Source organism: Trachurus trachurus (genome assembly GCF_905171665.1).
Source record: "Trachurus trachurus genome assembly, chromosome: 11".
NCBI classification, from domain to species: domain Eukaryota; kingdom Metazoa; phylum Chordata; class Actinopteri; order Carangiformes; family Carangidae; genus Trachurus; species Trachurus trachurus.
In genome coordinates, this window is record NC_139904.1 from 3,230,926 (window position 1) to 3,302,258 (window position 71,333).

Below are 71,333 nucleotides of genomic sequence, written 5' to 3' on the forward strand. Positions count from 1 at the left end.
ACCACAACCACAACCAGGATAAAACACCAGAGAATCCGGTTGTTAAGAGGAGATAATAAACTGAATGAACCCCCCCCCCCTCAAAAGAAAAAAAAAACACAGAGAGGAGGCCAGGGAGCCTCCGGAGATCTAGGTCTCACCCATTCATCATCGGAAACACACACACAGAGAGACACACACACACACACTGCACCGCACACCGTTTTCCCTTTTAACGGGAAATTCCCGCAGCTCTGGTTGTGCTGTATTGTTTGAGCAGCTTCACACACACACACACACACACACACACCCTCACACACACCCAGCCGAGCCGGACCGGACCGCGCGTCACAAGAAAATATAGTGGAGAAAAGAAAAAACTGCAAGATTTAACCCTCTGCGTCCCAAACACACACACACACACCGACACACATAGAGACACACACACACTGTGTTATGTTATTAGAAGTGGAGGATGATGGTGAATTTACCTTCCTTCACGCCTCGGATCCGAAATCTCTCTCTCTCCGGTCTGGGAGGGAGGGGCTCAGGGCTCAGGGCTCAGGGAGGAGGGAGACGCTTTCTGGAAATGACCCCCCCTTCTCTCCTTCTCTCTCTCTCCTTCTCTCTCTCTCTTCACCAGACTTCAGCTCAGGAGTTTTCGGCTCCTCTCGGCTCTGATCGGCGGCGCTCGGGACAGCTTCGGTAAAAATCGAGACTTCTTTCTCCTCCTCTTCTCCTTCTTCTGCTTCTGCTTCTCCTCGAGCAGCAGCAGCAGTGTTGGTGTTGGTGATGGTGATGATGATGATGGTGGTGGAGACTCTTCTGCAGCTTAACCCCTCAGGCCAGCGCGGTGCACGTGCACGGCGATGACGATGGCGTGCACTCATCTGGTCAAAGTGATCGATTCTCCCCCTTCCTAGAAGGACATTGATGTGAACTGTACCCACTGTGTCTCTGTCAATGAAACCTTGGTTCATTTATTTTGGTCTTGCCCACACACCAGACAACTCTGGAGCAGACTGGCAGGCTTTATCAGTGATCATATTTATCCCCAGTTTAATTTATCCTGGAAAAATGTTTGTTTGGCTACACTGAATATGATAAAAAAAACTAAATTCTCAGTTTTAGGCTATATGATTAATTTGTTAATTATTTTATCCAAATTTTATATACATAAGTCTAAATTTTCTGGTAAGAAGCCAAACTTCTTGGAACTGTCTGCATATGTTGGTCAATATATCTCCTTCCTCTGTGATTGTGAGAATAAAAAAGCTGTTAAAACTTATGATCTTTGTAAGCTTTACAAAATATTTATTTAAGTTTATGTTTTTTCTGTCTTGCTGTCATCCCCTGGCGTATTTATGATTGTTTGGTTGTGTATTAATGTTGTATACACTTATTTCATCTAACTGTATTCAGTCCTGTGTATACTCTTGTTGTCAATAAAGTTGTTAAAAAATATATATATATATATATATATTCTCCCCTTCCTGCATGTGGCTTTGTCCTGTCTTGGATGTCTGTCGGTCGCTTTGTTTTTTTTGTTCCTTTTTCACTTGTTCATACTATTTGACGTTGTATTAGGCTATCTAATGATGAATAAAGTTTTTTGTTTTTTTTAATGTGTGTGCCTCAGTTGTTTACATCAAACTTTGCAATAAATGTCAGCAAAAAAAAGAAAAAAAGGATCGATTCTCCCTCCTCCCTTCTCCTCCTCCTCTCTGAGCTCACACACTCAGGGGTCAGAGGTCAGTTAGCTGTTCACATCCATACATCATACATTCTTTTTACAGTCTATGTTCACATCTCACTATAATGTGATGTATTTTTTAAAGGCTACTACTTAAAGGCTACCTACTGTTTATGTTGCTATATGAAGGTAATATTGATGTTTTGTAATTTGCAAAATGTTTCAATAAAGATTTGATTTTCAGGGAGTTGAATTTTTTAACAGAAATGTGAGATTAATTCAATTATTTTTGATCCAAGATAAAATAGCTAAAAACCCACAGTGCAAATGTGTCAACAAAACATGTGTCTCCATGACAACACAGCTGTTTTGCAGAAAAATATAAATATAAGAATGAATATGTTCATTATCAATCTGTAAATCATGTTTTAATTGTCCTAAAACTAAATGATGGTGGACAGATTTGCAGAAATGTCGTTATAAGAAATGTATAAAAACCTTTTAAAAAATGATCAGTAATCACTGTGATCATCAATAATCAATCACTGACAGTACAAGTTCTTAAAGTTGTTTCTTAAATGCCTTTTTATTTCTCAGTCTGTTGGACCCAATTGGAAACATTGCACAGGAATTCCTAATAATAATAATAAAAAAGGAAATTAACAATCAATGCACTGACACACAAACACACAGTGAAGACAACATGGCCGACGTTCACAAACTGTGTGTGTGTGATTTAAACACTGTAGTGGTTCAGAGTGGAAACAACATGTTTTTTGAGACAAAATACAAAAAAATAATGCAAATTTACAAAGTTTTTACTTTATTTTTTATTCATTTTTGAAGCCTTCACAATAAAAGCCTTAAAAAAAATTACTAAGTGGTGATGGGATTTCACAAATTTTTCCAACTTTTCTTTGTACGTTTTTTTTTTTTTTACATCTCTCTGTTCATTTGTGTCAGTTTCATCAAAACATTTGGTCACAAAAAGGCAAAATAATGTAAATATAAAACTAACAGGTCTGATCCAGGAGAAGAAGAAAGTGTGTGTGTGTGTGTGTGTTTCCTCATGACGTTGGCCGACGTCTGAGAGAAAACCTCCAACTTCCGCCGCTGCATCAGACCTGTGTTGCTTTATTTATCATTGATTGATTGATTGATTGGTTACCGATATGTAAAATATGATCAATTAAATCTTTCAACTCTGATTTTCTGTCTCGTGTCGCGTGAGTTCAGACCTGAGAGAAAAATAAAAACAAAAAAAACAAAACACTGATGCACAGATTCACATTTATCTCTGAAGAGTGGATCTCCAACACTGATTAACACGTTTAACACTGATGTGATGTCATTTCCTGTTTCCTTCACAATAAGAGTTTCTCTCTCCGACTCCGGTTTAAGTGCTTTTAGCTGAGTGACACCTGATCAAAAAGCTGAGAGTCGATGCTGCTACGTAACGTGATGACGCTGAAGAGTGCCAAGTGCTTCGAGTGCTTTTTGCTACGACGCCCGAGGTCGGTCGCACAAAACCCCTTAACTTAAGTTTTCTACTTAAGTTCAACACTTTTAGTTTCTCCTGAGCTGACGGAGTTGTTTAAGGGTTCTGCACAGAATCTCTTTAATGTTTTAAGTCATTTATGGCAGTGAAAGACATTTTACAGCAGCTCAATTCTGCTGTTGCTATGGAGACGGTTAGCTTAGCGCTGTTAGCCTGTGGTCCCTGGAGTGAGTCCTGCAGTTTTTTTTTTACCTTAGTCTGGTTGCTAAGATATTTTGTAGAAAGGACTAAGGTAAGTAAGGAAAACACCTTAAAAAATCTAAGAGATTATTTGATGGAGAAGAGTTAAGGGTGTTTTAGTTTAAGGGATTTTAAACTCAGACTTTGAGCAAAATCTCTTACGGTTGCACACAAGATCTTAAGTATTAGACTTAAAGAAACCCTTAACGGAGAAGAGTTAAAGGTGTTTTAGTTGAAGGGGTCTTAAACTTAGACTTTGAGCATAATCTTATCTTAACAAATCTCAAGACTGCACAAAGGACCTTAAGTATAAGACGAAGATAAGGAATACACCTTGAATATTTAATATTTTAAGGCAGAAAACCTTATCTTGGACTTTAAGGGTAAATCTTAAGATCTTAAGGAAAGAAAACACCTTAAATATCTAAGTGAATTTTTGAAGCAGAAGACTTAAGGGCTTTTTGTTCAACTGTTTTCAGTTTAAGGGAATGTCAACTCCGGAAAATCTTAACTTAAGGTGTTTTGTGTCACCTGCCTCAGGTGTTGGTGTAAAGGGCTTTTAATTATTATTTGGGGGGGGCGGGGCTTAGTATAAACCCCGCCCACATGGCGTCACAATAACCTGTAAACCATGGCACGTTAATTTGGTCACATGATGATTTATTTTCATCCTGCTGCTCGTTCACTTCCGTCGTCACTTCCTCCTTCACCTGTTCACACCTCCTCGCTCCTCTGGCCCCGCCCCCTTTTCCTGTCACGCCACTTTTTTTTTTCTCTTTTTTTTCCAGATTTTTTTCATTTTGGTTCTGAGCTTCTTCTTTTTCTTTTCTTCTTCTTGTTCTTCTTCAGCTCATGTTTCTGTTGCTCCTCCTCCTCAGGCGTCCTCCTCCACCTCCTCCTCGAACTCGCCCTCCTCCTCGGCGGTGGCGTCCTGGTACTGCTGGTACTCCGACACCAGGTCGTTCATGTTGCTCTCGGCCTCCGTGAACTCCATCTCGTCCATGCCCTCGCCCGTGTACCAGTGGAGGAAGGCCTTGCGGCGGAACATGGCGGTGAACTGCTCCGAGATGCGCTTGAACAGCTCCTATAATAAATAATAATAATAATAGACAGGTAACTCTTGGAAAAGAGGTTTTAAATCTCAATGAGTTTCAATGAGTTTTAAATCTCAATTAGTTTTTTACCTGGTTAAATAAAGGATATTGATATTGATTGACAGCTTAGTCAAATGGTGTGACGATAACCACCAACCATTTTAAACTTAAAGGGAAAGTTCACCCAGAATTGAAATTTCATTATCTCATTATCTCCTCCCCCTCATGTGGACTAAGGGCTGGGAGAAGTTTCAGAGTCCTCCGTGGCTTCTCTGAGTTACAGGGGGTCTCGGCGTAGCAGTGCATGTCCATATAACGGTTGCAAATGGATACCAACTGTCTTCGTCACAAAAAGACACACCAAAAAACATCCAAATACTGTACCTTCATGCTGCTCGTATGTAATGTCAGTCTTGTATTGAAGCCCCGACATGAGAAATTGTTCCGAAAAAAATTAAATAAGTCTATATTTGAAGCTTGTTTTGTAGCGGAAGCTCCTCTTCCTGGTCCGTGCGCCAGCGTCACTGCGATTACTGATGCTGGCGCAAATCTCGCGACATTTGGACGGACCAATATAAATAAGTCTATATTTCAAGCTTGTTTTGTAGCGGAAGCTTCTCTTCCCGGTTCGTCCAAATTTGACGAGCCGGGAAGAGGAGTTTCGAGAAGCTTCCGCTACAAAACAAGCTTGAAATATGGACTTATTTCGCATTTCGGGGCTTCAATACAAGACGGACATTACATATGAGCAGCATGGAGGTATTTGGATGTTTTTTGGTGTGTCTTTTTGTTACAAAGACAGTTGGTATCCATTTGCAACCGTTATATGGACATGCACTGCTACGCCGAGACCCCCTGTAACTCAGAGAAGCCACGGAGGACTCTGAAACTTCTCCCAGCCCTTAGTCCACATGAGGGGGAGGAGATAATGAGTGAAATTTCTATTTTGGGTGAACTTAACTATCCCTTTAAATCAGACTTCTGGGGCTGGGATGTACAAAATAAGTTACAAATGTTGAAAAGAACACTTCTCCAAAGCATGAACGGGACAGAGGATGTATAATGACATGTCCTGGAAAAGTCCTGGAAAATGATTTCAAGAAAGGAGTGGGAACCCTGCGCTGCAAAAACTAAGAATATTTGTCGTATTTCTTGTCAAAATGTCTCATTTCTAGTCAAAACTAACCTCTTTTCTCTTAAAATAAGACTCATCATCTAAAAATGAACTTGTTTTGAGATGATTTCCATTCGTTTCAATCAAATTTTCACTTGAAATAAGTAGAAAAATCTGCCAGTGAAAGCAAGTTTTTTGTGCTTGTAATAAGGAAGAAAATCCTGCTCCACTATCAGATTTTTCTACTTATTTCAATTTTGGGTGAACTATCCCTTTAAAGTAAACCAACCAACCAACCAACCTGGATCGCCGTGCTGTTGCCGATGAAGGTGACGGCCATCTTGAGGCCGCGCGGCGGGATGTCACAGACCGCCGTCTTCACGTTGTTGGGGATCCACTCCACGAAGTAGCTGCTGTTCTTGTTCTGCACGTGCAGCATCTGCTCGTCCACCTCCTTCATCGACATGCGGCCGCGGAACACGGCCGCCACCGTCAGGTAGCGGCCGTGGCGCGGGTCGCACGCCGCCATCATGTTCTTGGCGTCGAACACCTGCTGCGTGAGCTCGGGCACCGTCAGGGCGCGGTACTGCTGGCTCCCCCTGCTGGTCAGCGGCGCGAAGCCCGGCATGAAGAAGTGCAGCCGCGGGAAGGGCACCATGTTGACGGCGAGCTTCCGCAGGTCGGCGTTGAGCTGGCCGGGGAAGCGCAGGCAGGTGGTGACGCCGCTCATGGTGGCCGACACCAGGTGGTTGAGGTCGCCGTAGGTGGGCGTGGTCAGCTTCAGCGTGCGGAAGCAGATGTCGTAGAGCGCCTCGTTGTCGATGCAGTACGTCTCGTCCGTGTTCTCCACCAGCTGGTGCACCGACAGCGTGGCGTTGTACGGCTCCACCACCGTGTCCGACACCTGAAGACGGAGACGGAGATGTCAACTCAGCCTTAAAGGGATAGTTCAACATTTTGGCAAATTGTGCCCATTGCCATATAATAATCCCTATAGTCATAGCAGTAGGTTTGTTACCTTTAATTGTTGGTGCAAGCTGTTTTTAGAACAGCGGAGCAGAGCCGTGAGCTGCTCAGAGCTACGCTACGGAGGCTTATATTATGGGATTTCTTGGTTTCCCCTCATGAAACTCATCAAATACACAATCCAACAACTCCACAACGCTCTGGTGGACAAGTTGTGACCTGCACATTCACCACGCTATGAGATGATAACAGAACGTTACCAGACAGAGTTGTTTTAGAGGGAAATACAGAGACTGCTTGATGAAAAACTGTCCCTGAAGGCAACGTGCATCAGCGGTTTTGCATGAATTTCCCTCTAAAACAACTCTGTCTGGTAACGTTGTGTTATTATCTCATAGCGTGGTGAATGTGCAGGTCACAACTTGTCCACCAGAGCGTTGTGGAGTTGTTGGATTGTGTATTTGATGAGTTTGATGAGGGAAACCAAGAAATCCCATAATGAGCCTCCGTAGCGTAGCTCTGCATGAGCAGCTCACGGCTCTGCTCCGCCCGTTCTAAAAATAGCTTGCACCGACAATTAAAGGTAACGAACCTCCTGCTATGACTATAGGGATTATGGCAATGGGCCAATTTGCCAAAAATGTTGAACTATCCCTTTAAATTTATATTGAAATGAGTGATTTAACTCACTGCAGCTCAGATTAAACAAATAAAGAGACAAGAAAATGATTTAATGTCACAATAAAAGCAGAAATTAAATGCCGATGTTCATTTTTATCAATAACTTGGGATGTGTTTACTGATTGGTTACCTTGGGCGACGGCACCACGCTGAAGGTGTTCATGATCCGGTCGGGATACTCCTCCCGGATCTTGCTGATGAGCAGCGTTCCCATCCCCGAGCCGGTGCCTCCTCCCAGGGAGTGTGTGAGCTGGAAGCCCTGCAGACACTCGCAGCTCTCCGCCTCCTTCCTCACCACGTCCAGCACCGAGTCCACCAGCTCCGCCCCCTCCGTGTAGTGACCTTTGGCCCAGTTGTTGCCGGCGCCGCTCTGACCTGAACGCACACATGGTGGTTTTGATTATTGATTATTGATTATCAGATCGTTGAGCTTCTTTCTTTTTTTTCTTTCTTTTTATTTATTCCAACCAAGGCAATTTCACAATTTGACAATATCATCACAACATTTCTTCCATTGGTTGGAAGGGAGCAGGGAGAAGATACATCTTATATTGCTTGCCCCTCACTCAATATCCAATTTTCCAAGTAATCTGTCACTGAGCAACATTCTTACTATAAAACATACAAAACAAAGGAAACAAAATACACACTGTAGTCTTACGATAATGTAAACAAGACAATAATGAAAACAAAAAACAGCATTATAAGAATCATTGGCTACATTTATCATAATTTCTGATTGCTATTTCCTTAAGCATTTTCTTGGCTTGGAAAACATTAGTACAAGTCTTCAATTCATTACTTTGAGAGTTCCATAGTTTGACTCCAGCTACAGATGTGTATCTCCATCTGTTTCAAAGTTGTCTGAGCAAACGGATGTTTAAAATGAAACTTCCTCCTTTCTTCTTCATCCTCTGATCTAAGAACAAACAATTCTGGCAATATTCTATTTTTTGCTTTATACATCACAGCCAGTGTTTGTGTTTCTACTAAGTCTTTGAATTTCAGCATTCCTGATTTAAAGCAGAAGTAAGCGATCCGGTCGTTTTGGCTAATGCTGCGTTCCAGGCAGGCTTTTGAAACTGTAAATTACAGCTTCAAGTCACGACTTACGACTTTGTAGCGTTCCAGGCAACCCACAACTTGTGTTTTTCCGACCTGTTTTACCGGTGAAAGTCACTATAACGGCCACTCGTAACTTCCGACCCGTGAACTCGTACCAGATTGAACTGGTACCACTTCACAGGTCGGAAAAACACGAGTTACGAGTTGCCCTGAACGCACCATAACGTCTTGTCAGCCGATGGAGTTAGCAGCCCCCGCCCTCGTCATGGATCTATTGGTCCTCGTCCCTACGTCACCACATTCAGGCGCATCCCTTGGCTGCACACACAGCCCTTCATGCTGTTCTCTCTCCTCATTGGATAAAAATTGTAGGATACGAGAAAAGTTTTCTCCTCGGCTCAGAGCAGAGCAGAGTGACTGACAGACCCGTGTTTCGGTCCAAACACTCTATGTAAGTGATTGCTGTCGGAAGATATAACTATTTAAGACTTATATTAACACAAAAATATCGCTTACTTCTGCTTTAATAAACAATATGTTAGTATGATCTCTGTATCCTACATTATGAATAATTCTTACTGCCTTTTTTTGTAACATAATCAGTGGTCTTATGCTTATAAAGTATGTATGGCCCCAAACTTCCACACAGTAGCTTGAACAATTCTCTGTCTCTCTCTCTCTGTGACTTTCTCACCAAACACAAAGTTGTCGGGTCTGAAGATTTGTCCAAAGGGTCCCGATCGGACCGAGTCCATGGTTCCAGGCTCGAGGTCGACCAGGATGGCTCTGGGAACGTACTTCCCACCTGAGCACAGGGAAAACACAACGGGTCAGATTCATTTCAATTCAATTCAATTCAATTTATTTATTCAAGAAAGAAGGGACGATGCACTTTGGAACAGCCAGGGTTAGGAGACTCCATTACAACTTTTAAAGGACAATTCTGGGCGAATTCAACTCGGGGCTGTATGTTCCTAACATTTTAGGTCTAAAAGAAGGAATCTGAAGATTTTCAGTTTAATGTCTCCTGTTTTGCGGTAGTTGTGTCTGTCCCCGCATCGCCACGGCAGCGATGAATGGGAGCGGATTGAGATTTGCCGTGTTAAATTCATTCATATCCTCTCTCTGTGTGTTTCTCTTCCATGGTTGAGAATCAGTCTTTGTGTTACTGATGTTTCACAGCCTGTGAAGTGCCATTTCTTTTAATTCAATAAAAATATCTGAAAGAGAATCCATCTCATGTCTCGTTCTTTGACTTTCTCCTGAAGTTAAACCCATAAATCAGCTCACACTCTGTCGTTTTCTCCTCTGATGTTTCTACAGCAAACGGAGCTAAAATGGAAAAAAGAGCAGAGTCCAGTTTTTGTCTGGATGAAGCTTCACAGCTCCGTCGACAGGAAGTTCAACTTTTCAGATTCAAACCCCTTCTCTTTGTTCTCTTATGATACTTTATATGTTTTATCATCTCCACCTGGTTCAGGGAGTTACTCACTAAAACTGAGACCGTGCTGCGTTCAGGTTACACCAGGACATTTTTAATGCTTTGGAAACACAGATCAACAGTTTTCTACAGTTGAACCAACAGGAAGTAGATTTAGATTCATATCATATTTTTGTTTCTGTTTCCAGCTGTAAATAAATAAATATAATAAATCCTTGTGATGCAGTTAATTGACTCATGTGATCTGAAACATTTATTTCACGTGAGCTTCAGTTTCACAGAGAGAAGATCCATTATGATCAGTTATCAGCTGGTGTATTGGTGTAGTTCCTCTCAGATGCCACTAGATGGAGTCAAATACTGTAAATCGACATCTTAACAGCAACACAATCCAATTTAATGTTGCCACATTAAGACACTAACAAACTACTAACTAAGATTATTCATCACACATCTTTATATCATATATTTATATGTATGTACTGTATTTAAACTCTCTGAGCTCTGTTCTACTTTTATTCTATTAGTTTACATATATGTGTACACATCTCTGCTCCTGTTGCAAGTGAATTTCCCACATGTGGGATCAATAAAAAGTCTCGTATCTTATGTGGAGGAGCAAAATTAAACATGAACATCTTCCACAACTGTTTTTAACATGAATTCATCATTTATCTACACGTTGTTCTTTCTATACTGCAGTGACACAGTTTGTCCACAGGATGGAGCTCCACTCTACAAACACCCACAGTGAACAGAGTAGTGAACATTTCTATAGAGAACATTATAGTTCAAATTAAATAGTGATCAATTATAAACTCAAACTGAGTCTATTCAGAAAAACCTTTTAGATAAACGTCCTGTTTAAGGGTTGCAGTCTGTGGAACAGCCGGTCTCCTTCTGTAAGGTTAAAGCCGCGGTCTAACCCTTTAAGTCCCGTCTGACGGTGTGGCTCAGATCAACCCAGTCTTGTCACCGTGTTTAACAGCTTTAATGGACGGTAACTCAATGTGAAATGTGCAACAGGGTTAAGTGCAATAAGTTCAAGTGCAGGTTTTTCTCCTCTTCCTCTTTTCCTGTCACGGTCACTGATTTGATCTGTACAACACCCGAGGAACTACTTTCCTTTGTTTTTGTTTGTAGCAAAGATTTGTAACACTTTTCTTTTATTTTTAATGTTGTGAATTTCTGTATTATCTTTTTTTTTTTTACTTTGAAGATCACTGCTGTTGTTTTTACATAGGGGAGGTATTTTAATAAGCCTTTTTTGGCTTCCACCTCTCCTGCACAATGTTTATAATAATAATAATAATACATTTAATTTCTAATGCACTTTTCATCAAACAAGATCTCAAAGTGCTACAAAGTTAAAAAGTTAAAGGCAAGGTGGAGGAAACAAAAACATACTCAATAAAAACAAAAAGACAAGGTTAAAAATCATATTAGTAATTAACAGTAATGCATGGGCCTTTCTGAATAAAAAGGTTTTTATTTAGGCCTATGTTTAATGTTTAATCCAATGTTTAATTTCATTGTTTTTATGTAGGCTATATTATGTGCAAATAAACTAAACTAAATGTATGTATGTTCTTTGTTAAGTCATTATTTTGTCCCTCTTAGCGTATTTCCTTGTAGTGGTTTTCTATGGTTCCTGTATAGACTTTTCGTGTGTTTTTTGTTTGTTTTTCTTCTCTTTTTTATTATTAGGCTACAACAACCTGCCTGGGGATAACAGACGGAAATTAGCGGTGGCTATAATATATACAATGTTCATTAATATGCGCTGTCCCCTAAATTTAAATAAATAAATAATTATTATTGTGATGGTGCGTTCAGTGTCAGGTGAAAGAAAAGAGGAGACCGCACACTTAAGCTCCCTTTATGTGCTGCTTTTATTTAGCACATTCTGCACAATCAGTAAGGTTTCGAGCGTACTGCTCTTCTTCAGACTAACTCATTCATACAGGACGCCCCATCTTTAAACCTGCCCCAGTGACCGGTGATGTATTAGCAGCACATAAAGGGAGCTTAAGTGTGCGGTCTCCTCTTTTCTTTTTTCTGTTTACGTTTATGTTTGAGGCCAGGACCTTTTTAATTGGATGTACGTGACCTTTCTACTTTTTTGTGTCTGAGTCAGGGGTCATGAACTCACCTGTGGCTTCATTGTAATAAACACTGATCCTGTCCAGCTGCAGGTCGCTGTCTCCGTGGTAAGTTCCTGTCGGGTCGATGCCGTGTTCATCACTGATCACCTCCCAGAACTACAACACACACACACACACAAAATTTAGTTCATATAACACACATTTCCGCCACTTTATACATGTAGAGACACATTTTTGCAGAGTAATTTGTATCAGTTCCACTAAAATCATCTGTTTGCAGTTTGAACTCTAAATTTCTTTCGTTTGATTTCACTTTATTTTGGAAAACAAGCTGCTGAACTTCCTGTTGTTTACCCAGAGTCACGGACCACCTGTGTGAGATTTAGTTTTTTGTTTTAGCTTTTCTTCCTCTTGATTTTGACCTTTGACAACCAAAAATAATAACTTTATAATTGTTCTGCCATGAGCTTCAGTTGTGTAGAATGCAGCAACAGCAGAAAGAGTGATAACAGATAAAGACATAAAGAGATATCCAGCGCACACATAGTTAATAAAACTGATTGTTAGGATTGATATTAAAGTCTTAGTTGAAACCAGTCGTTTCCTGTTGCAGTTTTAAAGGGATAGTTCAACATTTTGGCAAATTGGCCCATCACCATAATCCCTATAGTCATAGCAGTAGGTTCGTTACCTTTAATTGTCAGTGCAAGCTGTTTTTAGAACGGCAGAGCAGAGCCGTGAGCTTTGAGAGGTAAATTCATGCAAAACCGCTGATGTGCGTTCCCGTCGGGGGCAGTTTTTCATCAAGCAGTCTCTGTATTTCCCTCTAAAACAACTCTGTCTGGTAACGTTGTGTTATTATCTCATAGCGTGGTGAATGTGCAGGTCACAACTTGTCCACCAGAGCGTTGTGGAGTTGTTGGATTGTGTAATTGATGAGTTTGATGAGGGAAACCAAGAAATCCCATGAGCCTCCGTAGCGTAGCTCTGAGCAGCTCACGGCTCTGCTCCGCCGTTCTAAAAACAGCTTGCACCAACAATTAAAGGTAACGAACCTACTGCTATGACTATAGGGATTATGGCAATGGGCCAATATGCCAAAATGTTGAACTATCCCTTTGAATCGGATGTAATGTTGTCAGACTGCAGAGACAGAGAGGCGTCTTCTCCTCCTTCATTGGACTAAAAGTAAAACCAGAGGTCTGTTCGCTGTGGGGGGGTGGAGGTGGAGGTGTGTGTGTGTGTGTGTGTGGGGGGGGGGGTTTACAATCAGCGCTCTGTGCTGCAGAGACACTGAGATGTGATTAAACCTCCAGTCGTCACAAGATCCTCTGAAAAAAAAGCAGCTGGTTGTGCAACACGACACGACACCTCTGACTCTGAACACGGTGAAAGGTTTCACTGTGATAAACTCTCACCTCACACACACACACACACACACACACACACACACACACACACACACACACACACACACACACAGACAATTATCACACTGATTGCAAGCTGCGTTACACGGCCACACACATGTTGCATCACGTGTGTTGAGAGACACACACACGAGCGTGAAGAGACTCTCAGTGAACGATCTGGTCTCAGCCGCAGGAAGTTCAAGACCACAACTCCTCATCATCTGATATCAACACACACACACACACATCAACACACACACACACACACACACACACACACACACACACACACACACACACATCTGTGAGTCTCGAGGGGAACGGATGAAAGGATGAAGAAAAGACGAGAGGGTTTCAGAGGCTGGAGAAGAAGAGGAAGAAGAAGATAAAGGAGGAGGAGGAGGAGAAGAAGGAGAAGAGCTCACTGGATTTTAAAATGTTAAAATCTGAAAATCAACAAGTGTCAGAAAAAGTCTAACATTAGAAAATCCCCTCGACCAATCAGCTGTGACCTGATCACACATATTTTAACTCCCTTTATAACGATCAATATCCCAAAATCCCAGATCGATCACATCGTTGTATAAAGACACTGAAGTTTCCCAGAGACACAACAACAAAGAGACACAACGAGCATAAAAAGACTCACAACAACAACAACAACCATCAAGTCGCTAAGAGAGAAACAAAATGACTGTGAAGAGACGAAAGAGAAAAGAAGACGATGTGACGATGTCGTCGTCTAATGAAATTAAACTGAGCCAATTAAAACTTAATAATTCATCTTTTAATTTAGGATTTTGCTAAAACTGACACATGAAACTGCCTCACTCCCGAGCAGTGATGGGAATAACGGCGTTAAAATAAACGGCGTTACTAACGGCGTTATCTTTTTCAGTAACGAGTAATCTAACTAATTACTATTTCCACCGTTACAACGCCGTTACCGGTACCGACAATTAAATGAGGCGCGTTACAAACTACTTTGAAGCCGTTGTCCTCCGACTTGGCTCATCTCATCTCAGACACAGAAGCTGCTAAACTGTTGTTGTTTTTTCCTCCTCTCCTTTGGTGAGGGGAGGGGGGAGGAGGGAGGGACGAGACAACCGCATAAGTGATGATGATTGGTTGAGGCAGAGTAAGGTTTCATGCTAAGCCAATCAGAGGCAGTGTTCAGTTTGTACACAAACCACACACGCAGGCAGTTTAGCCTCACACACACAGACTAGCAGAGGGAAGCTGCCGAGATCGGAGGGAAAGTGGAAACAGACACTACTTAAATCTCCCTGAGGTAAAAGACAAGAACATGTGAGGTGTAGCTACATTATGTCCCGGAGCGAAGTGTTTGTCCTGAGCTTCTGCTCACCTGACTCTGTGCAGCTTCTTCATTAAATCCAAACAGTCCGACACAGCGACGCTCTGCTCCTCTTTGACTCTAAAGTCTCTGTAGCTCATCAGCTGGAACTCTTCCAGAGCAGCTACAGCAGCGTTGTGACCTCAACCATGGTTGGTGAGAGCAGAAATGTTGTTGTTGTAGTGAAAATGGGCGGGCTCGTGAAGACGCGAATTTACACAAAGTCAAAACGAGCGATAAATCGCATTTCTCGCATATCTCGCGTTTGGTCGCGCGTATAAACTCGAGCGAAAAAAAAGCGTTCCGAAAAGGACGAAGACGCGAAGGTCCCGTCGCCATAAAAGAATCGGGTGTATTGCGTCGCAAAAAAAAAAAGTCGCGTCTACCGCGTCTCGCGCCTAATCGCGTCTTTGCGTCACGGCCTTTTACACCGCGGACGTAACGAATAAACGGTGACGGTGTGAACGAACAACATAGAACAGGACCAGACGTGGCGTTGTTTCCTCTTTTCACCTACAGCTCCACTCTCCCTTACTTACACTAACTACTGTTATTGTTGAGGCCAGAGAATTGTGGGATTTGTAGTTTTTGACCAATCGTGTGCTCTTTCTTTTTGTGATTTTTCCGGTTCACACATGTTTGTTTTTTTAGGGGCAAATGCGAGTGAAATGCTCGCCCATGGTGGGCATAAGAAAATGTAAGACCTGTCTAAAATTATTTAAGACTTGAACACAATAATTAAACAAATTTAAGACATTTTAAGACCTAAAATTTAGATTTTCACATTTTAGACTTTTTAAGACCCCGCGCGCATACCCTGTTATTTCATATAAAAGTTTAAGTGCATACATATTTTATGATGCTGTGTATTATATATTTAAGACCATCTTAGAATTTTCTAATAAATTTAATACTTTTTAAGGCCTTAATTTTAGATACATGAATTTAAGACTTTTTAAGGATCCGCAGATACCCTGTTGTGCGCTTGCAGCAGGACAGATAATCAGATGGATAATCGGTAAAGTTAATAATTTCACTTAATGTGGCCATGAATAAATTAATTTCGATGTTTCGCCTGTTATTAAACGCAAATCTTGAATAGGTCTCCGCTGTTTTTACATTTAAAAAGGTCTTTGTTGTCTTTGTACAGAGACAATATGAGATTTGCTTGTAGCCACAGCACTTAAAAAACCCACTGTAACCTATTTTCATAGGCACACCAGCCTCGCTTTCAATAAAACACACACTCGCATTCCATAATTGCGATCAGTGAAATATATGAAAACAATAAAATACAATTTAAAAATGAGAGAAAAAAAATCCAAATTCTTCGACATATTTAAACTTAAAAAAAAGAAAGAAAAAGTAACGCAATAGTTACTTTCCCTGGTAACTAGTTACTATTATAGTGAAGTAGTGGAGTTACTAACTCAGTTACTTTTTGGGAGAAGTAATTAGTAACTATAACTAATTACTTTTTAAAAGTAACGTTCCCAACACTGCTCCCGAGTCCATGTCCAGCAGATAGACACCATCCTTTCGACTGTGCGTGCAGTAACAAGGGAGATAGAGCCGTATCGCCTGTAATTAGCTTAGCTCAAACGCTGGAAGTGTATAGGTAGTGTTAGCCTGCCTCCACCTAAAGTCTCTAATTAGCTTAGCTCAAACACTGGAAGTGTATGGGTAGTGTTAGCCTGCCTCCACCTAAAGTCATCAGAGAAACTCTTCAGCAACTCTAAACGGAAACCGGCGGGCCGATCTTCGTCTCAGAGCTGACAAAACTCTCCGGTAAGGCATCTTGAGCGGTCAAATGCCGGTAACAGGACGAGATCGGTCAAAACGGAGGGTTCAAGCAAAGACGGTTTATTTTGGTTCAAGCTAGCTACATCGAGGGTAGGTTAGCTTCCTGTTTCAAAGTAAAAGCACTAATTCTATCCTCATGGTTTTCTGTATGTAAAGGGCAACGGGTGTTTTATTTTGTGAAAGTAACCGGAAGTGCGTTGGTCACAACGGCTAGCTTGAGTAGCGCCGAATTCGTCCGAAACAAAATTGTAAACAGCTGGTATTTAGACATATTAACGACACACTGCTGATCTAAACGGCTACTTTCTCACCTAAACATGTTTCAAATGTTGATAAAGTGATATATTTACAGAGTTTAGAGCTAAAATGAAATCAGCTTCTGACTGCTGATTTCAGCTCGGGTAGGAGGCAGGCTAACACTACCGATACACTTCCAGTGTTTGAGCTAAGCTAATTACGGGCGATACGGCTCTATCTCCCTCGTTACTGCACGCACAGTCGAAAGGATGGTGTCTATCTGCTGGTCATGGACTCGGGAGTGAGGCAAGACACAAAAAAAAAAGTTGGCGTATCCCTTTAATAGCATTTGAGACTTTTAGCTTTTATTAAAGATCTGGATTCAAGGTTTTTTTCCTCCTTCCTCTTCTTCTTCTGTTTGACTCTGAGTTGCAGCTTTTCTTCCTGAGTCGGCCTCGTTTCCACCGGCCGACACATTAACGCCAAACTGAGTTAAGACGAGAGCTCAGGCTGTCACAGCGGCTCAGTCGGCCGCCGCTAATCTGGACGTTTGTGTGTGTGTGTGTGTGTGTGTGTGTGAGAGAGAGAGACTAAAGAGGGGGGTGAGAAAATCTCATTTTTTAATCTCCACCACTGTCACCTCAACATGTCCCACTGTCCCTAAACTCACCCCCGCCGTGGTCGCCATGGAAACGGACCGTTGACATTTAACTGAAGCTACAGTAATGATCTTAACCCTCCTGTTGTCCACCTGGGTCAAGGAAGGAAGGAAGGCAGAAAGGAAGGAAGGAAGGAAGGACAAAGGTAAAGAAGGAAGGAGGGAGGGAAGGAAGGAAGGAAGGAAGGAACGAAGGAACGAAGGAAGGAAAGAGGGAGGGAGGGAAGGAGAAGGGGAAGAAAGGAAGGAAGGAAGGACAAAGGGAAAGATGGGAGGAAAGAAGGAAGGGAAAAAGAAAGGAAAGATAAAGGGATGGAGGGAGGGAACAGATTGGGTCAAAAAGGAAAGAGGGGAGGGAGAAAAGAAGGAAGGGAAAAAGGAAGGAAAGAAAGATGGAGGGTCAATTGGATCAAAAGAGGAAGGAAGAAGAAGTAAGGACGAAGGGAAGGAAGGAAGGAAGGAAGGGAAAAAGGATTGTGGAAAGAAGGAAGAGAGAAAGGAAGGAAAGAAGAAAGGAAGGGAACAGATTGGGTCAATTTGACCCAGAAGGACAACATGAGGGTTAAGAAAAAATAAAATAAATAAAAAAATAAAACCTTGGTGCAACATCGCCATCAGAGCAGCCAGAGTTTAATACGTATCGATAGCCGATCGATAACTGATATCAGTTATCGATCATCATCTGGTTCTGGACCCGAGGCCGATGAGGTCGTCGAGTCGTTTCCAGACTCAGAGTTTTAATCCAGCGTGAATCGAGGACGACCTCGGTCTCACTAAGTCTCTGTAAAGACACTTCACGTCTGCACTGATCACAGAGCAGCACAGACACACACACACACACACACACACACACACACACACACACACACACACACACACACACTGCTGCTGTGTGTGTGTGTGTGTGTCGACCCCAACCCCCACAATCAGCACTAAACGCCACCAGCTCCTCCTCCTCCTCCATCCAACACCGTCATGGTCATGTGCACTTTAAATTAGTCTAATTAAAAAAAAAAAGTGTATATTTTATATTTTATATTTTTACTGCAAATAAAAGACACGTTTCTCTGGTTTAATGTGACTAAAGATCAGTTCAACATCCGAAAACTGAAAGAAACAGGGAACAACTTTAAACCGCAGTCTATTGAGAATAAACTAAACCTGCAGTGACGCCTGTTTTAACCCATAAATAAATATAAATCCATATAATTTGGTTTAAGGGTCCATCAAGAATAAATCTCTGCTTGTTTTGCCCATTTAGCCCCTAAATAAATATGAATATTATACTTTATTTCATCGGGAAGTAACAATGTTTGTTTAGAAGTGAGGCCTGGGTTCAGAAAAATAAAAGAAATACAAAATATTGAGCCAACACAATGATTATCATAAGCATAATAAAAGAAGTTTTGACTTCTCTGCAGAAGAAACAGTGAATCTACGATGTAAAAACAGCTGCAGATGATTTTTCCTTTTGATTGATTGATTGATTATTGATTATTTGACTTTTAACCCAGTCAATATAAATTCATATAGTAATTAGATGTAAAGGAAGTTAAGATACAAGGAGATATTGATCTCAGTGTGACGTCCATCAAGAATAAATCTCTGGTGGTTTTGCCCAGAGTGACTGATATATCAATAATAGTTATATCAATTGCTCTGATTTTGCCCATTTAGCCCCTAAAATAAAGATGAATATTATACTTTACTGACCTAGGTTTAGAAAAATAAACTGAATTACAAAAAAAATACTAAATATTCTTCCAACACAAAGATGATAATAACCACGATGAAAGAAGTTTTGGCTTCTCTACAGAAGAAAGTGGCTGAAACAGTGAATCCTTTTAACCCAGTCCAGTAAATTACACTGATAAACAGAAACAGTTATGAACAGTTAATCCCCTGCATAAATCATGTGTGATCAGTGTGTGTGTGTGTGTGTGCGTGTGTGTGTGTGTGTGTGTGTGTGTGTGTGTGTGTGATGGAGCTCTTTAAATGACCTCATCTGTGCTTTCAAAGAGACACTGAACCACTTGTTATCTCCCCTCCTCCTCTCCCCTCCTCTCCCTCCTCCTCCTCCTCCTCTGCCTCAGCAAAAAAATGCTTTTCTTTTTTCCAGCGTCTTCTCTTGTTTCTTTCACTCTTTTCTTTTTCTTCGTCTTCTTTGCTCTTTAAACAGTGACAAAGAGCCGGCGGCTCAGCGGGCGGCCGGGCAGCAGCAGCTGGCCCCGAGCGTCTGCTGGAGCTCAGCCACACTCATTAATCACGGATCAATGGCCTGAGTTTTATCAACAGTTTCTAATGTGAACTTTTCCTTTTTCTTTTTTTAATTTAAAGTGACTTCATATCCCAGAAACACTCACGACGACACTAAATTCCATTATTAAATCTATTGTATTGCTTATTTTAGTGCAGAATTAGACTATAAACGTATCTACATTAACACCTGCTGCTGTATATAAGTGTTTTTGGTAAATATTAGTATGTTTTCTGGGACTTTAACATCCCATCACATCATTAAAGCACTTAAGCAGTGATTTATCTCTTCACACTTACAACAGGATTAAGTCAGATTCCTGTTTAGTTCCTATTTAGGCTGGTAGTTAAATGTCTCTGTCACAGCTTTATACCTAAATCAAAGCAGTAGGCTTGTAAAATGTGGTGATTAAAGAAGAAAATATAAACATTTCCTTTAGATAAATTGATCTGGCACAGAAATCAGATAAGCAAATGCTATAAAAGCAATAAAAAAAACAACTTTAACCTCATTATAATCTCTGCCTGTGAACTCCTGATCAACTTTAATCAGAGTGGTGGTGAATTTAATGCAATAAAAATAAAACACTTTTACTGTTTAATGATCTACTGTAGCTACTGATAAACTACTAGAGCACAGATTAAATGGTTAACATCACAGAGGATGGAGTGCCAACAAAAGAAGCTGTGGTTTCTCTTTCATTTGTATCTTGAAATAAACTTCTTTTTTTAATTTATTTGAATAAAATAAAGAAATTAAACACCTGATTTCATCTTTGTTTTTAAATGTTATTTTCTTAAACTGTCACAACTCTTAAGAAAATATAAGAAAATACAAGTTTTTACACTGTGGTCACTAGAATAAAGAGTTTAATTAATTATAATTTACTACTTCCACTCACCTTAGCGCCGATCTGGTTCCCGCACTGCCCGGCCTGGATGTGCACAATCTCCCTCATGATGGCTGCTGGTTGTCGGTGGAAGTGGAGCGGAGCTGCTGGAGCTACTGACCGGCCACAGACGCACTGACAGACGGTCTGAAGGAACTCGGAGCTCCGCTGCGTCTCCTACAGGCGGAGGAGGACTAAACTTTTTTTTCTTTTCGGAGGAGGAGGGGGCGGGGCCAAGAGGGAGAACGTCTCTCCTGATTGGCTGCTGCGGCTGTGGCGCCGGCGCTGATTGGCGGAGACCTGTGGAAGGGATTTGTCTCTCCGAACGAAGGGGGTTTCCGTGTCTCGGTCGCAGGGGCCGGAAGAAGAGAGGGAGTGCCGTGTATTGTCAGCAGTGCCCCGTTGGAGCTTTATCCCCGTTATAACCTGAATGAGACTGAATACAAAACAATAGAAAACAATAAAACAATGGAGTTTGTGCTAAAGTACAGATCTGGGATTATTTTACTTTACTTTTCTGGATTATTTTATCATTTTATGCTACTTTTTTTTAGGCATTTTCTTACTTCTAATCTAAAACATTTAAAATTCTTATTTAAAGCAGCATCATATCAACTTATAAAGTCCCAACAGTAAATGTATTGATTAGTCAGACTAATATAACAATGTAAGATGTTATATTTTGTATATATATATTTGATATAAATATTAATAATATTAACTACTGAACTAGCACATGTAGATATATTCATATTACAGACTGAGGACGATGATCATGATGATTTATTGATGGAGACACAAACAACCTCTCACACACACACACACACACACATTCACACTTACAGTACAGATTAATGATTGACCTATTAACTGATTAACCTACTAACCCGGTGTTCATGTCTTTGGATTAAGTGGAGGACGGTGTAGAGTAAACTCAGGGAGGGTTCAAACCCGGTATTGTTAACCACTGTACCACTGTGCCGTCTTTTTTGTAAATTTGAAGCTTACAACCGACCAAACACATGAATCAATTCATTTCTTTTTTTCCTCCTTCACCACAGAACCACAAACACACCTGGTTATTCACCTGTTTCTGTCTCTACAGAGGTTTTAATTATATGAACTAATGTCTTTGGCATTTTTCCTGTTGCAGCATGTAGATCTGGTTAAGTTATTTAACTATTTTGTTCTTAAGGTTTTAGATCTTAATATCACAGTATAACAGTTTGTTTTAAAACTTTCATACACCTTTATTTTCAGTTTTTGGACTTTATTTCACTGTTACTGCTTTTGTATGTCTAATTTATACTTTTATTGTGATTTTTTAAATTATTATTCTTACTTTCTCATGTGAAGCATGTTTTAGCCGAATTTATGTTATGATGCTATAAAAATAGAGTTTATTATTAAAATGACTTACCCATATCTTTGTTTTCCTAACTCTTCTGTAGGTTATACTACATATAGGAGCTCTGTAACAAAAGGATTTCCCCTCGGGGATCAATAAAGTCTGTTGGTAGATTATCATTATAAATATTGACCCACAAGCCCGTGGTCTTTCAGTTTCATCAAACTCATGAATCATGAACAAACTTTCTGTCATTTCTACGATCAGGATTTAAAAAATTCTTCTGCAGCAAAAATCAGACACAACTTTGGCCTCAGATTTTATCAAACCAGTCAAAAAAAAAAAAAAAAAAAAGAGTCAGAGAACCATACATTCGTCTCAGTACCATGCAGTCTGAAGCTTCTTCATCATAAACTGAATGTTTTTGAACTTTTTTCATTTCTTTTCTTTTTTTTATTCTCCTTAAGGGAAGAAACAGTCTGTTCAGATGAGCAAGAGGTGTAACTGTGCAATACAGTATGAAGAGTGTAGCATAGGAGGGCAGTTAATAACTGTATCATCATCATCATCATCATCATTATTATTATTATTGTCAGGAGCATCAGTAATAACATTAACAAGAATATTGAGAATGGGTTATTTTTCATAAAAAGACACAATGAAATACAAGGAGGAGTATACATGAAGACAGGCAGCCCTGTGTGTGTGTGTGTGTAGGAGGGGGGAGGGGCTGCTGCAACGTTTTGATTGGGTAGAGATAGCTTGTGCACAAAAACATGGCGGCCGTGTCCCAGGTCGACTCGTTTAACGTTTATTCATCTTTCAGTCAATTTTATTTATTTATTCATTTTAAATTCCGATTAAAATGAGTTAAAAAAAAAAAAAATTCACAGTTGTTCAGTTCAAGCTTCTGTGGAGTTTTTTTTTACACCGTGGTGGTGATGATGATGATGAGACTGAACATCTGGAGTGACGACCTGTCGGGTCAAAGTGCAGGAAAAAGTCGAGGAGTCAAAAAAACACTGAAAAGAAGAGATAAGAAATAATATTTTCCCATAATTCTCTGGTAGAAATTCCCTAACGAGCCGCTGAGGCAAGAGACCTGGGACGCAGCCGACGATTTGGTACTTGGTTAATTAATTTGAGTTTCCTTTAAGTTTCCATAACGATGCTTTTACACAGGACAAAACTTCCCTTTTACAGATGAAAAAGTTCTTTTCTATCTATTTTTATGTACAGCATACTGAAATACAATAATGCCTCCGTTTGATAATAATGTGGATAACATTTGCAGTTTACAGTTATAATGAAAAGTAGTAATAATAATAATAATATGTATGAAAAGTTCCCTAAAAAAAAAAAAGATTGATAACAGTACCTGTCAGCCATTTTTTTTCTTTTTCTTTTATCATCATCATCACACAATCATCATTATTTTCCCCGACAGCTACCGACCCTGACGATGACGATGACTCACCGGAGGAGGAAAGTCAAACTTTCTTTTGAATAGTAAGAAAAAAATGGACGACGACATCGATGACGACGCTTCACTTTTCTCTCTGTTCCCTTCACACTCACGCTCTCACTTCTCTCTCTCTCTTTTTGTTCACTCGTTCCTCTGTTGGTAGAAAAATACATACATGATATATTAAAAAAAGTACAATGATGACAAACATAGGCGTGAAGAACAAGCTTCATCAAGTGCTTTCTGTCCGAACCCTTCATCCATCCCTGTCTCTCCGTCTCTCCGGGTGTTTAGTGCATCCTTCGCTCTCTGTGGATTCTCTCTCTACGAGTCCGTCCTCTTCTCAGTTGCTGTTACAGTTCCTCTTCTTTCTCTCTCGTGTTTTGGCCTCGAACTAAACCGACGGTGGAGAAAGTTCAGATTGGAGAGCGACACCGTTGTTGTCGTTGTTTCTGCAGCCGAGTGCAGAGAAGAGTGTAACTAAAACTTTACAGATATTTTACACCTTTTACTCTCTGGTGATGACGACCGAAGACAACGCCTTTTTGCAAACAATACAATAAAAAAAAAAGAAATAAAGAAAGAAGGGCCCCCCCTTTTAAAAAAAAAAAAAAAAAGAAATCCAGACTCTTGGAGCAGGATGTGCTGGTCCAGGATCAGCTCTCAGGTCCGGTGTGGATTTAATCCTCTGGTTCAGTTTTTAGATAAATGTCCCAGACCAGAGTTTCAGCTCAGAGACACGACCGCTCCACAGGTTTGTTTTTACAGCAGCTGTTATTTTAATTTACATGTTTCAATGTCTCAGTGTTTCTGTCATTAAAGCTCAGAACTAATGAACTATTGGGGATTTTCTTTTTAAAAATCAACAATTATTGAATCTTTTCAACTCAAGTTTGTCTAAAAACAAAGACACTCTTTGTTTTGTCAAAGTGCAAAATTAACCAACTTTTTATGTGACGCACTGGACTTGAACTTTTAAAATCTCAATAAAAGCTGTAAAACTGTCGTCAAACAACCCGTGAGCGGCCGTGAAACTTGGCACCAACAACAGGCTCAGGAAGAGAAACACGTTGTAAAATATCTGAGTTCTGTAACGACGTGTTCAGAAAACAATGACGTAGGAGGAGGAAAACGGCGCCGAGCGGATTCACTCTGAACGCGATGGAACTCTGATGAACTGGTTCCACTCGTCGTGAAGCCGTTTCCCCGTCCTGCTCGATGGGACTCGAACACCGATCACACGATGGGACTCTCACGCTGCTCTGGACCTTTTTTTGTTTTTTTTCAGTTTGTTGTATTTTACACTGCAGACAGTCAGAGTCAGTGGGAAGACGCGGCCGCCTACGAGTTCATGTGCTCCACCTGGATGGCCGACGTGGACACGGTGAGACAGAGGTCCTTGTGGACCACCGGCAGGTCCGCCACCGAGACCGGTTTGTACTGGATCTCGCCGGTCGCCACCGTCTTGTACTGGTGCAGGTCGAAGGGACACGGGACCTCCGACGGCTGCTGCTGGTAGCTGCCCGGCGGGCCGGCGTTGGGGTTCTGGTTGGCGTTGTTCTGGCTCTGCAGCAGAGCCGCTCTGGCCGCCGCCGCCGCCGCGCCGCCTCGCCCTCGGCCTCGACCCCGGCCGCGGCCCGGCGTCAGGCCCTGCGCCTGCTGGGCCGCTACCGTGGCCGCCACCGTCAGCGGGTCGGGGTTGTGCTTCCTCATGTGTTTCATGAGATACGTCTCCTGTGGACAGAGACAGAGACAGAGACAGAGGACATGATGAGGATGATGAAGACAGAAACATGGCGGCTTGTTTTTCCTTCTCTGGTTCTTTACACTACAAGGTTCAAGGAGCACAATTCAGATTTTTTTTTTCCTGTCAAGTGGCAACAGATCGGATCTGAAATATGAGTGGTAAACGGGAAAAAACGCATGGAATCAGATGTTGTCAGATCAGGTTCAGGCCCCGTTATAGGTGGAAATAAATCGGATATCTGCCAGTGCGTCTTCAGTCTAAACAGACAGATCGGATCTTTCCTGGCAATGCGTGTCATACGTCATCAATAATAATATTAATTCCCGTGCCCACAGGTTCATTGAACCTCTAGTAGCCTGTGATTGACACGTGGGACTGGACATGGCCAGCTGTGGTCACTGTCATAGGTACTATTACACGGTTTAGTTTTCCTGGTGTCCGCCGCACGCCAATTATTTATATGCAGATTGATATGAAGGCAAGAGGGAGTGAAACGAGACGATTATAAATCAATAGAGGAAAAACAAACACATGGCCACATGTGTGTCCAAGAGGTTTTGTGAGAATCGGACAGCGGCACAACGTCACCGTCAGCTGCTCATCTCACAACAGCTCCGCTCCACGCAGCCACTTCACTAACTTTATTTTGAAAGGACAGACTAGATGTTCAGTTTGTTAACAGTGACATGTTGGATATAAACTAAACTTATTATGGAATTATGACGTGACCTAATGAATCTCCTTTCGTCTTTAGAAAACCCCACTACTTTATTTCCTCTTCAGCCAGTTGTTTCACGCAAGCAAAGTAGGTGTAAAAGCAGATATCAGATATGCGTCACCTCTGATAGAACATGTAAATAAACAGTCAAAGAGAATCAGACATAGGAAACAAACTGAAACTGGGCATCGAGGCCTGTGGTGTAAAGACTCTGTGATCTCAGACTTGACCTTTGACCAAGGGGGCAGTTGTCGGTCTGAGAAGTGAAGCTCACTTCCGCGTTCAAAAAGCTGCAATCCCCTCGGCTGTCGCTGGGGGCTGGCTCCAGAAGGGAGCAACTCCAATCGAGCCCCATGTTAAAATAGCCGATTTTACAGCTTAAAAAAACATATTTACAGCCTGGTACATTTTATTTTTTTGGTCTCAATCGATAGTTTCTACCCCCGCACACACTCTGAGGGGGGTGAATTTTTTTTAAACTCTACCGTTTTACTATTATTAGGTTTAAAGTTCTGGCCAATTAGGGCGCAGAACCGTTGAGTGACAGGTCCGGCGACCGCTGCTACGAGGCCAGTGGGCGGGCTCTCGGCCGGCCAACGGCCGCACCGCTCCAAATATGGCAAGTAGAATCCAACATGGCGCGGCTCAAACCCCCGTAGTAGCGGCACAAAACAGACTCCCCCAAACCAATGGGTGACGTCACGGACGCTACGTCCATTCTTTTTACAGTCTATGCCTTTGACCTACCGAGGTGTAGGAGCGGTTGCAGAGGCCACAAGAGAACAGCTTGGCGTGTTTGACAGTGTGTGTGGACAGGTGCACCTCCAGACTCGCAGCGTCCGTGTAACCACGGTTACAGTTGTGGCACTTGAACGGCTTGTCTTTGTTGTGCTGCCGACGGTGAGACTGTGGAGAAGGAGGAGAGGGGACAAATAAAAAAATATCTTGTAATTTCATAGCTGTAAGATAATATATGCGCATATACTACACAGGGTGAAGATGAAGATTTATATGTATTGTAAAGTTTTAATGTAAGTTTTTGTTGACTTGTCTTATTCATGTCATGGTTGTATGTATGTTTCAATGTTTTAATTAAATTAATCGTCAATTATTTCGATAATCGAGTATTCGATTTGGTTAGTTTTTCTTTTTTTAAATCCAAATTCTCTGATTTCAGCTTCTTAAATGTGAATATTTCTGGTTTCTTTGTTCCTTTATGACAATAAACTGAGTCTCTCTTTGGTTTGTGGACAAAACAAGACATTTGAGGACGTCGTCTTGTGGTTTGAGAAACACTGATTGACATTTTTCAACATTTTTTTACATTTTATTGACCAAACAACTAATCGATAAAGATTAATCAATAATGAAAATAACTGTTAGTTGCAGCCCCAGAAAACTTTGAAACAAACACCAGAAATACCCAATTATTTGTTCTCAGACTGAATAATGTTACTTTTTTTAGTCAATGTACGTTCAAATTACTGCCAATGGCATTCATTTTTGGAAAATTTCAAGAAAGGTCTGGAAAAAATGTAAAATTTCTGGAAAAAAGAAATTGGTACAATTTTGCGAAAAAGTTGGGGACACCCTTGAACCCACTCAAGGACCCTTTAGAGCACAGCTAAGGGGGATCCTCACAAATAAACGTAAACATAAAAGTTGCCACGGTAACCGCCAATGACACCTGTGGCACCCGACAACAACAAAACAGGAAAACGTTGGTGATAATTTGTCATTTATTCACATTATTAAGGAGAGAGGAAAAAGTTTTACTGTTTCACTATTTGCTGATTTTTCAAAATAAAACTTCCTGTAATTCTGACAGAACACAAACAATTGGATGCTGCTTCACAGTCGGCCATTTTTTCTCCCCCTCTCATTTAATTATTTACCCAGAGTTCATTGCACTACAGTTATGAACTAAACTAAACTCTGTGCAGCAGGTGTGTGAGCAGTGACTTTACCTGGAGGTTGGATAGTTGAGTGAAGGATTTTTCACAGCCTGGATGTGCACACTTGTACGGTCGGTCACCGGTGTGAATCCTACAGAGAGAAGAGAAAGAAAGAAAAAATAGTTTAGTTTTACACAATTTATATCAACACGCATGTAAAATATTGTACTTAAATTATATGAATTAGCATCATTCATCATCATATCTGAGGATTAGAGATGTACTGATGAATTTAAGAGCTGCTAATCTGCAACAAACGTCATCATATGTTCAGATATTGTTATAGTACAGTATATCGATATCGATCGAGCCGTGGAGAGCGGTTGGAACGGATCACGGATGTTGCACCTTAATAATAATAATATTTCGATTTCCCTTCTTTAAGTTTTATATTGAGTTGGTGTGTTGCAAATGTTACATAACAGATTTGGTTTAAATGCCCTTTAGTTAAACGCGGGACATAATAATAAGCTGATATAAGTGTAGATAATGAGCTTAAAAATCTGAATATAATTTGAATATTTAACATACGAAGCATCAGACAGCCCTACTACAAACTGGAGCTGCAACTAACGATTATTTTCATTATCGATTCATCTGTCGATTATTTAAACGATTAATCGATTAGTTGTTTGCTCAATAAAATGTTAAAAAATGTTGAAAAATGTCAATCAGTGTTTCTCAAACCACAAGACGACGTCCTCAAATGTCTTGTTTTGTCCACAAACCAAAGAGAGACTCAGTTTATTGTCATAAAAGAGCAAAGAAACCAGAAATATTCACATTTAAGAAGCTGAAATCAGAGAATTTGGACTTTTTTTCTTTAAAAAAACTACTCAAACCGAATATTAGATTATCAAAACTAATTTAAAGGGATAGTCATAGCAGTAGGTTTGTTACCTTTAATTGTCGGTGCATGCTATTTTTAGAAGTTGTTTTAGAGGTAAATGCAGAGACTGCTTGCTGAAAAACTGTCCCTGAAGGCAACGTGCATCAGCTGTTTTAAATGAATTTCCCTCTAAAACAACTCTGTGTGGTAACGTTGTGTTATTATCTCATAGCGTGGTGAATGTGCAGGTCACAACTTGTCCACCAGAGCGTTGTGGAGTTGTTGGATTGTGTATTTGATGAGTTTGATGAGGGAAACCAAAATAAATCCCATAATGAGCCTCCGTAGCGTAGCTCTGAGCAGCTCACGGCTCTGCTCCGCCGTTCTAAAAACACCTTGCACCGACAATTAAAGGTAACGAACCTACTGCTATGACTATAGCGATTATGGCAATGGGCCAGTTTGCCAAAATGTTGAACTATCCCTTTATAATAATCGATTATTGTGCGATTAATCGATTAATTCATTGTTGCAGCTCTACCAGAAACACAAACACACTATAACACAAATCTCCACAGGCCGCCTGCTCCCACCACACATGCACACATTAAAAAACTCCCAACCCCTTCCAAACATGTGAAATCCACCCTAAACCCGGTCCAGCTCAGTCCGGTTCGGCCCGGTTCGGCCCGGCCTCAGTACCGTGTGTGCTGCTGCAGGTGGCTGAGCTGCCTGAATGTTTTCTGGCAGTAGGAGCAGGTGTAGGGCTTGGCCCCAGTGTGGATGCGGATGTGCTGGGCCAGGTAGCTGGAGTTGGCGAACGACTTGGAGCAGTGGGGGCACTTGTGGGGCTTGGCCTCCGTGTGGTTTCTAACACGGGGAAACCAGGATTGGAGGAGGAGGAGGAGGGAGGAGGAGGAGGAGGAGGAGGGAGGAGGAGGAGGAGGGAGGAAGGGTGGGGAGGGGAGGGGGGGTTGGAGACAGAGAAACAGAGAGAGAGAGAAACAGCGAGAGATTTTTAAGCTACAGCATGACCCAAACTTCATGATGAACTGAAGAGCAAATCATGCGTTTTTGTGGTATATAAAAGTCGACAGGAATCTGCGATCAATCAATCGCTACAGTAGTTATTGAATGACTGACTGATTGATTGACTGATTGATTGATTGATTGCAGATGATCAGGTCTGACTGACTGACTGACAGTGTGCTCTTTGTGCTGCGTCTGAGTTGTGAAAACACAGAACAAAAACATACAGCAAGCACAGTCACGCCTCTCTCTCTCTCGCTCTCTTTCTCTCTCGCAGTCTCTCTCTCTCCATCGGGTGTGACTTCTGCTTTCAGTCGAGTGTGAAAGTGTAGTAGGGACGCCAAAAATAATCTTAATAAATAAATAAATAAATTCCAAATATGGCCTCATCAATGCATTCCTAATGGGACGATTGTTGTTTTATTTTGAAGCACTAGGCCTTTTCTTTTTCTTTGTGTGTTCAGACTCCGAGGAAGCTGCTGCGTTGTGGAAATTAATTTACATAAATGACATTTTCTATTTTGTATCTTATGTAAAATAAAGGGTTATCTTATTTAGGGCTGCAACTAACAATTATTTTCATTATCGATTCATCTGTCGATTATTTAAACGATTAATCGATTAGTTGTTTGGTCAATAAAATGTTAAAAAACATCAATCAGTGTTTCTCAAATTACAAGATGACGTCCTCAAATGTCTTGTTTTGTCCACAAACCAAAGAGAGACTCAGTTTATTGTCATAAAGTAACAAAGAAACCAGAAATATTCACATTTAAGAAGCTGAAATCAGAGAATTTGGACTCAAACCGATTATGCGATTATCAAAAAAGTTGACGATTAATTCAATAATCGATTATTGTTGCGGCTCTAATCATATTTATCTGACTATTTATGTTTAAATAATGAAAAATTGAGGATGTGATGAATCGAAATGCATCATATAATCGAATCGAACCGATGGATCAGTGAAGATGAACGCCACTGGAGTGCAGCATGTGAATGTGCGGAGCAACGTCCTCTTTCAAAACCCACAGAGGAAACCAAACATGGAGAAGATGAGTGACGAGGAAGAGGAGGACGAGGACGAAGAGTTCACATGTGAGATGAAAAAAAAACATGGAGCAGAGTGAAGACGGAGCGACCTCACACCAGTAGAGGTCGAGATAGACGTCGGTGTGTGTGAAACATGCAACAACTGGAAACTGGAGGAGGAAGTGGTGGTGGTGGAGGAGAGGAGAGGTGGCTGATGGGAAAAAACAAACAACCTGGAGGATTTAAACGTTTTCCTACGGTGGCTCTGAGGGCTCAACTCACTGCAAGGCTGATAGGAAAACAGGAAGAAACACATGCAAAAGATACAAACGTGCTACAAATTCAGTTGGATAAAAAGTTTACAACACAACGACAACAGAGGAGTTTCTAGTGTTTCTAGAGTTTTAAAGTGACGGACCAGGCTAAAACACACTGAACGCATCGTGTGAACTGCAGCTCTTGGTTTTAATTGCAGCGTCAACGACTCCTACAACTGATAAAACTGATGTTCTAATAATGAACGATCTAAACATCTAAAATACGGGTTTAAAAGTGAAATTATTTTTTTAAGACCTGGACGCTTCTTCTGTTTCTTCTCCTTCTTCTTTCCTTTTACTTTCTCCGCCGCACCAACCTGGAACATTTTACAAAATCCACTCAAACTCAACGCAACTGCTACTTCAGGACAATTTAAAACCACAATTATCAACTTAACTGTTTTACTTAAAGGGATAGTTCAACATTTTGGCAAACTGGCCCATTGCCATAATCCCTATAGTCATAGCAGTAGGTTCGTTACCTTTAATTGTCGGTGCAAGCTATTTTTAGAACGGCGGAGCAGAGCCGCGAGCTGCTCAGAGCTACGCTACGGAGGCTCATTATGGGATTTCTTGGTTTCCCTCATCAAACTCATCAAATACACAATCCAACAACTCCAAAACGCTCTGGTGGACAAGTTGTGATATTTTTGGGGGAAGAGGAAAGAATCAAATTTAAAAAAGGGAAGCATTAATGGTGGTCAGGATCTCTCACTGCAAAAACTCAAATATCTCACCAAGAATATTTGTCTCATTTCTAGTCAAAACAAATCTCATTCTACTTAAAATAAGAAACATCACATAAAAAGTAGCTTGTTTTTATACAGTTTTTACTTATTTCAAGCATATTTTCACTTGAAATAAGTAGAAGAAATCCGATAGTGGAGCAAGTTTTTCTTGCTTTCACTGGCAGATTTTTCTACTTATTTCAATTGAAAATTAGTTTGAAACAAGTGAAAATTATCTAAAAACAAGTTGATTTTTAGGTGACTAGTCTTATTTTAAGTGGAAAGAGATTAGTTTTGACTAAAAATGAGACATTTTGACAAGAAAAACGACAAATATTCTTGGAAAGATTTTGAGTTTTTGCAGTGTATGTAATTTAAAATGAGAGGAAGTGAATCATTCCTGCAGGTCGGTGCCGCCGTCGGCCTCTGCCCTCACACGAAGCAGGCAGTGTGTTGTGTTGTTGTTCCCGACGTGAGATGAAGCGACATGCAGACAAGCAGGAACAAAGTGGAGGATGAGGAAAAAGGAAAAAAAACACCAACAAGTCTGTTAAAACTCTGGTTCTGTGAGTTCTGGACGGCCGGCTATGACGTGTTTTCATGTTTTTATGTTTTTAGGGCAGAAAAATGTTCGACTTCCTGTTGTGATGATGAATAAAAACAACTCGTGTTTGATTAAATTAGTGTTAAATGATGATTAAAGTTTGTTTGATGCTCAGACTGAGCAGAAAGAGCTTCACACTGTCTCCCTCCTCCTCCCTCCCCTCTCCATCCACCATCACCACACACACCCACACACACATGTGCACAGAAACTACATGCACAAACCCCCCCTGGTGGCCTTGTGGCCTCGTGGCCTCGGTACCGTGTGTGCTGCTGCAGGTGGCTGAGCTGCCTGAAGGTCTTCTGGCAGTAGGTGCAGGTGTAGGGCTTGGCCCCGCTGTGGATGCGGATGTGCTGCGACAGGTAGCTGGAGTTGGCGAACGACTTGGAGCAGTGGGGGCACTTGTGGGGCTTGGCCTCCGTGTGGGACTTGGCGTGGATCTGCATGTCGGACTTGCTGAAGAACGTCACCGCGCACATCCGACACCTGGACGGGGCGAGAGGCGAAGAGGAGACAAGAGGAGGAGGAGGAGGAGAGGTTTAATCACACAACATCCTGCTTGAGCCTCTGTGTCCAAATGTTTCTTTTAAAATATATGTAATGGCAGATTTGATTGTTTTTTGTAATGGTTTTGACACTGAGTGGCAAAGTCCCGCCCCTCCCTCTGGACTCCATGGGACCATTCAGAGCGTAAAAAAATGAATGGTGTTCAATGGACAGAAACTAATTATTTCCTGACCCCCCAGTCATTATGCCCAATGCTGTACAGTGCGAGGATTTTACTCGCATATGCGTCTAAAAATAGATTGTGTGAGTAGAAAAAATAAAAAGGGAGCACAGGTGCGAGTGCGGATTTCAACCCTTTCATTCGCTTTTTGCTCCTACGTAAAACAAATCCATACAAAGTGGATCAAAGTAGAGTACAATTTTCGCGCATCTGTATACAAATCGACAAGTCACAGCCTACAACTTCTTTCTTTTTTCACACCTGCATAACACAGAACTCCCGTGATGACAGTTCGTTGCGGCGAGTTTACACTGTGTCAATACAAGTCGCGCAACCTGTGCCGTGCCGCCCGGCCAGCCCCGTTGAGCGGCGCAGTAGTCCAAATTCACCGCCCACGTAAGTTGAAATTCTTCAACTTTTGCGGTGGATATGCGCGGTGGCGATGGCTGGCATGGAGGACAGATTGATCATCATCGTGTGTGTGTGTGTGTACGAGAGGGGAACTAGTTTCTCCAGCAGTACGAGTCCGGCGGCAGGTAGATGCGAGCAAGCTGGGCGGAGCGATCTCGGTGTGAACACAACGTACCTCACGCAGTGTTATCAGTTGGATACTCGAGCGTTGAGGGAAAGTTGACTGATGGTGAAAAATGAAGAAAATCGAGTCGTATTTTCAAAAAAAAAATCAAAGTGGAACCAAGACCAAGTGAGAGAGGGACATCGGTGAGAGAAATGTGAGAGAAAATGTGGAATCTGGGACTGACAGTGTCGAGCCAGAGGAGATGGCAACAGCCAGTGTTAGCACCGACAGTGAAACTCTTCCCTTGGCTACTTGGCTTGTTCCTAATTCTGAATGTTTCTATATAAATTAATTTATTTATAGTGTCAGAATAAAAAAATATAGAATATACCCGGTAATAGAATAGGAAAATAAATCTGTGATGTGTTTGTGTGTCCTCCTACCTGTAGGATTTGGGGCCGTCCTTGCTGGTGTGGTCATCTTCGTCGTTGGACAGGTCGTATGGGTCACCGGCGTGGTGCTGCAGCACGGTGACAGTGTGTGTGATCATAATCAATAATGTGTATAAAACAGGGTTCCTACAGCTTAAGCCAAGTTAAATGTAAGACTTTTTAAGACTTTTTTAAAGCCACTTGAAATGAAATTTAAGACCGACTTCACAATAAACACAAATGCAGAAAAAAAAACCCACATCAATTACATAGGGTTAGGCTTGACAATTTTACCCACTTCCAAGGTAAAGTGACTGCTACATGAACATTGGATTGTGTCTCTTTCCAGCTGTCCTTTCAAAATAAATGCATAAAAAGTCAGAAAAAAAAAAAAACACTGACTCGGGAGCGGGAGGCGGTGAGAAATTTAGCGTTGACGGCCGCCACTAACTTCTCTATGTCGGAATGTTACCAATTATTTTGAGATTTGAGACTAATTACAACCATAAAATACCACTTACCATGTGTTAACATTTTTAAGACCTTTGAAAAATTGATTTAAGACATTTTAATGCCAATTAAGGCCTTATTTTTAGATTAATGAATTCAATGCCTTTTAAGACTTTTTAAGGATCCGTAAGAACCCTGTAAAAATACTATAATCTATGATATAAATATAACGTACCTGTCCGCCGGCTGCCAGGTGAGCCAGTATTAAAGCATCGCTTCCTGGCGGGAGGACTCCGCCCACTCCCGTCACCCGGCTCATCATCTGTTTGCTCTTCCTGCCTCGCTTCGATGGCGTTGGCATGACAACAGCAGGGATGGACATGTCGTCCTTCTTACCTAGGAAACGAGTCGAGACGACGAGCGATGGAGAAACGAGTCGGAGGAGACAGAGACGACGAGACGTTAGAAGAAGTGTCGGTGCTGTGATGATTTTAACTCAGATTAACAGATTTATTTTTTTTTTTTTTACAGCTACCTGCGTTTGAGGGATGAACCGCAGACACGATCATGGTGGTGGCGGTGGGATGTCCGGCTACGAAGGACTGGGTGGAGGCGGTGGGGACCAGCGTGCCCTGAGGCGTGGTGATGACCAACCCCGCTGAGAAGAGGAGGAAGAAGAGAAGGAGATAAGACAAACTGTCACTTCTGTCCAGCTGCTCCAAACAAACGCTCCACATCTGTTCTCTCTGCTGTCCGACTGGGATTTACCTTCACCGCTATAAATCTCACCTCCCTGGCCTTTGTTCCCTAGGAAGACCTTGACTCTGTCTGATTTTATGCCTTATGTAAGGGGTTATGTCTTTATTTCTGATGCTTTTTATTTACTATTCTGTGCAGCACTTTGGTCCACTGTGGATGCTTTAAAGTGCTCAACAAATAAAGATGGATTGGATCTTATGCTTATGCATCTTATGCGTTCAATTGCACTCGGAACTCGGAAAGATCCGACCTCCGAATCGGAAAAATGCAATAGAACGGCCCTTGAAGTCAGGACTCTGACTCTGGAACTCGGGTAGGATCCAAGCAGCCCAAGTCGGTCGGAATTACGTCAAAGCAAAATGGCGTTGCACACCGTGAGAGAGAGAGGTATTTGTTTTTTTAGGCTATTTATTTTCCAACCTAGACGTCTAAGCAAGGGGGAAGTTATGGAAAAGGGAATATATCCTAGTTCCATGCGTACTGCAGCAAGAGTTGAATCTGCACGGCTTGCTGTGACGCATGCAGGATTCCCCTCACTGGTGCATTCAAGACTGTGTGTTGCAGAAGTGGCGTTTCTCTTTCTCTCCCCCAAGCAGCTAATGTTCTTCCCCAGCAGTAGCTACTTTTTTATGCTCGAAAGACATCAGCTTACTGTGGCCGGCCATGTTTTCCGAGGTTGCGCAATGAAACGCATTTACCTCGGAAGTCGGAATTTCTGACCCGGATCTTTCCGAGTTCCGAGTGCAATTGAACGCAGCATTACAACACAACACACTCGTCATGATGCTGAAAGGTTTTTAAAACAACATTCGTCTTAAAGCTGATACTGAAACCTGCTGAACATGACGTCACTTATAGATCAGTATCAGCTGTAATTAAATATGTGAAGATAAAGCTGCATAAAACACATTAAAGATGAACTCTGCCAAGTCTGGTCTCTCCTCCTCTGTGTCTCTAACCCTCCTCTCCTCCATGTGCATTTGTTTCCAACAACGAAGCCGGTGAGAAATCAATCCATGGAGCGGCGGATAAGGTTATTTATCATCTACCATGTTACCATGTGTATATCTGTGTAGTCTTATCTGTCATCAACAAGAGATGAACTAGATGGAACTAGTTACAATTTATCTGAACATATTTACTTGTTAGACGGCAGCAGGAGAACAAAAAGAGGAGTATTGAGGTAAAAGCTGCTTAGAAACATTCTATGTCATGAGTGAAAACTCCTCTGACAATAATGAGAACAAAAACAACTAAATGTCGTATCAATTAAGGACATTTTTAAATAATCTACAGCAGTGAAAGACACTTTACAGCTGTTTCCATGGAGACAATTTGCCTTTATAAGCCTCTGATAAGACTGAACTCAGCTCATGTTGCATGTTGAGGTTCAGTCAGAGTTCGGTCACTGGGATGTTTTTGTGAAACAGTTTAACAAACTTTAGATGATTCCTGAAGAATAAAACTTTAAATCCTTCAGAGACATTTTAAGGGAGAAAAGTTCAGACCTTTAACTCTCTGATATTTAAGTAATATCAACAAACAAACAAACAAACAAACAGAGAAACTAATATTTTAGGTCTGCTCCTGTTCTTCAGTAGTTCTGTCTCTGTATTCCAGCTCAGTTTACAAACATGTCGTCATTCTTGAAGTGAACAAACCTCTCTGTGTGTGTTGAAGCCATCTGATGTTGTCTGTGGAGAAAAAATTGTGGTTTTATGGGATGTAAACAGCCTAAGATCTGTCTGCTCCCACTATCCGCTGCTGTGGCGACGCAGGGACAGACACAACTACTGCAGAACTGTGTGTTCACACCAAACGCGATGGAGGCGATGAACGCCACAAGCTTCCATTCAAAATCAATGCAAATGACTCATCGCATGTGTTGCTTGAAGTTGAAAAATTTGAACTTTTCAAGCGACATCGCGTGACGCTGTGCCGCGATATCCAATCAGTGTGGAGGAGAAAATGAGCTGCTCAGAGCTACGCTACGGAGGCTCATTATGGGATTTCTTGGTTTCCCTCATCAAACTCATCAAATACACAATCCAACAACTCCACAACGCTCTGGTGGACAAGTTGTGACCTGCACATTCACCACGCTATGAGATAATAACACAACGTTACGAAACGGATACGGAAACTCGTATCAGCGGTTTTGCATGAATTTACCACTAAAACGGCTCCGTCTCGTAACGTTCCGTTATTATCTCATAGCGTGGTGAATGTGCAGGTCACAACTTTTTTTCAATTGAAATACGTACAAAAATCTGCCAGTGAAAGCAAGATTTTTGTGCTTGTAATAAGGAAGAAAAACTTGCTCCACTATCCGATTTTTTCTACTTATTTCAAGTGAAAATCTGCTTGAAAGAAGTAAAAACTGTATGAAAACAAGCTACTTTTTATGTGATGTTTCTTATTTTGAGTATAATGAGATTTGTTTTGACTAGAAATAAGACAAATATTCTTGGTAAGATATTTGAGTTTTTGCAGTGTATAACAGGACAGTAGAGAGATCCTGACCACCATTAATGCTTCCCTTTTTAAAATTTGATTCTTTCCTCTTCCCCCAAAAATATCACAACTTGTCCACCAGAGCGTTGTGGAGTTGTTGGATTTTGTATTTGATGAGTTTGATGAGGGAAACCAAGAAATCCCATAATGAGCCTCTGTAGCGTAGCTCTGAGCAGCTCACGGCTCTGCTCCGCCGTTCTAAAAACAGCTTGCACCGACAATTAAAGGTAACGAACCTACTGCTATGACTATAGGGATTATTATGGCAATGGGCCAATTTGCCAAAATGTTGAACTATCCCTTTAAGAGCGTGTGGCTCGGCTCTTGAACGCCACTTCACTTCACTTCATTCACTGACCTGCCGTCATGATCCCCGTGGAGGGAACGGGAACGACGGTGACGTTCTGTGACGTGTGCGACTGATGCAGGTGTCCTCCCACTGCACCTAGAGGTCCAACGCCACTTCCTCCTCCTCCTCCTTCCTGTTTGGGGACGACCCTCACCCCCCCTCCTCCTGGCCCCCCCCCCTCCAGGGAGCCGGGGATGGCGAGCACGGCCGTCGGGTAGTGGGGGGAGGAGGTGGAAGACGCAGACGGGTGAGGGAAGGAGCCGGCGTTGGTCTTCTCCTGACCGAGCTGCTCCTTCGCCTTGTTCAGGAACATGGCGTTCTCGATCTACAGAGAGAGAGACAAAGGGGGGGAAGGAGGGAGGGAAGGGGGAGTAGAGGGGGGGGGTAAGAGGGAGGATGGAGGGGCGAGAGGATGATGAAGAGTAAAAATGCACAAGTAAAGAAGGAAAGGGGGGATGAGAGTGGGTTTAAGTGAAGAAAGAAAGAGGAGGATGGAGGATGGAGGAGCGATGGGTTTGGTTTGGTCCATGTCGGGAGAGAAGAGAAGAGGAGGAAGAGGAGGAGGAGGAGGAGGAGACAATGAGAGAAAAGAGAGATGAGATGCACAAAAAAGTAAAAATGCAAACAGGAAGAAAGAGAAAGAGAGAAAGAGAGAGGAGAGGAGTGATCATTTTAAAAAACTTCGCCTCCTCGTCAACAAACTCAACTGTGTGATGTTAAAAAAAGAAAAAAGAAAGAAGCCAAGGTCACGGATTTCATTCAGTGGTGGTGTGTCATCAATCATCATTATCAACATCTTTACAGCCTTAAACAATGTTTTTTTTTTTTTTTCTCCAGGTGTCACTTTAAAACAACCATGTGTATTTGAAGACAATTCCAACAATAAGTTTGTCTCTACCTGTCCTTGTACAGTGGGGACGGGAGACCAAAAGTATGATGAGTTGAAATGGGAATCGTCCATTATTTCTGTAATTAAAAAGCAACACACTTAGAAAACACCCGTCCTGCTCCTCCTCTCTCCTCCTCCTCTTTCTTTACTCTCCTGTTCCTTCTTCTTCCTCTTCTTTTGCTTTTGCTTTGCTTCTTCGGCTGCGTTTCAATCATCTTAGCTCGTTTCCTTTCCATTGAATCCTGAACGCAACGCATCAGTGTGGCGTTCAAAGACTAGTCAGGTTAACGTGGCTTTTAACAAATAAAATATCTATGGGTGGAAGGAAAAACACATCTTGCATCTCTATAGATTAGAATATCATAATCAAATTTTTTAAGATACTGAAATGTAGGTCTTCATAAGCCATAATTATTACAATTAAAATAAATAAAGACATGAAATGTTTCATTCTATGTGTAATTATGGATCTATATAATGTGTTAGTTTCACTTTTTGAATTGAATTACTGACATAAATTAACTTTTTCCATGATATTCTAATTTACTGAGATGCATCTGTATGTTTTTAGGATTAATTAATTAAGTTTGTTTTTAATAATATCTGATCGGATTCATGAAAAGGAATCAAGCCAAGATGATCGATCCCAGAGCGGACAGATAGATAGATGGATAAATAGATAGATATATGAGGACAGAAGAGGCAAGAAACACTAATGATTATCAGTCTGTGAAGCTTTTTTTGTTTTGTTTTGTTATAATATCTGTAGTAGGTACACACAGCCCATGCACTGCCTCACCAGTCTGTTACACAGTATGTGTTGCCGTTAACAAATGAAATTTCACAATCTTAGAGAGGAGGCTGCTGCTGCTGCTGCTGCTGCTGCTGGTTGGTGGTTTAAAACACTTTGGGAAAAGTCAAGTTACGTGTCAAAAATGTTTATTGGATGGAAAACATAACTCACAGCCAAACAGTATGTGGTGAAGACAATGTCCTTTCTAAGAGTTGCGTATGTTTTTTTCTTTTTTTTTTTTGTTTTGTTTGGTTTTGTTGCGAACAACACTCACTGTTTAAAAGACTACCATCTATCTTTTCAGCATGAACCCTCTGATCCTGCCTCCTGGCCATCTCCCACTGACACATGGGCAACATGTTTCTCTGTAGCACACAACAAAAAAGGGAAGTTTCATACTTTTCATCGTTCTGTGCTGACATGCATGCATGAGCACTTCATACAACTGTTATTATTATTAATATTATTATTATTTAAGAAAAACCGACTTGTGGAGTTTCTGACTTTCACAGTATGCATGTGTAGATTTTTTTTTCTTTGTTTGTGAACGCCATGCATAGCCATACCGCTCACACACACCGAGATACAGCGGCACCATGCAAAAGTTCAGGCACCGCTGGTTTAAAATGTCTGTTAATGTTGAAACAGTTCATCAAGTGGGAGATGAAACGATCTCCAAAAGACATAAAGTTAAACATGAAACACTCTTTTTTTGTACAATTTTAATAAATCTCAGTGTATTATTTTAGTTTTCTACAGTTTCAGAGTGAAAAAGGGGAAACAAAGCAGCAGCCTGCAAAAGAATGGGAAAACCAAGTAGACTTGAGCTCTCAGATGAAAATAAAATCCAAATTATATTATTCAAAATGTAAAGGGAATGTGTCATCTGTAGCTTTATGTCTTTTAGATATCATTTCATCTTCCACTTGTTTTACTGTTTCACATTAACAGACATTTTAAACCAGGGCGATCAAACTTCTACATGCCACTGTATATTAAAAAAAAAAAAAAAAAGCATGCATGTAATAATAATTACAGGTTAGTACAGACGAGCTGAGACTTAAGTGTCGAGCCCCTCGGGGAGGAGAGCAGCACAGGCCCATCAAAAATAAACTTCAACGTGATTAATTAAGAGGAGACATGTTATATATTTCATGCAACATATTAGCAGCAATGCACAGCTCAATACATGTCGTGTAATGTTATTTTTCATGAGCCTCTCTCCTCCTCTATCTCCCCTTCTTCTGCTGTTGCACAACCTATAAATAAATAAAATGATGAGGGGTGGAGGGGGGGGGGGTGATCATCTTAGGGAAAATTAAGGCGAGACACTACAGGCATTTTGTTTTTTCGTGCACTGATCAATTTTGAGATTTTGGGCTATTTCTCTTCCTAATGATGTCTTCTTTCAGAATAGTGGAAAGAAATGTTAGAAAATTCTCATACATTTTTTTTTATTTCACTTTATTTTGTCTCTTTTGTCTGTAGATTTCTCCTAAATTCACCAAAAGTGAATTCCAATATGTCAACAAAATAAAACAAGAGTTTTGAAAGTAGCTTTATCCAATGTTCAGATGTTTCTGTTCTGGAAATGTATGCAAATTTAGCACATATTTAATTAGATGTAGCCTCATTACATATTTAGACATAAAATTTGACAAAATTTAACAAAAATAATTGTCTTAATCCAAATAATGGACATGGTCAGTTTCATGGTGATATCTGTTAGTTTTTTTTTTTTTTTTACCATATTCACCTGTAGTAGTGTCTCACTTTAATTTAATTTCCCTCACAGACTGCTGTGGCTGTGCAGGGTCGTTATTTTATGGAAGCCCGTTTCTGCCAATTGATGGGGGAAAAAGAGATTTAATAACTCAAAATAATCTTCTTTCTTCTTTGAGAAAGTATCTAATTACTTTGAGTTACTAACTCATTATTTTGACTTAGTAAGTAAAATTTATTTATATACCGGTAGTATTTATATAGCATACTAAGTATCTCATTTTGATAAAGTACATCATTATTCTGACTTAGTATCACATTATGAGAAAGTATCTCATCATTATTTTGAGAAAATACCTCATTATTTCGACTAAGTAAAATTTATTTATATACCGGTAGTATTTATAAACCATACTTAGTATCTCATTTTGAGAAAGTATCTCATTATTTTGACTTATCTTATTTTAAGAAAGTATATGAGAAAATATCTCATTATTTTTTAGTTAGTAAATCAAAATAATGAGATACTAACTCATTATTTTGAGAAAGTTAATGAGATAAGTGGCAAGTGGCAACTGTAAAAAAGGGTTCCCAGATGTGGAATTCACTACCGACCGAAATAAAACTAACCCGAGACATTAGAATTTTTAATACAAAAGTTAAAGTCTGGCTGAAACAAAATCAGAACTGTATGCATTTTTAATGTGTCATGACTTGGTATGATTTTAGATGTATTGTACATTTTATAGTGTTGTATGTAATTTTGATGTCTTTCTTCTTACCTTCTTTTTTTCTACTAAAAGCCTAACTAGGGACGGGAGTTGGAAACTAGCATTTGCTATAATCTCTCTGTATGCAGAACATCAGTCACATTGACTTGTTTGTAACGAGTGGAAGTGTCACTATGTTAACCTGCATTGTCCCTATCAAATAAACTGAATTAAATTAAAAATAAAGTTACTAAGTCATTTTTTTGAGAAAGTATCTCATTATTTTGAGATAGAATCACATTATTTAGAGTCAATAACTCAAAACAATGAGATACTAACTCATTATTTTGAGTTATTGAGTCTTATATTGGCAGATGTGGGCTTCCATATTATCTAGTAGTGCAACACAAGAGGAGGAAGAAAAAATAAAAGTCAATGTTTCAGTGTCCTGAGAGCCTTTTTTTTAGGGGGGGTGTTTGAGGGGGCACAACAACAACAAACAGACCCCCCCACCACTGCCCCCCCTCCAAAAAAAGAAAAAATGTTAGCTAGCTGCGGTGGCTAACAGTGCTAGCAATGATTGATTGACTGATGAAAGGATTCGTGTGAATGCTACGAAATAAAGCTGCCGTTATGATGGATGATGAGCTAATCCGTGGCTAAAGGGCTGAAATGAGACGTTTGGGTTATAAAACAAACGTGAGCTACCGTTAGCTTCGGTTAACACAAGGGGGAAGAAGCTATACCGTTAGCTAGCTGGTTGGTTAGCTTCTTCCCCCCTTGTGTTAACCGAAGCTAATGCTAACTTGCTAACTCGCCTCCATTAATTCTCTCCTTTTGTTCGCTGGCTCGCTCTTAAGCTAACGTTACACCACCGACGGAGGCCTGTTTGTTCATGTGTAAAACACAGTTAACGTCCTCATTCCTCCTCACTCACTCACTCGCTCACTCAACTGCCTGCTCATCTCGCTCTAGAAAAAAAAGAGTAAAAAAAAAAAAAAAAAAAAAGTCTCGAATAAAAAAAAAAAACGAAGACAGAGAGGAAAAAAAAAAAAAAAAAAAAAAGCGTCGACGCCGCCGTAGCTGCTTCATGCATGCAGACTTCCGGCGGTTGGGACGACGACGACGACGACGGTGCTCTGCTCTGCTGCTGCTGCTCTCAGACACACTGAAAAAACCCAACAGTTCATTATCAACAACCGACTGATAATAATAGTAAGTCCTGTTGGTAATTACCGGTGGAAGCGATTCCCCTTCAACAACCCCCCCCACCGGAGCTTCTTCGGGTCGGGACAGTTGAGGAAACTTTGTCCAAAATCCGCCCTCAAACCCTCAGATCAGCCGTTTTTTTCTTCGGCGTATTTTTTTTTCCTTTTTTTCCCCCTCCAGCTTCTCCTCGGCTGCGTCAAGCCGGCCGCATTGTAATGGCCGCGCTTCCGGTTCTGTATTTCAAAATAAAACCCAACACATCCGACACGAAACCATGAAATTAGTATATTATATAGACCAGTGCTTCTCAACCTTTTGTACATCAAGGACCCCTAAATTGACACAAATTAGACCATTGGACCACATTTAGAAGTAAACACCAGAAATACACAAATATTTGTTCTGAGACTGAAGAACATTACTTTTTTATACTTTTAAATTAGGGCCAATGGCGTGAATTTTTGGAATATTATAGAGATATTTCTGGAAAAAAAAGTGGTCCAATTTCTCCAAAAACATTTAAACATTTCTAGGAAGAAGTGGTTAAAATTCTCAAAAAAATAAGTAAAAAATAAAAATAAATAAAACATTTCTTTTAAAAAAAAGTGGTAAAATTTATCGTAAAAAATGTTCAAAATAAAAATAAAAAAGTAAAAATTTTCTAGAAAAAAGTGGTAAAATTCCAAAACAAATTAAAAAAAAAAGAATCTAGAAAAAGTGGTAAAATTAAAAAAAAAAAAACTTCCAGAAAAAAGTGGTACATTTTCAAGAAATAAATTGGGGACCCCCTTCAGATCTCTCAAGGACCCCTAGGGGTCCCCAGACCCCACGTTGAGAACCACTGATATAGACATTTCAAATTGTAATGTTTATTGATTTGATATTTAATTGTTATTTTGTTCTCAGTATTGTTTTTTTTTTCAGAGGGTTATAGTGTTATAGCTACACTTATTACAACAACTTGTGTTTTTTGAGCAGCCTCAATGCCCCCCCCCCCCAACAACTATAATATAGTTTATCTATTTTTTTATTTCTCTGAAATGTTATTTCTCAGAAATGTTGACAAGTAAATAAAAAATAGATAAACAAAAAAGCTGAGTTTACAAGTTTTAATTCTTCATTTTTCACTAGTTGAGCCAAATATAATAACGTAAAATAACATAAATATTTATTTCTGCATATGCTAAGAGGCCTTGAAATGTTGACTACAACTACTGCTAGTTATATTCTCAAGCGACACACACACATATACATAAACCCACAAAGTTGTTTGTTTTTCACAATTTGTTTTTATCTGTATAACTGTACTGTCCTATTTCACACACAAAAACATAATATTTATTTCTGCATATGCTAATGAGGCCTTGAAATGTTGACTATTAATATCTGTCAATAGACACTCTGTATATCTTATGGATTGGTTCTAATTTTGCCCTGTAGTTCAGTGCAGGTGTTTTGTCTTAATTGTGAAGAAAGAAATCCCACTTCCTGTATCAGACTGGTTCTGTCCGTCTGACTTGACGCAGCTGCCACCGTCCACCACACGGTGCCTTCCGGTGTATTAATTATCTGGTCGCTGTGTGTAGTTCAGAGCATCACATTCACAATCACGTTTACCTGTAAAAGTTGGTTTTATTTTGGATGTTTTTTGTCTCTGTCGGTCAGTTTGATTAAAGCAACACGTCCCATTTACAGGCGCTGCAGTGTTCCTGCATCCACAATATTATGAATATTATTATTCATTCAGCACTGTGGCCACAACTGAGCTGGCAAATTGATGATTAAAAAAAAAAAACATATTTTGGAAAATGTTATTCAATAAAATGTGTTTATTAGGACTCCAGCATGCAGATAATAAAACAATAAATAAATAATAAAAATACAATGCAATAAGACTAATGAGGACTCACTGTATTTCCTGTTTTCAGACACAGTAAAGAACACAAGTGTTTTATTTTCAGCAGTTTAATAACGACACATTGACGGTGAACACGACTGAGGAGCAACAACCTGCTACAAACACAAAAAGTTCCTGAAGTGAAACGACAGCTACGTACGTCTGTTAGTATCAGTTAGTGCAACGCTCACACTGTATCAAATAGCAAATACATACTGTATAAATACGCCTACGTATATCTATATGTAGTGTCAAACATTATATATGTTTACTCTTCTATAAACGAACCAACGGGTCATTTCTCCTCCACACAACGGCGAAGCAGCGTCAAGCTAAAACTGTGACAATAGTGATCAACTTCTATTCAATAATAATAATATAGATTAATAATAATAATAATAAAAAAAGATCAGTAGTGCAGAGACGTCACAGACAAACTGTGATGCGTTCAGGGTCTCACACAGGAAACAGCTGAACAAAATCAAACATTAAATTAATTTCCTTTAAATATCTAAGTGTCAAAACGAAAAAAAAAAAGAAAGTTTCCGTGCCTTCATCAGACAGGATGTAGGACGTTATGGTGAGGTAGAGGGGGGCAGTGTGTTATTATGACATAAGGCTCCTTGGGACTATTTAATTAGCTTCATTCTTAATTGATTAAGTGGCTGAAATCATATTTGAGAAGCGGAGCCGCCAAGAGAGACAGCTGGCCTAGCTTATCTTAGCAATAAATAACAATTAACAACACATATTTCAGTATTAATTAAAACAATTACACTGGTTGTTTTCCCTTTGCTGTTATAGGAGGTTAAAACTGCACTTTACACCACGTTTACTTTCAGTTCTACGAGCTACAGCTTCACCACAGCTGCTACATGGACGGCCATAATAAACTGTAATTTCCCAGCTTCTGTAATTCCCCAGTTTGGGGATCAATAAAGTATATCTATCTATAAGAAACAAACAGAAGGCACCACTTTACCTCAGGTTTATTAACATGTAGTGTTAGTTACTGGGCTGCAGGGTCAACCTCTACCTGTGCCTGTGACCCCCTGTTGAGCATGAGCAGCTGAACTCTGCATGCTCTTGTTAACATGCAACTTTATTGACACTAAACGTGCTGCATGCTTTGAGCCTGTACAGACAGTGATGTAACAGTGAACGCATCATTACAGAAAAGATAGAAAATCTAAGTTACGTTAGTGAAGATGCATCAGAATAAGTGTCAGAGAGAGAAAAGTGGTGCAGAGCTGCAGCACAGATGTTTAATACCTCACATTATAATAATAATATTATTATTATACTGGTTCACCTTCAGTAAATATTATTCTTCAAAATACATTAAATGATTGAGCAGGAAAAGAAGAAATCTGTAAAACAAACATCACGGATGAACTCAAAATATAAAATACTGACAGATTAAAAAAATATATAAAACAATAATAAATTGACAGAGATTTACTGATTAATAAAGTAAATATTAATCAGTCAGAGAGAAGTGACGGTGATGTTATGTTAGTAACTTTTAGTAAATGTACGACTTCCTGTTTGGACTTTCAGATTAAGATGCACTTAAGGTTTGGCAGCGAGGCAGCGACACACAGGAGGTAAACACGACGACCACAAACACACAGACACACAATGTGAAGAGTGTGAGAGAGAGAGAGAGCGAAAGAGAGACTACAGTTACAGCTGCTGCTTGTTAGTATTAATAATAAAAAAAAATAATAATGATATATTCAGGTCTAAATGATGCTGAAGCAGAAAAGACAATAAATTAATCAATAAAGAAGTTAAAAGAAATTATTGCATATAGCAGGAAATACCAAGATATTCCATATTATCAGATATCAGGAGGTCTCACTGTGTCTCTAGATTATATACTATATGTATTGATTATCTATAGTGTATGGATTATCTATTAAACCAGATGAGGTAAAACAGCAGGTGTAACTGTAGCTGCTGATCAGCGATCAATACGAACAGGAGGAAGTGGTTTGAGGTGTTTTCACAGCACAGAGAGAAGATAGGTCGATACTGATGATGATGATGATGAAGGAGGAGGAGGAGGAGGAGGAGGAGGAGGAAGAGGAGCTGCCTGGTCTCCATCTGTTGGTTCTTCTCAGCCGGTACAAGAGGTCACCTGGAGACAGAATTGAATTGACATTAAAGGGATAGTTCAACATTTTGGCAAATTTGCCCCGTTGCCATAATCCCTATAGTCATAGCAGTAGGTTCGTCACCTTTAATCGTCGGTGCAAGCTGTTTTTAGAACGGCGGAGCAGAGCCGTGAGCTGCTCAGAGCTACGCTACAGAGGCTCATTATGGGATTTCTTGGTTTCCCTCATCAAACTCATCAAATACACAATCCAACAACTCCACAACGCTCTGGTGGACAAGTTGTGAGCTGCACATTCACCACGCTATGAGATAATAACACAACGTTACCACACAGAGTTGTTGTAGAGGGAAATTCATGCAAAACCACTGATGCACGTTGCCTTCAGGGACAGTTTTTCAGCAAGCAGTCTCTGAGTTTACCTCTAAAACGGCTCCATTTTGTAATGTTCCATTGTTACCTAATAGCATGAAAGTTCACAACTTGTCCACCAGAGCGTTGTGGAGTTGTTGGATTGTGTATTTGATGAGTTTGATGAGGGAAACCGAGAAATCCCATGAGCCTCCGTAGCGTAGCTCTGAGCAGCTCACGGCTCTGCTCCGCCGTTCTAAAAATGGCTTGCACCGACAATTAAAGGTAACAAACCTACTGCTATAACTATAGGGATTATGGCAATGGGCCAATTTGCCAAAATGTTGAACTATCCCTTTAAACGTCACAGTATTTATTTAAATATTCATTAATTACCTCACATTTTACTTTTCTCACCAGTTTCAGTTTTTTTTTTTCATGTTCACTCAGATATTTTACAAACCTACTGTGTTTCTATAAAGTTCCATTCTTCTCCAAAAGCATTTTATTTTGAAAAGCTCTTTGGAGCTACGGTTACGTTACGTCTCCGTTACCTGGGAGATGCTGACTCCGGTCAGTTTCTCCACCGTTTCCGGGAGGCGGGTCATGATGTCCAGAACTTCTCCCGACAGTTTGGCGGCGCCGACCTCTGACCCTCCGCTCGACACCATGGTAATCTTCTTGGCCTCACACAGAGGTTTACTGATCTCCTCGGCCATCTGACGGAAAAACACAACACAACCACAACCGCACGTTAGAGACGGAGCTTCACGAGGTGACGGAGAAAAACCAGAAGAACGTAAAGAAAAAGAAGAACGTAAAGAACGTGAAAAACATAAAGAACTTGGACAAGGTGAAAAACCTGAAAATCGTAAACAAAATGCTAAGAATTTGAAAAACGTAAAGAAAGTGAAAAACTTGAAAAACGTAAAGAACGTGAAAAACCTGAAAATCGTAAAAAATGTGAAAAACAAAGAATTTGGACAACGTGAAAAACCTGACGTAAAGAACATGAAAAACGTAAAGAATAAGAAAAACTTGAAAAACGTAAAGAATGTGAAAACGATGAAAAACGTAAAGAACGTGAAAAAACTAAAAATCGTAAAGAACGTGAAAAACGTAAAGAATGTGAAAAAGCTGAAAAACGTGAAAATTGTAAAAAAAAAAAAAAAAAAAAATACGTGAAAAGCAAAGAACTTGGACAACGTGAAAAACCTGAAAATCGTAAAAAGATGCGAAGAATTTGAAAAACGTAAAGAAAGTGAAAAACTTGAAAAACGTAAAGAACGTGAAAAACCTGAAAATCGTAAAAAAAATGTGAAAAACAAAGAATTTGGACAACGTGAAAAACCTGACATAAAGAACATGAAAAACGTAAAGAATGTGAAAAAACTTAAAATCGTAAAGAACGTGAAAAACGTAAATAATGTGAAGAACTTGAAAAACGGTAAGAACGTAAAGTAAGTGAAAAACCTGAAAATCGTAAAGAATGTGAAAAATGTACAGAACGTGAAAAATATGAAAAACGTGAAAGATGTAAATAAAGTGAAGAACATGAAAAATGTAAAGAACGTGAAAAACACAAAGAATGTGAAGCAAAATCAAAAAATCAACCAGCAGCCGTTAAACAGTCGATTCAGAAAAACTGTGAAAGATGAAGTTTGAGGCAGGAAGTGGAATAACGACAGTAACAGAATAAAAAGCCAACAGCATGTTGTGTGTCTGAGCTGTGATTGGTCGCTGTGTGTCTGAGCTGTGATTGGTCGTTGTGTGTCTGAGCTGTGATTGGTCGTTGTGTGTCTGAGCTGTGATTGGTCGTCGTGTGTCTGACCAGAGGAAGCTTCTCCAGCAGCATGTCCACCATGGCTCCTTCCTTATACTCCTGGAACGCCTCGGCCTTCTTCGCCATCTGCTCCGCCTCGGCGCGACCTTTGGCCTCCACGGCGAACGCCTCGGCCTCGCCTTTCATCTGAAGGAGGAGACACGAGGACACGTGACTTCCTGTTACCAGAGGAGCCACAGGAGCTGAGCTGAGGACTCAAAGACTCAAAGACTCAAAGACTCAAAGACTCACCTTGATGGACTCGGCCTCGGCCTCGGCCTCCATGATCAGCTTCAGACTGGAGAGAACGAACAACCGGAGGAAAAACAAGTGTTTTATTTTATTCTGTATCAACACTGTCACTAAACAAACTGAAGAAAAGGAGGAAGGAGTAGAAGTGGAAGAGGAGGGAAAAGAAGAAGTAGGAGTAGAAGAACAGGAAGATGGCGGAAAAGTAGAAGATGAGGAAGAAGCAGAAGAAAAGGATTAGGAAAAGAAGTAGGTGAAGGAGTACAAGGGGTAAAATAAGAAGGAAGAGTAGAAGTTGTAGAAGTACAAGTAGAGAAAAAGTAGGAGAAGCAGATGAAGAGGAGGAAGAAGAACAAGAAGTAGAAGGAGTAGAAAAAGTAGAAGAGGAACAAGCAGCAGAAGAGAAAGAAGAAGACAGGAATAAAAGAAAAGAAGGAGTAAAAGAAGATTAAGAAAAAGAAGGTCTTTACACACCGAGTCCGAAACTTTCGTCCGTCATTAAAGTTTTCGGAACAGGTTCGATTTAATGCGTTTTTCGCATCCGTGAAAAGCGCTATATGCTCGCTATTGCCGTCCTCTCAGGATGGACACAATATTTTAATTTTTCTCTTTCTATTCATATATTTATTTCTTGTGTTTTAATACACTATGTGTTTTTATGTCTTTATGTATTTTACTTCAGTGTTGTGATCTGTGTTGTTGTCGTCTGTATTGTCTTGCTGCTGCTCTGTGACGTTTTAAATTTCCCCTCTGGGATTAAATTATTTCTCGACAAGTGAGAGAACCACAAAGTGCATCACTGCGTGCGTGGCGATTTTTGTCTCCCTCTCCGAAATTTGGAACACAAAATAAAAACGAAATGCGAATAAAACGCAACGGACTCAGTCAATGTGCAAGGAGCTTGTGTGCGTAACGTTTTTTGTCGGATGACGGATACGAAAAACGCATGCGAAAAAAACGGACTCAGTGTGCAAAGACCTTAAGAGGAGGAAGCAGAAGAAGGAATAGAAGTAAGTGAAGGAGTAAAAGAAGAGGAAGGAAGAGTAGTAGAAGTACAAGTAGAGAAAAAGAAGGAGAAGCAGATGAAGAGGAGGAAGAAGAACAAGAAGTAGACGGAGTAGAAAAAGTAGAAGAGGAACAAGCAGCAGAAGAGAAAGAAGAAGACGGAGGAATAAAAGAAAAGTTGGAGTAAAAGAAGAAACTAGGAGAAGCAAAAGAAGTAGAACAAGAAGAAGACGAGATAGTAGAAGAGAAAAAGAAGCATAGGAAGAGGAGGAACAAGTAGAAAAAGAAGAAGTATCCATACGTTTTTCGAACGTGATCTATTGACGGTTTTGGTGGAATTGTACGTTTACGTTTCCATGGTTTTCAGTCGTTGTCATAGTTGCGGTAAACGCATGGATCTATTAACGCTGGCTTTTAACACGGATGTCATTCTGTGTGATAATATCCATTGTTAAAAGCTTCTAGTGTGATGATGATCCATGTGTTTTACAGATTTTCATTGAAAAAAAAAAAAATCCATGCATTTACCGCGACTACCGAAACCACCGGAAGAGAAAAACTGGCTTACGTTTTTGACGTTCGGAAAAAGGTGGATAATAAGAAGAAGAGGAGAAAGAAGAAGAAGCAGAGGAAGAGGAGATAGTGTCACTAGCAGAAGAGGAGAAGGAGGTCTCTCTCTCTCCTCCTCCTCCCTGCTCCTCACCGTTGAGCCTCGGCCAGCTTCTCCAGTCGGTATCGTTCGGCCTCGGCCGGTTTCTTCACTTTGGCCTCCAGCTCCTTCTCCTTGCGCGTGATCTCCTGCTCCTGCAGCGTGATCTGCTGCGCCCGCTCCACCACCTGCACCTGCATCCGCTCCTCCTCGATGCGCTGCTTCGTCTTCGCAACCTGGACGCAAAAAAAAAAAAAAAAACAATCGATCAAAGATCAATCGAGAAGTTTGAAAACAAAACAAAACGTTGTAGTGTCACAGTGAACGTGTTGATGAGGAGAGAAGAGAATCTGGACATTTTAAAAAGCAAACTGAAGACCTTTTTAGCCTTGCTTTTAACTGATTCTTAGTACTTTTATTGTTATAAAACATTCATTTAATTCATAATTTAATTGATTTTATTTCTTATTTATTTATTTATTTATTATTATTATTATCTTTTTTATTCTACATTAAAGCAGAAGTAAGGATATATTTGTGTTAATATAAGTCTTAAATAGTTATATCTTCCGACAGCAATCACTTACATAGAGTGTTTGGACCGAAACACGGGTCTGTCAGTCACTCTGCTCTGCTCTGAGCCGAGGAGAAAACTTTTCTCGTATCCTACAACGTTTATCCAATGAGGAGAGAGAACGGCATGCAGGGCTGTGTGTGCAGCCAAGGGACGCCGTGAATGTGGTGACGTAGCGACGAGGACTGTTATGGTGCGTTCAAGGAAACTCGTGTTTTTCCGACCTGTGAAGTCGTACCAGTTCGATCTGGTATGAGTTCACGGGTCAGAAGTTACGAGTGGCCGTTATAGTGACTTTCACAGGTAAAACAGGTTGGAAAAACACGAGTGGGTTGCCTGGAACGCTACAAAGTCGTAAGTTGTGACTTGAAGCTGTAATTTACGGTTTCAAAAGCCTGCCTGGAACGCAGCATTAGCCAAAACGACCGGATCGCTTACTTCTGCTTTAACATTTCCATTTTTATTCTATTTTATCCTACTACACCTGTCTATTTTACTTCATTTTATCTAGTGTTTTCCCCATTTATCTAGTGTTTTCCCCGTTGCAAATGATTGAGTTTAAGACAGCGTTTCCTCGATGTCTCTAAAATCCAATGTTTTAAAATTATTGTGTGAATGTATGTGTGTCTCCCAATATGTGTCCCCTATGTTGCTTGTTTTTATCATGTGAAGCACTTTGAGCTGCCGTGGGCATGAAAAGTGCTTTACAAATAAAGCCTGATTGATTGATTGATTGATTGATTGATTGATTGATTGATTGATTGATTGATTGATTGATTGATTGATTGATTGATTGATTGATTGATTGATTGATTGATTGATGAACCTGCAGCTGATAGGCCATCTCCGACTCGGCCTTCTTGGTGTTGACCTCGACGTCGTACGCCGCCTTCTTCAGCTCGTAGTCTCTCTGCGACTTTGCCATCTCGATCTCGTTCTTGTACTGAGCCGAGATCTTCTCCTGCATCGCGTGGGCTTCCTGCAGCGGGAGGAGGAGGAGGAGGAGGAGGAGGAGGAGGAGGAGGAGGAGGAGGAGGAGGAGGAAGAGGAGGAGAGAAGAGGAGGAGGAAGATGAGGAGGAGAGAGGAGGAGGAAGATGAGGAGGAGAGAGGAGGAGGAAGATGAGGAGGAGAGAGGAGGAGGAGGAAGAAAAGACGACGTCTGAAGATCAGATTCATCTCTGTGGTTTTGTTGCTTTTATTCTTCTTTCTACTTCCTGAAACTTTTATTTCTGATCTGGGACTTTGTAACTTCTTTACTTGGCCACGTTGTCAGTGAATCTCTACCTCAGTCTGCGTTTCCTGAGTTAAAACTCATTCGTTTTTTTATTCAACTGTTATTTGAACTCAGGAACACGAAGAACAAACGTAGACACAAGATAAATCAAGTTTAAAGACACAAGAAACAATGTTGAGCTTCTACATGAAAGTATCAGGAGACACAAACATGATAAAAGTATTAAAAAAAGTACCAAGAAATAAAAACAACAATAAAAACCAAAAAAAGAATAAGAATGAATAAAAAACGTAACAATAATCAATTTAAATATTACATTTTGGATCAAACAGAAACATCTGGAGGTAAAGTGTGATGTGATTAAAGATTAAAAGTGACCTGAGAATAAAAAAATGAAGAAAGTTTTTTAATATTTAGCAAGTTATTAAAGCCTGAATGAGAGAATGAGTGAATAAGATAAGATAAAGTAAAATAAGATAAGAAAATATAAAATGAGATAAAATAAAACAAGATAAGATAAGATAAGATAAGATAAAATATTCCTTTATTCATCCCATGATGTGGAAATGTCCAAGTATTTTTTCCCCTGCAGATGTGATTTGTATTTCAAACTACGATTACGTTTCCTGACTCGTAGGTTCATGTTAAACCCTTGGCAGCGGTGGGATTCGAACCCACTCCCGCCCCCCGCTGAAGACACTGTAGCCTTAATCCAGCGCCTTAACAATTAGATAAATCAATAATAAATAAAACGGTATTGATCTCTCACCCTGATGACAGCGTCTCTCTTGAACTGAGCTTCTCCGATCCGAGCATCTTTCTGGACCTGAGCCGTCCGAGCTTTTCCCAGCGAGTGGAGGTAATGCTGCCAAACACACAGAAAACCACAGGTCGTCTTCATCCTCATCCTCATCATCATCCTCATCATCATCATCATCATCATCATCATCATCCTCATCATCATCATCATCATCATCATCATCATCATCATCATCATCGAGCGTCACCTGGTCGTCGTGGACGTCTTTGAGCGTGTAGCTGACCACGCTGATGCCCATGTTCAGCAGGTCGGACGACGCCACCTTGAACACCTCCTCCGAGAACTTCTTCCTGTCCTTGTAGATCTCCTGAGCACGGGAAGAAGAAGAGGAAGAAGACGAAGACGTGGCGTTTAACCATTTGTCAGTCACACGACGTTTCAACGCTTAGCTACCGTGTGTGTGTGTTATAGGTTAAGGTTAGTTCCTTCTCTAGGAAGACAAGGTCCAACAGATTTCTGAGATCATTCGTTACACCTGCTTATTATTGACAATATGTGTTAATTACGACAGAGTATTAGGGCCACATTGAGAAAAAAAAACCCCACAGACTTCGAGAATAAAGTCATAAATTTACGAGAATAAAGTCGTACATTTCCTACGAGAAAAAAAGTCATAACATTACGAGAATAAAGTAAATGTTCGACTTTATACTCGAAGTTTGTGATTTTTTTATTTGTCAATGTGGCCTTAATACTCCGTCGTAGTTATTAATTGTATTTTTGTACTCACACAATTTTTACTGTACTTTAGTGTTTTTATGTGTTGTATTGCTGTAAACCCAATTGCCTCTCTGGGACAATAAAGATCAGTTCAAAAGGTTAAACTTTGTTACAAATAAATATATATCATGAGCTATATAAAATGTACAAAATATATAACACATAATACTTATAAATACTGTGCTCTCTGCTTTCTGGATGAAAAACAAGTTGGACGTGTTCGATGGTGGACAAAAAAGATAAAAGCAGTTTTAAAGTGCAAGGGGTAAAAGTGCTACAGCTGTGTGTGTGTGTGTGTGTGTGTGTGTGTGTGTGTGTGTGTGTGTGTGTGTGTGTGTGTGTGTGTGATGCCGGATCGCACCTCGACGGTCAGGTGGGCGATGATCGCCCTCTGGTGGCCCTCCAGCGTCTCCAGGGCGATCTGAGAGATCTCCGCCTCCGACTTCCCCATGAACATCTGGCAGGCTGCAGCCAACATCTGTTTGTTCTGACCCTGGATCTTCATCTGGAGGAAACAGCAGTAAAATCCTTTTACTGGTTTTTAGCTCTAGTTATCTCTCAGATAGACTTTTACACTTTGAGCCGTCTCGACCTTTTAATTGCACCAAAAGTCAGAACAAAAACACGCGGCGAGGCGTCTTTCTGTCGTAACGAACCTCGGCTGTTTTCCTGAAGGCAGCAGAGCGTTGATATCTGTAAAAGCAAACTGAAGACTCACCTTTTTAGTCTTGCTTTTAACTTAACTTCCCTTCTTTTTCTTATTATCATTTCAATTATTATTATTAGTAGTAGTTTTACTATTTTATTATTTTACTTACTCACTGTTTTATTTTTACTTATTTATTGTCTTATTAGTTTACTGATCTTATCATTATCACTCTATGTTTTAGCAGGTTTTCATTTGATTTGACTTGAACATATAAAGCGACGGGACAAATAACCTTTTGAGTGTGTTGTTAGTGGGGTGTAAAAAGGCTTTGACCAGAAAATGTCTTAAGAAAGACAAACCAACAATAAATGGGTGGATTGATATAATTTATAATATATACTATCATGGAGAGAATTACATTCAAACTAAATTGATATTTTGAAGAGAACTGGTCAACATGAGTCGGCTATGTGTCAACTCTAAGACTTGATTTCATACAGACGGCAAAGATGAGGTCAAATCCTTTAATAGGAAATGTTTTTTTTCCCCTATTTCCAAGCAACATCTTTATATTTGTATGCATGATGTGCTTATGTTGACTCTGCTGTTTTACTTAATTCCCAAATCCTCCCTTCGTCTTGTTATGTTATGTTGTATGTTTTGTGCCCAGTTGGCTCATATAAGGTTTCTTCGGTTTCTTACTAAAAGAAACCGAATAAAAAGTAAGTAGTTCAATTCAGTTCCATGTTTGCTTTCATGCTGTATGTGGGTGTTGGGGGGTATGGGGTGTTTTTATTATGAAAATCACTTTGTGTTGCATTTTAATTGTATGAAAAGTGCTATACATAGAAATACTAGTTTGATTGATTGATAATCACACTGTTTAAATGTTTCCCTCTGATCAGCTTCACCTGTTCTGCTTCTCTCTCACTCACCTGAGCGATGCCTGTGACGGAGATGGGAACGCCGTGACGGGTGTAGACTTTATCGCTCCTCACATTCAGAGTCAGAGTGTTCAGGGAAATCCTGCAGAAAGAAAGAAAGATGGATGGTTATTGATCCTCCAGGGTGAGATGCTCTAATGGTGCAGGGTCAGATAAAACAGGAGCTGCAGAGATCGACGTGAGGACGATGACGTTTCATCTCCTGGCTGACGGTAACCGTGGGAGACGAGGCGCTGAGAGAGTCGACCCACCTCTGTAACTGCTGGACACACGGGAAGACGAACACTCGGCCTCCGGCGATCATCAGAGGAGGAGAGCGACAGAAACCTGCAGCGGGTCAGAGCTCAAATCAGAGTCGTCGAGACGTTTTACTGATTATTGAGTGAGAAATTATTAAATATCGACAAATTTAATTATTTGTTGTGACATGTTTTACTTCAGAATTAAATATTCAGCCATATTTTCAACCCTTTGATAACAGAGTGTACGTGTCTGAGGCCGGGCCGCCCAGTCAGTAATGATATAATCTGTCATAATAACAAATAACTAATCCTAAAAATCACACGTTCACAATAAAACAATAAGATAGAACCACTGCAAAAATTCAACTAAGGTGTAATCAATGAAACTTTGACAATTTATTTATTATAAAAAACGTTTTCTAATTGTGTGACTGGTCTTTGTCTGTGAAACAGCAAAACACAAGACGTCTATTTTCTGTAAATGCCCATTAAATCTGTAGAGCCCATCCGAGCATGTAGCCGACGTGTGCTTCAAAATAAAATGTAATAGTCCGTGTTCTTCGTTCAAAATGTTTACTGAAAAACTGTTCTTTATGTTACAAAACAAAAACTGTGCAGTAAGCTGATAAAAACCATTAAAAAAATGTTGTGCAAACACGATAAAGAACTTGTGTGCTCTCTCCATAGCTTCACTCTATTAACCAACACACATTTTGATCAATAAGGAAACTGCAGTTTTTATTCGTATTAAATAAGCCCTTTGCAATGAACTATGGAACTGCTAATTAGCTTATAATACAATTCAAATCACAAAATCTTAATTACCACTTTAATGGCTCAACAATCATAAATAACATGAACCAACTCCAAAGATTCAAAACTACAGAAAGATGTGTTTTTATATATTGCACAGCTTATTCTATATTTATCTTCCTTTAGTTTGTCTCTAGTCGTCCCTTTAACTGTTCAGTTGATGTTCTTAATTCTGGTATCTTGCTACTTCTTTATGTTTATTTTATGGTTTAATTATCAGTATCTGTGTCTATTTTACAGAGTTTTATCATGTGCATCATCTCCTAACAGTCCTACTGTTCATTAACTGGATGAAACAGTAGCTACATGTGATGAATGAAAAGCAGTGTTGTATGTAATACAGGTGATTATTATTTTACCTGACACCACCATCGCCTCGTTGGGACCACAGGTGTAGAACATGTCTGCTGCTGCTTCTTTAACATGAACACAACAACAGAAAACATGACACCAGAGCTCCACCTGGTAATTAAACACTCTCATTTCATTATTATGGCATTATTAGCATTAGGATCAGCAGAACACATCAGTTTATAGGCTATTACATGTGCATTTATCTCTTTATATTCCATATTATTATTATTATAAACAGTAAAACCTGAAGGCTCTGCTCCTGTTGTTAAAATGCAGAGGGAGGGGTTTGGTTTGCAGAACAGAACAGACCATCAGCTGAAATCTAATTACACTGAGTGCTGCGCAGAAAAACCCAGAGGATGCAGAGACAAACTCACCAATGCAGCAATAAAAAACTAGACTAAACTAGAATAGTTGTTTTATTTATAGAAAAAAAAGAAGAAGGAAAAACAGGCAGGTGCTGCTGTGCGTTACATTGCATTTGCTAACTGTGCTGCTAGCTGTGAATCCATAAACAATCAATGTGATATTCAACATTATCGCTGACGGACGGAAGAGAGCAGATGTTTGATGATATAAACTCACACCGACCTGTTATTAGCGAGTGAATGAGGCGGGTTCCGCTTGTTCTGTCGCTCGTCTGTAAAAATGAATCCAGTTAATCTAATTTTTTTTTTTTTTTTTCTCCCCGGTGATGGTTTTTCCCGTCAGACTCCGGATGATACGGACGGACACTGAACGCATCACGGACTGACTGCAGCTGCTCAGCGGCGACTGCTGAGCTCACACACCGGCCGGTTTGCTCCACGTTGCCCCCCAGCGGCGTGGAGCGGACCTGACACTGATAAAGACCAACAATCACACTATCAGATACTTTTTTTTTAAGGTTGATTTACTGCAAAAATCAAAAAAAAAAAAAAAAAAATGAAATGGATGCAGATGAAAATGAAAAATTAATACATACATAATATTGTAGCGTCACGTGTTGGGGAGGGTAGATGTAGGGGTTTCCCAGCATGCTTTGTGACAGTGTGTCTGAGTTTAAAGCAGAAGTAGGCTAAGCGATCCGGTCGTTTTGGGTAATGCTGCGTTCCAGGCAGGCTTTTGAAACCGTAAATTACAGCTTCAAGTCACAACTTACGACTTTGTAGCGTTCCAGGCAACCCACTCGTGTTTTTCCGACCTGTTTTACCTGTGAAAGTCACTATAACTCAGATCGAACTGGTACGACTTCACAGGTCGGAAAAACACGAGTTACGGGTTGCCTTAAACACACCATAACAGTCCTCGTCCCTACGTCACCACATTCAGGCGCATCCCTTGGCTGCACACACAGCCCTTCATGCCGTTCTCTCTCCTCATTGGATAAAAATTGTAGGATCCGAGAAAAGTTTTCTCCTCGGCTCAGAGCAGAGCAGAGTGACTGACAGACCCGTGTTTCAGTCCAAACACTCTATGTAAGTGATTGCTGTCGGAAGATATAACTATTTAAGACTTATATTAACACAAAAATATCGCTTACTTCTGCTTTAAGTTAGTGTTAACTCTGTTTTAAACCACCATAAATGTTATCTTTTGCAGTTTGGCAACTTTCAGTGTTACTGTCTTATTGATTAAGTTCTAATTCATTGATCTATGTAGTTATAATTACTGTTAGGAAATCACCTTGACACCATAAGTGAGGTTATGCGTGTGGTTAGAGACCTCCCTTCATTCATGTGTCTTCTGTGGCCAGAGCATAATAAAGTGGCATCTCCTGGAGTTGAGCAGTGTATGGGCCACAGGAGCTGCAGATAAAGCTAGACGTAGTCTCTGTTTGAGTTAGAACCCTAGATTGCCACAATATAAATTAAAGCAGAAGTAAGCAGAATGTTTGTGTTAATATAAGTCTTAAATAGTTATATCTTCCCACAGCAATCACTTACATAGAGTGTTTGGTCTGAAACATGGGTCTGTCAGTCACTCTGCTCTGCTCTAAGCCGAGGAGAAAACTTTCCTTGTATCTAGAAGGGGTCATAAATGACCGGAATTCTCCTTTAAGGGGAAGGGGGAGGGGAGTGCTAAAAGTGAAGACAAGGTTATGGCTGAGCTCTTTTTAAGAACTTTAAATGTTATTTATTTTATTCTACTTTTTTATGCTTCTTTGCTCTTTTTTATCTTTAAAAAATAGTTTGTTTTTGTGCTGTTCTTATTAAATGTTTTGTCTTTCATGCAGGATACAATCACCACACCAATAAGATGTTTATCAAATGGAGATATTAAAGTTTGCTGACTTAGTAAAAGTTAAAACTGCAGAGATAATATACAAAGCTGTTGTTAAAGGAAAGAGAGGGGAGATATGAGTTAAGAGGGAAACGTAACTTGAAACAACCAAGAATAAACACTACATTAAAAAGCATGTGTATCTCTGTGGCGGGAGTAAAACTGTGGAACAGCTTGACAGAGGATCTCAAACAAAGCAAAAACATAATACAATTTAGAAACAGATTAAAACATAGTATGATAGAAAGCTATAAACAGGATTGATTACTTGGGTGTTGATTGCAACTGCAATTATTTATTTCTTTTATTTACTGGCTACACTTGTTAATTATCAGCAGAAGCATCACATGCGAGGGTTAGTGGCAGGTGTGGATCGTAGTTTAGTGCACCAACACTTTGTTGCTTGTCAAAAGTTGTTTACACTTCTTGAATGAATCCCGTTCAGCCTTGCTCCATTTCCAGGTGGCTTCATCTTTTAGCAGACTGTAGAGCGGTGCAAGCCCTGCGCTCTGCTGTGGTGCAAAACGTCCATAATAGTTAACCAGCCCCAGGAAAGCTCTTAAAGGATAATTTCCGTTTTTTACAACCTGGACCTTATTTCTAGCATAAAGTACGATCATTTTACTCACCCAGACAACTTTGGTGTCATTTGGAGTTGTTTTGACGAAATTAGCCCCAGTGGAGCGGTGCGTATCCGTATAATGCGAGAACAAGGGCCACGCAATGCAGCCTCTAAATAACACATTATCCGCGGCAAAACTCGTTCATTTAATAATATTTTGTTATGATCATGGGGGCAGTTGTCGGTCTGAGAAGTGAAGCTCACTTCCATGTTCAAAAAACTGCAATCCCCTCGGCTTCCTCTGGGGCTGGTACCAGAAGGGAGCATTCCCCATAGACCCCCATGTTAAAATAGCCGACTTTACATCCTCAATAAACATGATCAAAGCCTGGTACCATTACGTTTTTTGGTCTCAACCGATAGTTTCTACCCCCGCACACACTCTGAGGGGGGTGAATTTTTTTTTAAACTCTACCGTTTTACTGTTATTAGGTTTAAAATTCTGGCCAATTAGGGCGCGGAAACGTAGAGTGATAGGTCCGGAGACCGCTGCTTCGAGGCCAGTGGGCGGGCCCTCGGCCGGCCAACCGCCGCACCGCTCCAAATATGGCAAGTCAAATCCAACATGGCGCGGTTCAAACCCCCGTATAGCGGCACAAAACAGACTCCCCCAAACCAATGGGTGACGTCACGGTGCTACGTCCATTCTTTATACAGTCTATGGTTATGATAGACTAGTGCTATTCCCCCCCTAAATGGACCCGAATGCCGAAGCGGTCGGAGATGACATCATCCAGATCAGAGGTCAGTAGGTCAACCTACAGACGACGGATGTTGATAACATGCCACCACGGGCTCGGAGGGGAATAGCACTAGCTAAATACTGGTGAAATGAATGAGTTTTGCGGCGGATAATGTGTTATTTAGAGGCTGATTTGTTCCCACAAAATACTAATTTGTGGCCACGAAATACTAAAACATAATAGTATGTTATTCCTGGACAACTGGGCAAGCAAATCGAGTGCACCTTCTCAAACAGGAACAGTCACGCTGTCATACAATGGATCGTACAAAAACCTCTCTCAGTCAAACTGAACGGAAACTGAACTGACTGTTGCAGCTGGAAGATACTGCAGAGACTGATACAGTTCACTGAGGACACACACACACACACTTAAAATTTCTCCAAATTTCTCCAAACTCGGATATATCATCTGGGGGTCCGAGGGGAGTCCAACGCAGAAGGTTTGGTTGAAATCGGGCCGGTGGTTTTGGAGAAAATGACCAAAAACCAAACAGGCGATTTTAAAAAGACGACAGGTACGCGCCTGTCGTCTTTTTTTGACCAATTTTTTTTTTTTTTTTGACCAAAAATTAAAATTTCTCCAAACTCGGATATATCATCTGGGGGTCCGAGGGGAGTCCAACGCAGAAGGTTTGGTTGAAATCGGGCCGGTGGTTTTGGAGAAAATGACCAAAAACCAAACAGGCGATTTTAAAAAGACGACAGGTACGCGCCTGTCGTCTTTTTTTGACCAATTTTTTTTTTTTTTTGACCAAAAATTAAAATTTCTCCAAATTTCTCCAAACTCGGATATATCATCTGGGGGTCCGAGGGGAGTCCAACGCAGAAGGTTTGGTTGAAATCGGGCCGGTGGTTTTGGAGAAAATGACCAAAAACCAAACAGGCGATTTTAAAAAGACGACAGGTACGCGCCTGTCGTTTTTTTTTGACCATTTTTTTTTTTTTTTTTGGCCAAAAATTAAAATTTCTCCAAATTTCTCCAAACTCGGATATATCATCTGAGGGTCCGAGGGGAGTCCAACGCAGAAGGTTTGGTTGAAATCGGGCCGGTGGTTTTGGAGAAAATGACCAAAAACCAAACAGGCGATTTTAAAAAGACGACAGGTACGCGCCTGTCGTCTTTTTTTGACCATTTTTTTTTTTTTTTTTGACCAAAAATTAAAATTTCTCCAAACTCGGATATATCATCTGGGGGTCCGAGGGGAGTCCAACGCAGAAGGTTTGGTTGAAATCGGGCCGGTGGTTTTGGAGAAAATGACCAAAAACCAAACAGGCGATTTTAAAAAGACGACAGGTACGCGCCTGTCGTCTTTTTTTGACCAAATTTTTTTTTTTTTTTTACCAAAAATTAAAATTTCTCCAAACTCGGATATATCATCTGGGGGTCCGAGGGGAGTCCAACGCAGAAGGTTTGGTTGAAATCGGGCCGGTGGTTTTGGAGAAAATGACCAAAAACCAAACAGGCGATTTTAAAAAGACGACAGGTACGCGCCTGTCGTCTTTTTTTGACCAATTTTTTTTTTTTTTGACCAAAAATTAAAATTTCTCCAAACTCGGATATATCATCTGGGGGTCCGAGGGGAGTCCAACGCAGAAGGTTTGGTTGAAATCGGGCCGGTGGTTTTGGAGAAAATGACCAAAAACCAAACAGGCGATTTTAAAAAGACGACAGGTACGCGCCTGTCGTCTTTTTTTGAACATTTTTTTTTTTTTTTTTGACCAAAAATTAAAATTTCTCCAAACTCGGATATATCATCTGGGGGTCCGAGGGGAGTCCAACGCAGAAGGTTTGGTTGAAATCGGGCCGGTGGTTTTGGAGAAAATGAACAAAAACCAAACAGGCGATTTTAAAAAGACGACAGGTACGCGCCTGTCGTTTTTTTTTTACCAATTTTTTTTTTTTTTTTGACCAAAAATTAAAATTTCTCCAAATTTCTCCAAACTCGGATATATCATCTGGGGGTCCGAGGGGAGTCCAACGCAGAAGGTTTGGTTGAAATCGGGCCGGTGGTTTTGGAGAAAATGACCAAAAACCAAACAGGCGATTTTAAAAAGACGACAGGTACGCGCCTGTCGTCTTTTTTTGACAATTTTTTTTTTTTTTTTTGACCAAAAATTAAAATTTCTCCAAACTCGGATATATCATCTGGGGGTCCGAGGGGAGTCCAACGCAGAAGGTTTGGTTGAAATCGGGCCGGTGGTTTTGGAGAAAATGACCAAGAACCAAACAGGCGATTTTAAAAAGACGACAGGTACGCGCCTGTCGTCTTTTTTTGACCAATTTTTTTTTTTTTTTGACCAAAAATTAAAATTTCTCCAAATTTCTCCAAACTCGGATATATCATCTGGGGGTCCGAGGGGAGTCCAACGCAGAAGGTTTGGTTGAAATCGGGCCGGTGGTTTTGGAGAAAATGACCAAAAACCAAACAGGCGATTTTAAAAAGACGACAGGTACGCGCCTGTCGTCTTTTTTTGACCATTTTTTTTTTTTTTTTTGGCCAAAAATTAAAATTTCTCCAAATTTCTCCAAACTCGGATATATCATCTGAGGGTCCGAGGGGAGTCCAACGCAGAAGGTTTGGTTGAAATCGGGCCGGTGGTTTTGGAGAAAATGACCAAAAACCAAACAGGCGATTTTAAAAAGACGACAGGTACGCGCCTGTCGTCTTTTTTTGACCATTTTTTTTTTTTTTTTTTACCAAAAATTAAAATTTCTCCAAACTCGGATATATCATCTGGGGGTCCGAGGGGAGTCCAACGCAGAAGGTTTGGTTGAAATCGGGCCGGTGGTTTTGGAGAAAATGACCAAAAACCAAACAGGCGATTTTAAAAAGACGACAGGTACGCGCCTGTCGTCTTTTTTTGACCAAATTTTTTTTTTTTTTTTACCAAAAATTAAAATTTCTCCAAACTCGGATATATCATCTGGGGGTCCGAGGGGAGTCCAACGCAGAAGGTTTGGTTGAAATCGGGCCGGTGGTTTTGGAGAAAATGACCAAAAACCAAACAGGCGATTTTAAAAAGACGACAGGTACGCGCCTGTCGTCTTTTTTTGACCAATTTTTTTTTTTTTTGACCAAAAATTAAAATTTCTCCAAACTCGGATATATCATCTGGGGGTCCGAGGGGAGTCCAACGCAGAAGGTTTGGTTGAAATCGGGCCGGTGGTTTTGGAGAAAATGACCAAAAACCAAACAGGCGATTTTAAAAAGACGACAGGTACGCGCCTGTCGTCTTTTTTTGACCATTTTTTTTTTTTTTTTTGACCAAAAATTAAAATTTCTCCAAACTCGGATATATCATCTGGGGGTCCGAGGGGAGTCCAACGCAGAAGGTTTGGTTGAAATCGGGCCGGTGGTTTTGGAGAAAATGAACAAAAACCAAACAGGCGATTTTAAAAAGACGACAGGTACGCGCCTGTCGTTTTTTTTTTACCAATTTTTTTTTTTTTTTTGACCAAAAATTAAAATTTCTCCAAATTTCTCCAAACTCGGATATATCATCTGGGGGTCCGAGGGGAGTCCAACGCAGAAGGTTTGGTTGAAATCGGGCCGGTGGTTTTGGAGAAAATGACCAAAAACCAAACAGGCGATTTTAAAAAGACGACAGGTACGCGCCTGTCGTCTTTTTTTGACAATTTTTTTTTTTTTTTTTGACCAAAAATTAAAATTTCTCCAAACTCGGATATATCATCTGGGGGTCCGAGGGGAGTCCAACGCAGAAGGTTTGGTTGAAATCGGGCCGGTGGTTTTGGAGAAAATGACCAAGAACCAAACAGGCGATGTTAGAAAGACGACAGGTACGCGCCAGTCGTCTTTTTTTGACCAATTTTTTTTTTTTTTTGACCAAAAATTAAAATTTCTCCAAATTTCTCCAAACTCGGATATATCATCTGGGGGTCCGAGGGGAGTCCAACGCAGAAGGTTTGGTTGAAATCGGGCCGGTGGTTTTGGAGAAAATGACCAAAAACCAAACAGGCGATTTTAAAAAGACGACAGGTACGCGCCTGTCGTCTTTTTTTGACCAATTTTTTTTTTTTTTTGACCAAAAATTAAAATTTCTCCAAATTTCTCCAAACTCGGATATATCATCTGGGGGTCCGAGGGGAGGCCAACGCAGAAGGTTTGGTTGAAATCGGGCCGGTGGTTTTGGAGAAAATGACCAAAAACCAAACAGGCGATTTTAAAAAGACGACAGGTACGCGCCTGTCGTTTTTTTTTTGACCAATTTTTTTTTTTTTTTTGACCAAAAATTAAAATTTCTCCAAATTTCTCCAAACTCGGATATATCATCTGGGGGTCCGAGGGGAGTCCAACGCAGAAGGTTTGGTTGAAATCGGGCCGGTGGTTTTGGAGAAAATGACCAAAAACCAAACAGGCGATTTTAAAAAGACGACAGGTACGCGCCTGTCGTTTTTTTTTTGACCAATTTTTTTTTTTTTTTTGACCAAAAATTAAAATTTCTCCAAATTTCTCCAAACTCGGATATATCATCTGGGGGTCCGAGGGGAGTCCAACGCAGAAGGTTTGGTTGAAATCGGGCCGGTGGTTTTGGAGAAAATGACCAAAAACCAAACAGGCGATTTTAAAAAGACGATAGGTACGCGACTGTCGTCTTTTTTTGACAAATTTTTTTTTTTTTTTTTACCAAAAATTAAAATTTCTCCAAACTCGGATATATCATCTGGGGGTCCGAGGGGAGTCCAACGCAGAAGGTTTGGTTGAAATCGGGCCGGTGGTTTTGGAGAAAATGACCAAAAACCAAACAGGCGATTTTAAAAAGACGACAGGTACGCGCCTGTCGTCTTTTTTTGACAATTTTTTTTTTTTTTTGACCAAAAATTAAAATTTCTCCAAACTCGGATATATCATCTGGGGGTCCGAGGGGAGTCCAACGCAGAAGGTTTGGTTGAAATCGGGCCGGTGGTTTTGGAGAAAATGACCAAAAACCAAACAGGCGATTTTAAAAAGACGACAGGTACGCGCCTGTCGTCTTTTTTTGACAATTTTTTTTTTTTTTTTTGACCAAAAATTAAAATTTCTCCAAACTCGGATATATCATCTGGGGGTCCGAGGGGAGTCCAACGCAGAAGGTTTGGTTGAAATCGGGCCGGTGGTTTTGGAGAAAATGAACAAAAACCAAACAGGCGATTTTAAAAAGACGACAGGTACGCGCCTGTCGTTTTTTTTTTACCAATTTTTTTTTTTTTTTTGACCAAAAATTAAAATTTCTCCAAATTTCTCCAAACTCGGATATATCATCTGGGGGTCCGAGGGGAGTCCAACGCAGAAGGTTTGGTTGAAATCAGGCCGGTGGTTTTGGAGAAAATGACCAAAAACCAAACAGGCGATTTTAAAAAGACGACAGGTACGCGCCTGTCGTTTTTTTTTTGACCAATTTTTTTTTTTTTTTTGACCAAAAATTAAAATTTCTCCAAATTTCTCCAAACTCGGATATATCATCTGGGGGTCCGAGGGGAGTCCAACGCAGAAGGTTTGGTTGAAATCGGGCCGGTGGTTTTGGAGAAAATGACCAAAAACCAAACAGGCGATTTTAAAAAGACGACAGGTACGCGCCTGTCGTCTTTTTTTGACCATTTTTTTTTTTTTTTTGACCAAAAATTAAAATTTCTCCAAACTCGGATATATCATCTGGGGGTCCGAGGGGAGTCCAACGCAGAAGGTTTGGTTGAAATCGGGCCGGTGGTTTTGGAGAAAATGACCAAAAACCAAACAGGCGATTTTAAAAAGACGACAGGTACGCGCCTGTCGTCTTTTTTTGACCAAATTTTTTTTTTTTTTGACCAAAAATTAAAATTTCTCCAAATTTCTCCAAACTCGGATATATCATCTGGGGGTCCGAGGGGAGTCCAACGCAGAAGGTTTGGTTGAAATCGGGCCGGTGGTTTTGGAGAAAATGACCAAAAACCAAACAGGCGATTTTAAAAAGACGACAGGTACGCGCCTGTCGTTTTTTTTTTGACCAATTTTTTTTTTTTTTTTGACCAAAAATTAAAATTTCTCAAAATTTCTCCAAACTCGGATATATCATCTGGGGGTCCGAGGGGAGTCCAACGCAGAAGGTTTGGTTGAAATCGGGCCGGTGGTTTTGGAGAAAATGACCAAAAACCAAACAGGCGATTTTAAAAAGACGATAGGTACGCGCCTGTCGTCTTTTTTTGACCAAATTTTTTTTTTTTTTTTACCAAAAATTAAAATTTCTCCAAACTCGGATATATCATCTGGGGGTCCGAGGGGAGTCCAACGCAGAAGGTTTGGTTGAAATCGGGCCGGTGGTTTTGGAGAAAATGACCAAAAACCAAACAGGCGATTTTAAAAAGACGACAGGTACGCGCCTGTCGTCTTTTTTTGACCAAATTTTTTTTTTTTTTGACCAAAAATTAAAATTTCTCCAAATTTCTCCAAACTCGGATATATCATCTGGGGGTCCGAGGGGAGTCCAACGCAGAAGGTTTGGTTGAAATCGGGCCGGTGGTTTTGGAGAAAATGACCAAAAACCAAACAGGCGATTTTAAAAAGACGACAGGTACGCGCCTGTCGTTTTTTTTTTTACCAATTTTTTTTTTTTTTTTGACCAAAAATTAAAATTTCTCCAAATTTCTCCAAACTCGGATATATCATCTGGGGGTCCGAGGGGAGTCCAACGCAGAAGGTTTGGTTGAAATCGGGCCGGTGGTTTTGGAGAAAATGACCAAAAACCAAACAGGCGATTTTAAAAAGACGACAGGTACGCGCCTGTCGTTTTTTTTTTGACCAATTTTTTTTTTTTTTTTGACCAAAAATTAAAATTTCTCCAAATTTCTCCAAACTCGGATATATCATCTGGGGGTCCGAGGGGAGTCCAACGCAGAAGGTTTGGTTGAAATCGGGCCGGTGGTTTTGGAGAAAATGACCAAAAACCAAACAGGCGATTTTAAAAAGACGATAGGTACGCGACTGTCGTCTTTTTTTGACCAATTTTTTTTTTTTTTTTTACCAAAAATTAAAATTTCTCCAAACTCGGATATATCATCTGGGGGTCCGAGGGGAGTCCAACGCAGAAGGTTTGGTTGAAATCGGGCCGGTGGTTTTGGAGAAAATGACCAAAAACCAAACAGGCGATTTTAAAAAGACGACAGGTACGCGCCTGTCGTCTTTTTTTGACAATTTTTTTTTTTTTTTGACCAAAAATTAAAATTTCTCCAAACTCGGATATATCATCTGGGGGTCCGAGGGGAGTCCAACGCAGAAGGTTTGGTTGAAATCGGGCCGGTGGTTTTGGAGAAAATGACCAAAAACCAAACAGGCGATTTTAAAAAGACGACAGGTACGCGCCTGTCGTTTTTTTTTTGACCAATTTTTTTTTTTTTTTTGACCAAAAATTAAAATTTCTCCAAATTTCTCCAAACTCGGATATATCATCTGGGGGTCCGAGGGGAGTCCAACGCAGAAGGTTTGGTTGAAATCGGGCCGGTGGTTTTGGAGAAAATGACCAAAAACCAAACAGGCGATTTTAAAAAGACGACAGGTACGCGCCTGTCGTTTTTTTTTTGACCAATTTTTTTTTTTTTTTTGACCAAAAATTAAAATTTCTTCAAATTTCTCCAAACTCGGATATATCATCTGGGGGTCCGAGGGGAGTCCAACGCAGAAGGTTTGGTTGAAATCGGGCCGGTGGTTTTGGAGAAAATGACCAAAAACCAAACAGGCGATTTTAAAAAGACGATAGGTACGCGACTGTCGTCTTTTTTTGACCATTTTTTTTTTTTTTTTTTACCAAAAATTAAAATTTCTCCAAACTCGGATATATCATCTGGGGGTCCGAGGGGAGTCCAACGCAGAAGGTTTGGTTGAAATCGGGCCGGTGGTTTTGGAGAAAATGACCAAAAACCAAACAGGCGATTTTAAAAAGACGACAGGTACGCGCCTGTCGTCTTTTTTTGACAATTTTTTTTTTTTTTTACCAAAAATTAAAATTTCTCCAAACTCGGATATATCATCTGGGGGTCCGAGGGGAGTCCAACGCAGAAGGTTTGGTTGAAATCGGGCCGGTGGTTTTGGAGAAAATGAACAAAAACCAAACAGGCGATTTTAAAAAGACGACAGGTACGCGCCTGTCGTTTTTTTTTTACCAATTTTTTTTTTTTTTTTGACCAAAAATTAAAATTTCTCCAAATTTCTCCAAACTCGGATATATCATCTGGGGGTCCGAGGGGAGTCCAACGCAGAAGGTTTGGTTGAAATCGGGCCGGTGGTTTTGGAGAAAATGACCAAAAACCAAACAGGCGATTTTAAAAAGATGACAGGTACGCGCCTGTCGTTTTTTTTTTGACCAATTTTTTTTTTTTTTTTGACCAAAAATTAAAATTTCTCCAAATTTCTCCAAACTCGGATATATCATCTGGGGGTCCGAGGGGAGTCCAACGCAGAAGGTTTGGTTGAAATCGGGCCGGTGGTTTTGGAGAAAATGACCAAAAACCAAACAGGCGATTTTAAAAAGACGACAGGTACGCGCCTGTCGTTTTTTTTTGACCAATTTTTTTTTTTTTTTTGACCAAAAATTAAAATTTCTCCAAATTTCTCCAAACTCGGATATATCATCTGGGGGTCCGAGGGGAGTCCAACGCAGAAGGTTTGGTTGAAATCGGGCCGGTGGTTTTGGAGAAAATGACCAAAAACCAAACAGGCGATTTTAAAAAGACGATAGGTACGCGACTGTCGTCTTTTTTTGACCAATTTTTTTTTTTTTTTTTACCAAAAATTAAAATTTCTCCAAACTCGGATATATCATCTGGGGGTCCGAGGGGAGTCCAACGCAGAAGGTTTGGTTGAAATCGGGCCGGTGGTTTTGGAGAAAATGACCAAAAACCAAACAGGCGATTTTAAAAAGACGACAGGTACGCGCCTGTCGTCTTTTTTTGACAATTTTTTTTTTTTTTTACCAAAAATTAAAATTTCTCCAAACTCGGATATATCATCTGGGGGTCCGAGGGGAGTCCAACGCAGAAGGTTTGGTTGAAATCGGGCCGGTGGTTTTGGAGAAAATGAACAAAAACCAAACAGGCGATTTTAAAAAGACGACAGGTACGCGCCTGTCGTTTTTTTTTTACCAATTTTTTTTTTTTTTTTGACCAAAAATTAAAATTTCTCCAAATTTCTCCAAACTCGGATATATCATCTGGGGGTCCGAGGGGAGTCCAACGCAGAAGGTTTGGTTGAAATCGGGCCGGTGGTTTTGGAGAAAATGACCAAAAACCAAACAGGCGATTTTAAAAAGACGACAGGTACGCGCCTGTCGTTTTTTTTTGACCAATTTTTTTTTTTTTTTTGACCAAAAATTAAAATTTCTCCAAATTTCTCCAAACTCGGATATATCATCTGGGGGTCCGAGGGGAGTCCAACGCAGAAGGTTTGGTTGAAATCGGGCCGGTGGTTTTGGAGAAAATGACCAAAAACCAAACAGGCGATTTTAAAAAGACGATAGGTACGCGACTGTCGTCTTTTTTTGACCAATTTTTTTTTTTTTTTTTACCAAAAATTAAAATTTCTCCAAACTCGGATATATCATCTGGGGGTCCGAGGGGAGTCCAACGCAGAAGGTTTGGTTGAAATCGGGCCGGTGGTTTTGGAGAAAATGACCAAAAACCAAACAGGCGATTTTAAAAAGACGACAGGTACGCGCCTGTCGTCTTTTTTTGACAATTTTTTTTTTTTTTTGACCAAAAATTAAAATTTCTCCAAACTCGGATATATCATCTGGGGGTCCGAGGGGAGTCCAACGCAGAAGGTTTGGTTGAAATCGGGCCGGTGGTTTTGGAGAAAATGACCAAGAACCAAACAGGCGATTTTAAAAAGACGACAGGTACGCGCCTGTCGTCTTTTTTTGACCAATTTTTTTTTTTTTTTGACCAAAAATTAAAATTTCTCCAAATT

At 40.4% G+C, this 71,333-nt stretch overlaps 3 protein-coding genes across 8 annotated transcripts; all 3 read right to left on the bottom strand.

The window, feature by feature from the left end:
- Positions 1-3,715: 3,715 nt before the first annotated feature.
- LOC310993725 (tubulin beta chain-like) lies at positions 3,716-20,620 on the bottom strand. 3 transcript variants are annotated; one of them, XM_083982167.1, is made up of 6 exons: positions 20,499-20,620; positions 11,924-12,032; positions 9,025-9,135; positions 7,396-7,640; positions 5,920-6,522; positions 3,716-4,494 (listed from the first exon to the last, which is right to left on the bottom strand). In XM_083982167.1, the coding sequence occupies exons 1-6, from the start codon at positions 20,553-20,555 to the stop codon at positions 4,285-4,287; spliced, it is 1,335 nt and encodes a 444-aa protein (XP_083838293.1). In that variant the 5' UTR covers positions 20,556-20,620; the 3' UTR covers positions 3,716-4,284. The 3 variants fall into 3 exon arrangements, with proteins under 3 accessions (XP_083838293.1, XP_083838294.1, XP_083838295.1); XM_083982168.1 differs by lacking the exon at positions 9,025-9,135; XM_083982169.1 differs by lacking the exon at positions 11,924-12,032 and having other exon boundaries at positions 9,025-9,127; positions 20,499-20,610.
- A 3,447-nt stretch (positions 20,621-24,067) lies between these two features.
- znf384a (zinc finger protein 384 a) lies at positions 24,068-43,461 on the bottom strand. 4 transcript variants are annotated; one of them, XM_083982145.1, is made up of 13 exons: positions 43,356-43,461; positions 39,962-40,052; positions 38,904-38,971; positions 38,015-38,330; positions 36,804-36,836; positions 34,919-35,041; positions 34,619-34,779; positions 33,946-34,022; positions 32,520-32,744; positions 29,251-29,418; positions 27,732-27,810; positions 26,512-26,670; positions 24,068-25,033 (listed from the first exon to the last, which is right to left on the bottom strand). In XM_083982145.1, exons 2-13 carry the CDS (start codon positions 40,044-40,046, stop codon positions 24,641-24,643), a joined length of 1,887 nt encoding a protein of 628 aa, XP_083838271.1. In that variant the 5' UTR covers positions 40,047-40,052; positions 43,356-43,461; the 3' UTR covers positions 24,068-24,640. The 4 variants fall into 4 exon arrangements, with proteins under 4 accessions (XP_083838271.1, XP_083838272.1, XP_083838273.1 ...); XM_083982146.1 differs by lacking the exon at positions 36,804-36,836; XM_083982147.1 differs by lacking the exon at positions 29,251-29,418.
- A 3,236-nt stretch (positions 43,462-46,697) lies between these two features.
- On the bottom strand, positions 46,698-58,490 carry flot1a (flotillin 1a). The gene is made up of 13 exons (XM_083982172.1): positions 58,364-58,490; positions 57,778-57,834; positions 56,615-56,690; positions 56,355-56,445; positions 55,132-55,275; positions 54,238-54,357; positions 54,000-54,095; positions 52,821-52,973; positions 51,475-51,656; positions 49,770-49,815; positions 49,527-49,664; positions 48,250-48,414; positions 46,698-47,368 (listed from the first exon to the last, which is right to left on the bottom strand). Exons 2-13 carry the CDS (start codon positions 57,818-57,820, stop codon positions 47,348-47,350), a joined length of 1,275 nt encoding a protein of 424 aa, XP_083838298.1. The 5' UTR covers positions 57,821-57,834; positions 58,364-58,490; the 3' UTR covers positions 46,698-47,347.
- Between the last annotated feature and the right edge of the window lie 12,843 nt (positions 58,491-71,333).

Coding starts and splice junctions, on each gene's coding strand:
- LOC310993725 (XM_083982167.1), bottom strand. CDS start 20,555: ATGAGGGAGATTGTGCACATCCAGGCCGGGCAGTGCGGGAACCAGATC. Junction 12,033..20,498: donor GGAACCAGATCGGCGCTAAG/GTGAGTGGAAGT, acceptor TGTGTGTTGTAG/TTCTGGGAGGTGATCAGTGA. Junction 7,641..9,024: donor ACCCGACAACTTTGTGTTTG/GTGAGAAAGTCA, acceptor GTGTGCGTTCAG/GTCAGAGCGGCGCCGGCAAC.
- znf384a (XM_083982145.1), bottom strand. CDS start 40,046: ATGTTGCCCATGTGTCAGTGGGAGATGGCCAGGAGGCAGGATCAGAGG. Junction 38,972..39,961: donor AGATGGTAGTCTTTTAAACA/GTGAGTGTTGTT, acceptor TTTTAATTACAG/AAATAATGGACGATTCCCAT. Junction 34,780..34,918: donor GGTTCATCCCTCAAACGCAG/GTAGCTGTAAAA, acceptor CTCGTTTCCTAG/GTAAGAAGGACGACATGTCC.
- flot1a (XM_083982172.1), bottom strand. CDS start 57,820: ATGTTCTACACCTGTGGTCCCAACGAGGCGATGGTGGTGTCAG. Junction 55,276..56,354: donor CCGTCACAGGCATCGCTCAG/GTGAGTGAGAGA, acceptor TGTTTCCTCCAG/ATGAAGATCCAGGGTCAGAA. Junction 49,665..49,769: donor CCGAGGCCGAGTCCATCAAG/GTGAGTCTTTGA, acceptor CTCCTCCTTCAG/ATGAAAGGCGAGGCCGAGGC.